The following is a 72,089-nucleotide window of genomic DNA, read 5'->3' on the forward strand; positions in this document are numbered from 1 at the left end:
CTAAGCTTAGAACTCGTGCCTGTCAACTTAGAAACGATAATGATAATGATACTTGAAACAGCGTTGTATGTTGAATCAAATATCAATAAATTAATAAAAATTTTGTTGTTGTTTCTTTATTATTGTTTGAACCTTTGTAACTATTTACATTTCATACCGTAAGAATTTCATATTGTTTAAATTGTAATAAATTATTAATCATTATCATCATTGCTTTAAAGTCCATTTAGAACTTACGCTTGTTTCACACTTTCGTTCCATTTATGATTGTTTTTTATCTCTGCTTTCCAGTTCTCTGACATTCATCTCTCTGAGATCTTACACTCTCACCTCATATTTTTATTAGTCTTCCTCGATTATTTGTTATTATCTTCCAGTATTTGTAACACTGTGCTTTCTTTAAGATTTTGTTTGACGTGTTTTATCCACTTCAAGTGTGATTTTTTTTTAAATACCATACAATTTGATAATTTTCTATTAGTTGATTAATTTCATGGTTATACGTAATCGATATGTATATATGTAACATACATTAAGACCGAAAAGTTTTCGGAAATTCTCATTTAAAATTCGCGCGCTGTATATTTTCCGATATTTTAAGTTTATGTAGTTTGGCAGCACTGTCCTTAATTACTATGCCAAAAATGAGCGCGATCTGTCAGACAGTTCGTTTACGGCAGCTGTTGAAACCAGTTCACCTCAGTAGTGCGTTGCGAAAAAAACAATGGAAAAAAATATTGAACAAAGAGTTTGCATCAAATTTTGTGTTTCGAACGAAATTTCGTGTGCAGAATCGTTGCGAATGCTACAAAAGGCTTATGGGGAATCAGTTTTATCGAAAACTCAAGTTTATGAGTGGTACAAAGCCTTTCAGGACGGTCGTACGACCGTCGAAGACATTTCGCAACGCACTACTGAGGTGAACTGGTTTCAACAGCTGCCGTAAACGAACTGTCTGACAGATCGCGCTCATTTTTGGCATAGTAATTAAGGACAGTGCTGCCAAACTACATAAACTTAAAATATCGAAAAATATACAGCGCGCGAATTTTAAATGAGAATTTCCGAAAACTTTTCAGTCTTAATGTATATACGATATATATTATTTTTCTGTACTAGCTTATATATTATTTTTTCTTCTCAGAGATGTTTCAAATAGTAGTAAACTACAATAACAAAAACTTTTTAATATTTTAATTAATTGAATTTTTGTCTGACTATACAACTGTTTTGAATATTGCCAAATACTCATCATCAGTGATCTTGAAATTATTTCTTATATATAATTATTCGTAAATAATTTTTTAAAACTGCAAATACCAAGAGCTTTTTTTGCGTCTAATCTTTCAAATTTAATTTTTCTTTCTATATATAGTTTATAATTTGTTAATATTAAGTATAAATTGTAGAAGTATTAAAAATTTAACAGTCGTAACTTATACGGGTGTGCAGAGATGTGACAACTTGACTTTTCTATCTAAATCAAAATAACTTAAGTAATAATCTTACTTAAATAGACACTTTTATGTTAGGTATTTATTTATTTACGTCAATAAATGAATTTGTTCAACTTTTTGAAATTTGAACATATTTTGCATCAGCTGAAAGTATTGAAAGACAATATTTCTTTGAATTTGCATTAATCTTATTCATTTCAATGTAGAGACTACTTAATCTATGCACTTACGAGTATAGTTAAAACAAATATACATAAATGTATCTACATAAAACATTTACAAATGTTTATGTGCATCGCTTGAAGATTGCAAAATGAAAATGATTTTAAGCACTTGAAAACCTCAATGGGTCTGAAATATTATGTGTCATATTTCACTCGACACTTGAACTCCTTTTCAGAGTTCAACCGCATTTTACAAGCACCCCAACAATTTTATTTTACATTTAACTTAAAACGCTCAGTTTTTGTTTACTATTTTTTTTTTAGTTTTTTCTTTAAAAATAAATTGTTTTTCACTTATTTTATTTTATTTTACTTTTCGTATTTGTTTTTGTTTTTCATGTAAAATTAATCTACAAACTCGTTGAATGCATCGAAAACCGGCACAATTTATCTCACAATTTCAGTTGCAGCAAAAAGTGTAGTCCCAGGGTAACCATTGTTCCATTCCTTAGCTAGAGGCACTCATGAGTAGAAACAAGAAAACTCTACAAAAACAACACCAACAACAATAAAACATAATTGCAAAATTTACCTACAAATATATGCTGCACTGCACCCCTCTCCCACTATATATAGTATAGTGGTCTTGTGGTCTGGTAAACATCGCCTGCATATGCATTCATTGTACGACAGCGATAAATGACATGAATACATCTTGCAGAACTGGGAAATACAAATGATTTTCGTATTTATTTGATATATTTTCTACTGATTATACGACTATGCAGTGTAGTTGTTGTTTTTGTATTGTGCACTGTGTGTATTGTGGTAAAGCTCAGCCTTAAAAGTTGCTACAAAAGTTCAAACTGATAATTGCAAAATTGTAAAATTGCAAAAATAATTATTCAGCCCGTTCCTGCGCTTCATACTTTGTAATCCGGCGAGCGATAAGCCCGCATATCGGCCAATTTATTTAAAACTGCAAAAATATTAATATTAATGATAGCAACTATCAACGAAAAAAACTCTTAGCTAAAAACTGCAACACTGACAATAACAAGAAATTACATTAACAGTAAAACTGTCTGAGTTGATAAATGATTTCATCTCTTAAAAATTACTTTTTGATGTCTTTAAACGATTTCTTCTACTTCTACTTTGTTCTGTGCTGTGCTGTTCTTGTATTGTCTTTAAACTGCAAAGTTGCCTTTAGAAAGATACTTTGAAATGTGTTTCTCGCTTATAGTTCAACGAAAGCATTTGTGAACAATGTTACCTGCCAGCCAGCCTTTTGCGAGAAATGTTTAGTTAATTTTTCAACGAAGATTCTAGTCAAGGAAAAACCATTAAAGTCAAAGTCCCTAATGATTCTTTAGACACTTTACAAATTTAACAAATCATTACTTAAAATTATATCTGATATGTTCGTTAATGGTTTTAGTATCTTTTTAATTGTAAAATCAGTTTTTAGTTTTAAAATTTACGAGTTATCTATCTCAGGTGTCAATAAATTTAACTACAGGGATTTTTTTCTTAAATGAAGCACATAACCTCTTTAATGGTGTATCATAGTTTCATTACACCTAGCCATACATACTCTCACTTATACACTAGAACAGAAATGTATGCAGATTCTGCTATGATAAGGTAGAGTCTAAGGAATATCTGATCACCAACCGTGATACACTAGGACACAGAGAACACAAAATTTTAGGTGCATACTAACTACAGAATGAAGACCTTCAAAAACTTACTCTAAAGAAGCTGGTTCGATTCCTCCAATAGCTTCCAATAGATCAAGGTGTTCGCAGTACATAAAGCCCTCAACCTAACCCATAAACTATTACCATTACCATATCATATATTCTAATAATACTAGTTGACCGCCAAAAACTTCCAAAGATCAAGGTGTTCGCAGTACATAAAGCCCTCAACCTAACCCATAAACTATTACCATTACCATATCATATATTCCAATAATACTAGTTGACCGCCAAAAACTTCCAAAGACAACACCTATATTTTCTATATTAAAATTTTCCGTGGAATTAGAAACTCATTACGATTTTTCTATATTATTTTAATTACTTTATAAAAGCACCTTTTTGGGCAAATAATGTAGAAAATAGAATATGATTGTTGAAATTTTGATTGAATTCTTTTGTTTTGCCATTCAAAATATTTGTATTAAATTCATCTTCAATGTCCATCAAAAGAAAAAAAATTTTCAGTATTTCTATAGACGTTCCATTAAAAGTTTAAAATTTAAAAAGTGGGAAAAAATTTAAAAAAGCAGTTATTTATCTGCACATTAAATTGTTTTTGTTGTAGTCCGCCGGGATCTCAAAGCAGATAACATGTAAGGATTACAAGACGAATACATGGGTAAGGGTTCCAAGAACGGCCGGGTCTACATTCCGGAGCCACTCGTCCAAGACGACCAAGTATGTTTGTGTTTGTTTTTTTGCACATGAAGTAAAAGTCTTGGCTTAAAATTTTTTTTGTAACGACCGAAAGAAGTCAAAATCCGAAAATGACAGATCTAGGGAAATTACACCAAGAATGTCGAATGCAATATTGCAAAAAAATATATTTCCCAAAAGGGAAATTATTAAAATTTGATATGTTTGACACATGACACAATATGTAACTAATCAAAAAAGAAATAAATCCAATAAATAAGAGACAAACATTTTTCAAATGTTTTTTTATAAATTAGTGTTATACATAAAATTTTTTGCATATTCTGAGATTTGTATAAACAATTATATTAGTTTTGCTAATTATACAGAAGTAACTGTTATCTGCTAACAATTAAAATATAAACAAAAGCTCTCCTAAAATTTTCAAAGAACTTTTTGACAGATTAAAGCTTTTTCACATACATAAATCAACTTATGTTAATGGAAACGATCAAACTTGAATTTTACTAATATAAATTGATTTAGCCGCAGTGGGAACATGGTGTTAGATTAACTAAGAAAATAAATTCTTTGTGAGTGGTTTTAGTGCTTTTCGAAATACGATTTATTTTTTTTTTTATTTTGTTTATTCTTTTTTTATTTTATTTATTTATTTTTTATTTTGCTTATTTTTCATGTTAATTATTGTATATTGTATAATTATTGTATATTGTAGGATGAATTACATTATGTTAGTTCATTTACAATAATAAAAATTTTTGTCTTAGGATCTACATATATCTAGCGTTCAAATTACTTATCTGGATGTTATTTTCTTATTATATCTTCTATTGCCTAACTTAAGGTTATTTTACTGCTTTTAAAAATATTCCTCAGCATGATTTATACACTTTTGCATAAACTGTGTATTTCTGTCAAGTAATGTTTACTCCCAGCTTTGCTAAAGGCTATGAAATTTTCTTCTTATGTACAATTAACTCACATGGAACATTTAGAAAATAGATGATCATAATAAAAAAAAAGGTTAGTCATAACGTAATATGTACTTTACTAACAACAAAATTATCTTAGCTAACGTAAGATGATTATTCTGCTCAAGCCCGAAAAAAATAAAATTAAAATCGCTTAACATAATTTTTTAAAAATTGGTTATATTACAGAATATCCTAGTAAATAACCTATTTAGTATTCATACTCAGACAATTTCAATTAGAAAAAAACTTGTCCAGAGTTGTGAGCATTCAAAGAACATAACAGCTATCGCATCAGTCAAAGATGGCCACAATTTACGAAAAATTGACAAAAAACGAATGTGTTGAGTCAACCGTAAATCAACGCGAAATTACCTAATATGCCTACCGCTCCTATTTCAAAAATCCTTATAATGGCAGCGATCGCCACGAATAAACTGAGCATTAAGTAAATTATACCGTCAAAACGACGGAAAAAGGAATGGCGTTCAAACCCAAGCGATGCTCGCTGTGCATAATAAGAAAATTATATTGCGAAAAGCTATCATTACAGTTCACCAGTCTCTTTTGTTATTTATTTGTGTGCTTCCATATATGCCGTACACTGGAGCGATATCAGCTGCAGACCCGACCGGTTTCCAGACGGCTGCCTATAAAATTTTTACTTGGCCAAAGTTGGTTAAACTTGACCAACACACGACAAATGTGGTTGTTTAGTTTGAGCGGGAAAGAATATTTACTGTCCATAAGTATTTCTTTGGAGTTTTATGTTTGCAGTAATTTTCCTCCATATGCAACCGCAGCATAGACAGAGACATTGGTGAACACATGTTGCAGTGTCAAGCATTCCATACCTGTTGGTGCATACTTTATTGGAAAAATATGGAGAATTTTGACAAATTAATTTTCATTTTGATGTCAAACTTGAGTAACCATTTTTGATGTCTGCACGATTCTAGTCAGAGATAGTGGAGGTTAGCTAAATGCTAGTTGGATGGAAATGTGTTGCTATGAAAAGTTGCAGGAGGCAAGATAATTGTTGGCCTTACTCTGCAAGTCAAGAAAGCTGAAAGCTTAAAATATATAATTTTAGCATACCGTGAAAATGAATATAATTTTGTTATCTAAACGCTCTGCAGAAAGAAAAAAAAAAGTATTATTATTTTCCGGTGATGTTAATTGGCTTACGGTTCGTTTCGTTTCGAGTTTAATAAAGCTAAAATTATTACTATTAATTTTATTAATGATATTTTAGTTGATTTTTTTACAAATTTATTACTCCAGTAAAACATGAATTATGTTTATAATAAATAAATGTACTCGTAACGATCAACATTTTTATGGTATTTCATTACAAGGCCAAATTTACCCTTAACCACACCTGAGACGTGCAGTCGTCAAAAAGATATAATTTTTTATAGATTGTTTTTTTATTTTTTATTTTTTTACGAGATTTTTATTATTGCAATATTTTTTAATATATTTTTAGCTTGTTTACATTTCTTTTATATTTGTTATATTTTTTAATTTTTTTTATTGTTTTAAAGTTTTTCAAGTTTTATTCCCTTATATAGGGTGATTTTTTAGTTGCATGAGAAGAAATATTGTTGGAATACAATTTTTTTTATTATAATCTAGTAGACAATTTCAAGGTTTTTATTTTTTTAATATGATTTCCAAAATATGTACGCTGCGGCTACGAGTTATACGGTCCATTCGATCAGTCCAATTTTGAACGGTGACATGAACATTGACATGAACATGCTTCAGGAATTGGTGGTTTGCCGCCATAGCCCAATGACTTAAACTAGTCCCATAAAAACTAATCAAGAGGCGAAAAATCGCTTGAACGAGGGGTTTAGGGGCCAGTTAACAGAACCAGTTCTGGAAATAAAGTTGTTACCGTATTGATTTCGCAATAAATCGATTGTTAAGCTGTATGGCAGGTGGAGCCGTTTTGTTGAAACCAAATATCCAAACGTCGTCGATGTTTAACTGATTAATTTTTGAAAATTGCTGACAAAAATTTAGGATGCATGGCTCGATAACGCTCGCCATTTACCGTAACAGCATCTCCATCCTCATTTCGAAAGAAATATGTATTGATGATGCCGCCATCGTGTAAACCGAACGACCAACACAATTGCTTTGTCTTATTGATGGTTTTCAATCGAGAAGAGTAAAATTAGTGCGAAAACGATTAATAACTACACGAATAGCGTGCGATTATGTTGATCGTAAAATCTACGAAATGCTCTATGAACTTCGTTAACAGATTTATTTTTTTCAAAATAAATTTTCATAATATGAAAGAAAGAGTTGTTCTATCGTTGAACGATTCATAATGAATTGCCAAACCTTACTGAATAGAAATGTCAACACAGTTTGACATTCTCAGCTGTGAAACCATAGTTATAGATATCGAGAGTTCTTATACTGCTTAAAAAACACCCTATATATAATATTATTTTCTAGTGGTTATTAATTTTTTGTAATTGTAGTAAATGTTTTTTTTTTACAAATTTTTAATTTATATATATATATGATATTATATATATATATTATATGTATATATTATTTTATTTTCTTTTCATTTTATAGTATATTTTAAGTCCATTTTTTAAATTTTTTTTATTTCTGTTCATTTTTGTTTCAAATTGTTTGTTTAAAATTTATTTACTCGTATTTTCTAAATCATTATTTGTTAGTATTATCGATAATTAGTGCATTTAGTATTATTTTTTTTTTATTATTTTCAAAGCTGTATTGTAAATAAATATGAATTTATAATATAGGTCTGTAGGTCGGTCATCCTACCTCTACTGCTGTACATCACAAAATCGTAAACACTATCATAAAATGTTGAAGCGCTACTAAGATGGTTCAGTGAAAATATTTTTTACATGGTCTTTAATTATCTTAGAACTTTATCATGTCATTAACATCATTTAGCAAATTAAGCGGCTTTGTTGGCGTGGTAGGGGATATAGAGGGATGATAATACTCCAGTGAAAAATTTGCATTAACCGTATTCGTTGCACGAGACGTTGGAAGAAGCACACATAGAGGTGCTGGATTATAACTGCTGCATCTAGCCGAATTCCGGTAATGGATTGGTAGCTCTAAATTAGTAAGAAAGTGGGTATCGTACTTCCACAATGTTCGCGTCATCTTAATTAAAATTCTTTGTTCAAAACAATTTGTTATTATATTTTTGGGCTGTGTGTAGTGTATTTTGTTTTTGTTTTAAATATAAAGTTTTGTTCGTATTTCTCATTGTTTCATTATAATTTTTTTAGTTGTTTATATCTTTAGTGTTCTTAAATAATTGTTTCTCTTACTTTATTTATATAAATAAGTTTTTCTTTATCTTTTCTAATTATTTTTATTAACTTTATTCATTAAATCTCATTCATCTTTCATATATTAAATTTTATTTTATTTAATATTAATATTTTAATTAAATAAATTTTTGATCTGATGCGATAGCTCCTTCAAATACTGCCCAATATTTATTATCAGTGGTTATAAGTGAAACATCTTTTCATTTAATTGTTCGTATGTAAACTTTGGATTGCAAGTGTCAGGAAATGACCAATGATAACGAATGTTCACATATCACTTAGTCATAGAAGCTCGAATTGCTTTAGGCCTTTAATGTTAAGTACTGTCTTCGCTAATATTTTGTATTCAATGTCATCAGGTTCTGATGAAATCTGATACCTTATGCAAAATATCTCTGCTCCTTTATCGTAATCTTCTCAGATTATTCGGTTAATAACTTATAATATTGTCTGAGACCTTTTATATTAAACCATGTCTTTGAAAACAGTATTCTATGTCCTGATGAAGACTGACAACTCTCGCGAATTTCTCGACGCGTTCATCGTAATCTTGTCAACTGTTTCAACTTATACAACTTATAACATTACAGTTAAGAGTTATAGTTAATAGTTAAGTTGTACATACTTGAATTGAACTCTTTGGTAAACAGCGGTACCAGTGTTAGCAGTGTTCTTAAGAATATTTCTATTACTTGGTGACTTATGAGGACTGATGTTATGTTCATCTTATGAGTGGTATCACTGTATTTTTGGTGTCAAGGATTTGATTTCTTCTATCGATTTCTGTTATGAAATTGATGTTACATTTAGTGTTCGTTTTTAGGAGTATATTTACTTTCCCAACTTCAATGTAAATATTCGTATGATTGTTGTTTGGTTTTGCAGTTTAGTTCGTGAACATTGGGTCATCGCAAAGCAATATCTGTGAGAGGTCGGGAATGCACACATCCTTAATTGTATAATACATGTTGTCATATCTCAGCAAATCCGAAATTAACTTTTCTTACTTTTTTGTTTTTTTTTTTAATAAGTTTTCCAATTTTAATATAAAATATTTTTATTTTTGATTTTATGACTTTAAAGTTAATAAAGCAATACAGCTTTGTAATGAAAACGAAAATTGCATATGTATTTTTTTTAAAGTCGCAAATTAAGCATCAAATTTATTCATATCACTTTAGTTTCCATTTATTTCGAATACTTTTCAGTTGTAGGAAAACACTTTACCCCTCTACGTCCTAATAACATAATGAATTGAGTATGTAAGTACGGCTGAGTGTACATTTTTTTAACAAAGAATGAAACTTTTTGGCTTGTCAGCAAATTTCTGGAGTAATTCTATGTTGCACAACCGAAAATATTTCTACTCAGCCCGGGACTCATAGTTTATTTTGTACTCGTACATTTATCTAGATTTATGCCTCTTTTCGCATTCATGCCAACTAACAATTAAGCAACGAAGTGATGAATGCCTTTGTTGCTGATATTGTGGCAGCAACGGATACTACCAATTTTGCTGTTGCAGCAATTTTAGTAAATTTAGTGAAAAACGTAATTTGGCATGTGGAATTGGCAACACTTGAAGAAGGCATTCGGAAGACTTCAGGAAATTGTTTTCATCTACAAATATTTGGAGTTCATTTTACAGAACTTTAATTCAGCAAAAGTTTCAAGAATTTCCCAAGTAAACGTTTGAAAATTTAAATAAATGAAGTAAAAACTTTTAAGACAAACTATACATTAAATTGCCATTAAAAATAAAAATTAATGGTTTGCATTTCGTTTCTTATTTCACTAAAAATGCTAATTAAATTTTATTATTTTACAGATGTAAATGAAGAACTTTTTTAACAAATTCATTTAAAGATGAAATATTTAATTTTGGTATTTATGAAGTTTGAAAAGAGAAAGGTTTCAAGAACTATGATTGTATCTCATTGCGATATTTTATTACGTCCTTATTTATAGAATTACCATACCATAAATACCAACGACACCTGAGATACCAAATTGCTTTGTCATTTATGTATTCTTAAATATTTAAGGTCAATTTGAAATGAAAAATATTTCATGAGCGAGCTAAAGATGGCATCTCGTGCTTCTAGTTATAAAACCACATCACACCGGAACGATGATAATTGTGGCCACTGTTCCATTCTAAATCTTTTCAATAGTGAGAAAACATTCACAAATGTAGTGAAGGTTTTAATTTCGTCAAAAAAATTGACTACAAACATCTGGTCATCAGGAGTTTCTGATCTAATCATTAAAACAGTGTTTAACCCTATATACTTTTTTTCTTTTTGAAAAAAAAGCAATCGAAAGCCCAGTCAGTGTGAGACTTCAACCGTACTAAAATCATCTAGATGTCCGACGGTAAGCCCTCGCGGGATCACCGATTCGGAATTAGCTTATCATTCTGGAACGATGAGCTGTATAAACTATACCGCGACATTTACATATGTTAGTTAGACGCGTAAAAATTCTGTTGCTTTGCTGGCTTAGACATATTGTGTGAATGGTTAAAAGTACTCCGCAAAGAAAAATATTTGATTCGGTACCCACATGTGGAAAACGCGGTAAAGACGTTCTCACCTTTGGTACAGGACAGGCAACCAACGATTTAGGCGTGCTCGGTAATACCAATAGATGACAATAAGTCACTGATTAAGCTTGTTGGCGAAGGCTACTTAACGTGACTAATGATGACTTATGTCTGTAATGGCCCACAAAATAAGTAGAAACTCAACTTCTGTAATATCTAAGCAATTAGCAAGACTTCTCCTTTGCGGCATTTTTGACTTTGTAAGGATTTCAGATGTTCTTAAACTTAAAGTTTAAAGTTTTATGTAGTTAGGTAATGGTCTCAAGTGAAATCTAGGGTTCCCTTAAATAGCCTAAGTTGACCCAAGATAGTTTCGAAAGAATAATTTATTAACAAAAACAAATTGTCTTCAAATTATTTCATTTTATTCTTATAAATCCAAAATCTGTAAAATATTGTGACCGTAAGCAAGATATTGTGAAGTTAGAGTGAGAGGATTTAAGTGAGAGATATATCTATCTATTGGGAAGATTTAGGGATAAAAAATTGAGCATTAGTTAAATTGAAAAACAAATATACTACTGTTTAGATTATTTATTTTGTGTAAAATATTCCTTACAGATAATTATTTTTAATTATTTAAAGCTAGTGTTAATAAATGAAATCCACTTAAAATTTCAACATGTATTCTGCTAAGTATCTCTCTTTTTACCAGTTCAAATATTCTTCTTAGCATATTTTCCTTTTCCACTTTTTATAAAGAAAATTATAAATTTTCCACTGTCTGAATGTAATTCATTTTTTAAATGGTTTACAATGCCAAAATCTACTGCCAACCTACAACATTTACTGTTGCCAAAGTACCATAAGTAATGAATAACGGGATTCGAAGGAAAATTCCAGGAAGTTTTCTAAAATTTTCTAGAGTGCACGTATTTATGGAATTTCCGCAGCGCCACTATTTTTGAAATTTCATTTCTCTGATCCTTTCCACTTATTCATTTCCGTTTTATTATGCAAACAATTGTCCACTTAGGAGACATAAAAGAGGAATCCTTATAATGCAAACAGTTTTGAATTATTTGTCTGTTTTATGAATGCAAAACATAAAAGGATAAAGGCAGAAGGATTAAAGCATAAAATATGAAATATTTTGTAAATAAAAAAAACTCATAAATAAATTTGCAAAACATTACTTTGCTGTTTATTTTCCAGATAAAAATAGTTTGCATAATTTAGTGCAAATTTAGTGTATTTTTTTACTTCTTGACTGCTAATGAATTTTAAAATGTTTAAAGCAAAACAGCAAAAAAAAAAATAATAGTAATAATGTACACATGTTGTAACTAATGACAGCTAACATATATACACATCTGTTAGTTATTTATGTGGTCTCGATCGTCTTGGGATGTATGTAGAGAAGCAAAATGGTTTGGTTTACTTTAAGTTATTCATGCGTATTAATTCAATAAGTGGCGCTGCACTGACTCCACTTTAGTCAAATAAGTAAAATTATACTTTCGTAATATTCAATATCAATGGGCAGACAATATTCCCAATGCAACAAGTGCCACATGTGGCACGTAACTGTATTCAAGCCGGTTACAGAGTAAAAACTAACTGCGCCAAGAACATGTAAGACACGCCATATACACAAATTACAAAATCGAGTACGGCGCGTTTCGACTTAACTGAGCTGCATCCATGTACCGTTGCAGTAGAATTTATATTTTACAAAAAAAAAAAGTAATCCTGCGCGCACAGACTCCGTTTGTCTGCCTGTAAGTATTTCCTCTAAAGTGGCAAATAACAAACAAGATACATTGCGATCATACTAAAGTTATTTTCTTTTTAACAAGTCTCAAATTACACCTTCGTCTCCTCATCGAATTTACATACCAAATTTAATAAAGCAACTTGGAATTAATTATCGACATTGGTGAGCGCGAAAAACAACTCTTACGTATCTACTACCATTCACCACTGCGAGCCAAGCTGCGTACTACAGTGCATCTCCTGCATCTCGCAAGAGTACCGTAGCGGCTACTTAACAATAAATCTGTTTTTAGTGCTTCAGGAATGCGCTAAGATATTCGTTGGTTGCTTAAAACTAAATATGCTAAATATTTTATACTTGATTTTAGATAAAAAAATTTTTTTTTTCATTTAGAACCCAACAATTTTCTTTAATGTCTTAAAATTCTCAACTCCTTAAGTTAAATAAAAACTTCAATCTTTATATAGCTTTGTGAATGGTGATTAAGTTTATTGGTTTTGACATTCGCACATATTATCAAAAGCTTATGTAGCAGTTTCATACTTAGGATTACTTTTAATACTCTTGGATATTACAGTTAGTCATCTGATCATGGCAGTCAAATTAGTGAATTTATTGACCTTTAAAAAATTCTTCCATAAATGTAAATAAAAAGCTAAATAGTAAATATACGTTTTACCTTTGAAATTAGCACTTAAATTCAAAATTTTGCTAATTCTTCGGAAGAGTAATAAAAAAAAGGAGATTAAAAATATTTATCGGACGGAGTAATTACCAGGAATTAAAAAGTTTGAGAATATTTGCAACACATTTCAAATACAAGTTTAATCTTATTAATTGTTATTATCATCTTTAAGTTAGTCTTTATTGTCTCAACTGCAATTATCAGAACGTTTCCCTCAATTCTCGAAACATTTTCAATAATCAGATTTTTATAAAGCCATCAGAGCTGTCTTAGATAATATTATTATCTCTTCTCAGCTGCTAAAACGCGGTCTTCACAGTAGTTTCTTCAGTCAGTCAAACAGAATTAAATTGCAGATATCCAACTCCTGCGACTTCGATGGATGTTTGATAGTATTTGTCTAATAGTACATTAACACTGTCTCATTTAGGCACTTGCTCATTTATACTAATGAATGAACGTTCACATTATACTAAGCTAATTTATGCATCTGATAGAACTTTTATAAACTTTACTTAATAATATACTACACAAAAAGATTAAATATAATACATTGACACATTAAATCATTTATATACATTTTTTATATCAATTACAGATTTAATTAATAAAAATACACATTTTATTAATTACTTACTTTCTCAATGTCTTTGTTTATAGCTCGGTCAGCTGTTGTTTGTTTACATTTTGTATTAAAAACATACGATAAATATTTCAAATTTGTTAATTATCCTTGTTGGAAACGTATTTGTTAGGGTTGCATTCGACATTTTTCGCTTTAAATGAGGTAATTTATTGATAAAGAGCTCATTTATATGAAAGATTTTTGTATGGTAAATCATCTTTATTGATGGCTATAATGAGCAGAACTGTCTAAATGAGACAGTGTGAATGTGCTATAAGACTCTGATAAAAAGTTGGCTGTGGGAGAAGGTAATATTGCATTTTTGAAATATTAACATTATAATTTCATATTCAATATTAAAATTTTTTTTTTAAATTTAGTGTTATATGTAATGTTTTCTAATCGATATAAATAAGTATATATTGTAATATTTTTATCAGAAATGAGTTAAAATTAAGATATACAAGAAATTATCAGGTTTAGTTTCACATAATTTTATCAATAAAGTCAGGATATAGCATATTGATTTTACAATAACACTATTATTCAGATAATACGTTAAGAACTTAGGGTAATAGCTATCAAATAAAAGAATAAATGAAATAATAGAAGCAGTATCCCATGAGTAACTCTGGTTGACTAATTTGTAACTATCACTTGATATATATATGCGTATAAGTCGTTATTATATTAAGTTCTAGTGATAATTACATGTAAGCTATGTTTTTATCATTTTATTTTAGAGATAATTTATCATATAGAAGTGAAATCAGCAATTATAGGTTAGTGATAGCATAAAACTATAATAATTATCGTGTAGTATATAGAGTATATAGCAGTCGAAAACAGAATGATGTCATAAACATTTAGCATAACTTACTAGGATACTAAAATGGCTAGAACAATCTGTTAGCGGGCTTTAGCCTGCACCATAAGAAATTAATGATTAACATGTTTTCGTAAGAGTTACTTTACATCAAATACGGTGTCATAAACATTTAGCTTAACTTACTAGGATACTAAAATGGCTAGAACAATCTGGTAGCGGGCTTTAGCCTGCACCATAAGAAATCAATGCTTAACATGTTTTCGTAAGAGTTACTTTACATCAAATAGCTACTTCAAAACCCGAATTGTGGATATAGGTTTGAATCTTTAGATAATTCAATTCAATTGACTTTCATTATACTATCAACATTTAGTTTTGTTGTTATAATAGGGATATTTACTCTGTTTAGCAAACTCATTACAAGGTGCACGAAATTCACAAATTGCGCGAGCTTACACACACAAAATTTCTTGCAATGGCTTGCAATCTTGCTATACGTAAACCGATGTATACATATATTCTTGCAACGAAACATAAAAGGAAAGAAAACAGCTGTTTTGATAGCTGTTGCTTTTCATGTGGTTGTGATGAGAAGCAAACACAGCTGTTTTATTTCGATGTTGCAATTCTACAACAGAAGTGTTCTCGCACTCTTACAATTTCAGTTTTTTTAGCATTCTTGCATTTCATGCACCTTGCAATGACCTTGCAAGATAGAGTGAATACCTCTTATATATCAATTTGAGTTTATCATTGTGTTTTTGTTGTAATACAACCTCATAACAACTAATTTCATTTCATATCAGTACAGTACCTAATTGATATATACCATATCTTACTTATTAACACGAGCCGCTTGTTTTTCATTTTTATCTACTATTTAACATAGTATAAAATATTATACTGTTTTATTATACAGTTTAAGTTTTAAACTTAATTAACTTAAGTTAAAAAATAGTGGAACTGCAAACATTACAAATCCGTGAAGTCAAAAAACTGTAAACAAATTTACTGCGTTAAAGTGTTTTGTTTTTTATTAAAATCATGTAAACCTAAAAGTTATAATTTTCACTTGAAACATGAATAATGTAACACAAAAAACTAAACTTAAAAAAAGGTTGTAAATATAAAAACAGCATAAAATTAAAAAGGTTTCATCCCAGTAAAAACTTCAGACGATATACCATGTAATTTTGAATGCTCATAAAGCATATGCGGTACCGGCCTAATAGCCCCAGGGCAGTATGAAAAGAGGAGACCAAAAATAAAATGTTGTAAGGTTTCTTTTTAACCTTTTTTAAAGGATGAATTATTAATAATTGCTTTTGTTTTACCCTTTTTTTGTGTTTATACATAAATAAATAAGTAAGATACAATGTGTCGACAAGTGTAATTATTGCAGTTTTTGACTTTTGGCTACGAATCAACAAAAAAAAAAATAAAAGAAAATTGGTGTGAAATTACGATAAAAATATGATAAATAATAAAATAATAAAAAATAAATAAAAAATGAAGAAAAAATAAATGAATTAGAGAGGAAAAATTCAAGTTTTTTTTTATATGGATGATTTTTAATATAACCAATATATTTTTATTATAAAAATAATAATAATATATATAAGAAAAATAATTAAAAAATTAAAAAATAAAGAAAAAATAAATAAATAAAACTTAGAGAAGAAAACTTCAAGTTTTTATTGATATAGATGATTTTTAATGTAACCAATATATTTTTATTACATATTTAACATTTTTAAACTTCTTTATAAAAATTTTTTATTTATTTCTGTTGTATCTAGCATTATTAGTCCTATTTTTTTGTAAGCATGTCGCAATAAAACAACCGCTTATTTTAAAAATAACATGTGAAAGAACAACACTGCTAGCTTATATAGTCCAACTTTTTTGAAACCGCTCAACGAATAAGTAGCTCAAATCGCATGATTCCCAAGAATAAAAATTCGTCTATTGTGAATGATTTTGGTAATATGAACATATGTTTTTGTTGTTATTTAGTTGTTATTTTTTAAACTTACTATTTTAGTGTTAAAAAATAATTATTAATTTTCGAAATTTTGACTTTAAATTTACATGTTTTGCAAATATATGTATTTTTGTATTTGCATATATAAACTTGACAGGTATCAAAACAAAAATTTCCAGTTTTTCCAGAGTTGCCATCAATAGTAGTGCTTATATTATGTTGTTCTTTCACGATTAATATCATCCTGATTATTTAACAAAAAAATACTGCTCATGCCTAGAAATTGTAAAATTTTTTTACAAATGTATTTAATTTTTAATTATTTTCAATTAAAAAGAGCTATAATAATTCAATCCAATTCCATATAAGCTATAATTATATATACAAACAAAAAAAAGTAAAACAAAATGCGTAGTAATGAGAATATTTTAAATAACTTATTTAATTACAAATTAATAAAATACAAATAAATAAGCAAATAATATATACATAATATCACATAGTATCAATATATTATATATTAGTACTAAATTGTTTTAATACGCCCAATACTATGTCATGTTTGATATAAAAGTAAACGAGTTCAATTAAACTAATTTATATTTGAGTTCAATTAATTATGCTATCTTCAAATTCTTTTACAATATTAAAATATTATTCTTTTACAATATTTATATATCATTATTTTTTAAAAAAAAGTACTATCTGCTAAATACATGGTACATATGTCGGAAACACCGTTCTAATTTGCTGCCATTAATTAAAGTCACACTACTATATAGACTAAAACATATATAAAGAAAGTATTGGCAGCTTAGGAGTTGCCAAGAGACAATTTTACAAAGTTATCCAAATCTTTCATAAAAAGGCATATTTCGTTCGTTTTTAAAAAATCAAATAATATGACTCATATTATAAAATTATTTTAGTGCTACTGAAGATCTATTTAGTGCTTCTCTTTTTAATAAAAATTTTTTTAAATGATTTACTATAAAAACCTTAACTTACTAAAACAATGTTGTGATTATTGTTTTGATATTATATAATTATGAACTTTATAGTTAAATTGTACTCTGATATACCTCTCTAATATAAAAGATATAAACTCTTTTTATATTTTAAAGAAAAAAATTATAATGTGTTTATAAAACGTATAAAAAAGCAGCACTTTAAAGTATTGTTAATAATATTTTTAATACAATATTATAACCTTAAGTGATATCTTTTAAGGTTATTGAAACCGAGTTATTATCTAATATTTATAATATCATTTATTTTACAAGTAAATAAAATATTGAGTAATAAAAATCGAAATAAAATAATCTATGAAAAAAATTTTGAAATAATTTTTTAAAATAATTTTTCGAAAAGGTTCGAAAATATATTCGAACATCGGAGTTAGATTCGGAAATATATTAGGCATAATATTAAAAAAAAAATAATGAATTAAAACATTATACATAATTTTAGTTATTTTAATTAAATATTTTTGAGATGCTACTTTGAGATGCTACGACTTTTCTCTACCGCTATGTACCCCAGTTAATATTGGAACAACTTTATTTTTCAAACCTCTCTCATAGCAACCATTTAGTTTCTTGTACCAAAAAATCAGCTGAAGTATATACGAAAGGTATATAGAACACCAAGTGTATATCTGTTTTTTTGATTTTTTTTGGTATTACTACTATAAAGTTCATTCGCAAGTAACTTATTAAAACATGAACAAATTTTATAATTAGTTGACAATAAATAAAACGCATTTTAATTAGTTGAGTTTAAATCAATTTTTGTTTATTTTTATTTTGGGCTGGCAACAAGTATTCGCACGCAAATATTCGCACGCAAGTACTGATAGTTATCAAAATTTCAAGGCATAGCGTTTCTCTCCAACACGCAATGCATGCAGTAACGCATGCCAATACTAATACTGGAGCAATCTGTTAATCAAGGGGGCCACCAAAAACTTAAGCCTAGTTCTGGCAAAGCCTGGATAATAGGCACAACAGGTGTTCTGGTGTCCTTTATTTGAACACCGTTAGACATGCGTTATAGATACTACAGGATAGGCCAGCCTAAGTCCATGTCGTCCTATAGCCCAGTGCCCTTTAAAAACAGATATAAACAGTTATTAACCTTGATATCTCTGATTTGCTTCTGTATATTAAGTCAGAGATTCTACATTTGGAATAGATTAGATTAGCAATGTAGCCCTTAACTTTACTGCTGAACCCACTATTTGCTTACTTGTTGATCATAAATCAATATATAAGTATACGAGTATCATAAATCAGAAACATATAGTTTAAGAAATATTTAACTTAATTTAAATATTGGATTTAATTTTTAGAAGAAGGTCATAATTTTACTGGATGCTACAGTCCATTCTAAGCAGTACTTGAAAATCGACAACGTTGCATGTTGCCAGACATTTTAAACTTATGGTAGTCTTAGCATTTGCTTCTTTAAATACTTTTTGTTCGCACATTCTTCATTTGGGGACCCCTTGTACAAATAGTGAATAAATTTAAAATATTTATTGTAAATTCAATTGCAACAATTGTTTATTTTTAATTTCATATGCAGGAATAATTGAATATATTTACTAGGAAAATCGTAAAGATTTTAGCTCTCGCAAAAGCCCTTCCGCCAAGAGCAAACAAAATTGTGTTCAGTTCCAATTGCTGCACATATGGAACCAAGTACGCAGTGCTGCATGGACTGAATCCAATAGCAGAGAAATAATTTAACTCTTTTGTCGTAAGTGAAATTTAAACAAATTTAACAAGTTGCTTTGCAGTTCACAAACTCAGCAGAAGTCGTCGTCACACATGCAAACAAACATGAACTGGCAACACTTGTCAGAGTCAGCAGAGCAACCCCCAGGTTTTGTGGACTTCAATGCCATAGCAAATTGCACATATACTCATACTTCAGATAGAAAATGATATAAATTGAAGCAAAATTCATTTAAGTTGAAAAATTTTCAAACTTCACTACAATTTTGACTTGAACATTTCACGGTCGATACAGAAATTTTGCTGCTGTTCTTTTGGGATGTCCGCCTTTCTTACTTGACGGCTCATCATTAACAAAAACTAAGAAGAAAAAAGGTTACACTATAAGCACTCTAAGCCCTGCTTCCATGTGTTGCACTGACTCTGGCATAATTTTCGGTTTTAACATTACAATTTTCTGCTGCGCCCCTGCTTCCAACCACTTCCAACATTTTCAGATTTGACTGTGGTTTAGTGACTTCAAAGGAGGCAGCAGCTCTGTCGGTTTCGAAAGCCGATGTACGAAAATGTATCTACAATAAATTAAAATCTGCTTAAATGTTGGGTTTGTAGTCTCATGCCCGCCGGTGTAGTAGTGGTGCAGTTTAACAGCTGAAGTATGATTATCAGTGACTGAAAGTGTGAGTGTGTTGGTTGATGTTCGTTCGTTGTTGGCCGGTGTGTTGTGCCTCTGATGCGGTCGGTCTGATTGTGCATATTTTGAAGGGGGAACGAGCCAGCACAGGTCAGTTTGGTATCTTTAAGTTTTTATGTTGGTGGATGCCAACGGGCGTAATAATTTATCGTTGGCCATAAACTGGAAACAATAGCTCAGTTATTGTTAATGCTATTGTTGTTCTTGTCTTTGGTGCTTTGTGTTAACTTTATTGCTGCTTTGAAGAACCCACATTTTAGTTAGATCTGTACGGAGAGGCGGACGCATATATTGAAGGGCAGACAAGGTAAACAGGCAAAAATACAGGCGAACAGGCAACATGAAATGTTTAAAAATGATGCTTTTTCGATGACAAGGTGAAGATAGCAAAAATTGTGAATAGTTGATTTTTTTTATATTATTTTTTAATTTTATTACTCATTCAAAGTGGCGGCACTAAAAAGATTTAAGATTTCAACTATAAATAATTATGTTTTATTTTAAATATGACAATAACTATTATTTAAAATAGGCTTTTCCGCGGAATGGAAAAAAAAAATTAACTTTAAGTGATAATGATAATGACTTTGAAAATAATATATTATATCATCTTTTGTGTTATTCTTTTATAACATTTTTATCTATAAATATTAAAGTTAGAGTTGATTAAAGGCGATTTAAAAGTATAAGAATTAATAAAAGAACTAATTTTTAATCATTTTTCTGACATGAGTTTATACATAAACAAAGAACGTCTTTGCAGTTTAGGAGTTTTACTAAAACATGTATTACTTCAATAGGGTAATGATTGAAACCAGTCATTTTAAACAATATAGTTAATCTTAGAGACAATAAAAAGGCACAACGTTTTGAAAGAATCAAATAATATAACTCATATTATAAAATAATTTTAGTGCTACTAAAGATCTACTTAGTGCTTCTCTTATTTATTAAATGTTAAATATAACTTTTTATAAAATGATTTACTTATATAAATGTTAAAGTACTGAAGTAATGTTGTGATTATAATTTTAATATTATATTATTATACAATTTGTATTTCAAGTGTTCCCTGGTATGCCTCCTTTCCATAGAATATATGAACTGTTTTTTTATTTAAAAGTAAAAAATTTTTTAAAGTATTTACGAAATGCATAAAAAACCAGCAATTTAAAGTGTTAATACTGTTTAAAGTTATAATAAGATAATATAATAAGTTATAATATGCTTATATGAATAGCAATCGATAATATATAATATGCAGTTAAAAACAAATTCTTTAAATCAAATTGTGTATTATGATCGCCCAATACGGAAAATCTAAATTCATTAATAATAAAACTTTTACACCCAACTAATTGAATTAAGGGTTTTATGATACTATAACATAAATAACACTCTACTTAGTTATAGCATTTACTCTTTAGATTAAGAATATTTAATTGTTTGTTCTTTTAGTCGATAAAAAATGTACCCAATCATATAATATTCATATAAATCATATGATCTATATTAGCTATAAATATTAAAGTTAGATAAATATTAAAGTTAAATATTAAAGTTTAAGAAAGGTGATTTAGTATATAGATATAGTAGTGTAGTATATATATTTTGTATATTATTTCTATTTATTTTTGACTGACCAATCAGTTATTTGTTTAAGCAAGACACAGCAATTAGTTGTGAGTACCCTGAAAATAACATCCTATTTGTTAATATTATTATTTAATTATATTTATATATATATATATTATTCAATAATATTGTATTCCGGCTCCTTGCTTAAACTAAGCATCTGCACAATCATTAATAGATACAATAATTTTTCGTCTTTTTCTTGGCGTTGGCTACAAAGTTCGTGGGTTACTTAGTATGTAGAATAAGTATGATTACATTATCGATTACGGTTTAGCCTTAATAGGTTAAAATACTAGTATTAAATATATATTGTAATTAATCACTTACATTAACGTACTCTTAACGCAAGTTAATTTATTTTGAAATCTAATTATGTTGTTAAGGAGAGAACACGATATCAGAGATAATAGTTACTAATTGGTTGTTGATTTTCTACATTGGTATGTTTATACTATTTCTTTCCAATGGTATATTTATACCAGTTTCCTACATTGGTACGTTCATACCAGTTCCTTACATTAGTATGTTTATACCAATATATAAAGAATATTTGATACAATTCATAAAAATACGTCGTGTTTATGAATGCTTTCTTATGTTATGATATGTTTCAGATCACTACTCCATTGTCACAGTTCTGTTTTTAGATTATTTCGGTATATTATTTTGTATATATATTGTATTCATAAGAGACACCTATTAATCTGTTTAATACTTCTTAAATCATTCATAGCTTACAAAAACAATTCAGTATAATATCAATGGACTTAAAAATATAGTTCCAATCGGACTTTAAAAAAAAATCGGCTTAATAAAGTACTGATAAAACAAACTGCTTGATATGATAATTACCTAAAAAGGTTTTACTATAGTATTAAATCAGAAACATTTAAACTTTTGTGTGATTAAATTTGAATCAGAACACATAATTTCGATATCATTTATTATTTAAACACTTTCGAGCTCATACATCAAAGTCATTAACTGGCATTATTTCATGCCGAATTGCGCACGAATTAACCTCTGAAGAACATCTAAAACAACAACTGTCAGACAGGTTAAAATTAATCCACATGCCGAAATTAGTATCTTCTTTTTCTACTTGACTTATATATACGTCTTATTGTATATACACAGGTATATAGAATATATATACATACTTATAGATGTATTGAAATTTGGCAACAATGTGCTGTGCAACACTTCTGCTTTACTTACCCTCTTTTTCGAATCAACTGCGTGTTCTGCGTTCATTTACCATTCAATTTAGTAGGAATTCCCTTGGGTTACAAATTCTGCAAAAAAGTTAGAAGTTTTCACAGACAACGCAATCAGTTGCCTTGTTCCCGACTATTCCCCGACTCTTTTTACCTTGGCTGACTGTGCGTTTCCTGTTCGAATTCGAATCGAGAAAAAAATGCAAAAACGAAAGTTGAAAATTGCTAAGCAATGAAGGAAGGCGCACTAAAATTATAATTTTATATGTCCTGTCCTGTCTGTCCGTCGGGCTATAAAACGTCTTCAAACGCACTTTACGCGCACAATGAGCCAATAACGATGTCGGCTGATAGCCGTTGCACTGGGGAGAGCTTTTCAAGTTATTTTCAAAAATAAACTCAGATTCAAACAAAATAATGATTCTGATAAGATAACAGAACAGAACAGAACAGAACAGAACAAAGTCAAAGCAAAAATGCTGCAAAATAATATCAACACTAAAATGGCATTAAATTTTATTTTAGATTTTAGTGCCCATAGAAATTTAAGTACTCCACTGGATTTGATTTCGTTTTTATTTAGCCTCAAGATAAATACATATACTTTGACTCTCCAGGGGAGTTTCTTTATGCAAGGCACTTGAATGCTTTTTGGTGGTCGTCTATTTGGTTTTTAATAAAAACAATTTTGAATATTTGAATTTCTAATGAGATGCCGTGGGGTGACTTAAATCTTTAAGTGTTCTTACGTATCCGTATTTTTTTTTTTTAAACAGAATTTTAAATATTTTCCATAATATGAATTAATAAAAAAAATATAAACAAATAAAAATATGAAATAAAAAACGTTAGTGTACTATATTTTTTACTGTTATTTTGTAAAATTGAAGAATATATATAAACCTGAAACTATTGTCTTATAATTTTATTCTACAAATAAATTTCAGTGCTTAGTTTTTTTAAAAGTTTTCCTTAAGTATCTCACCATTTCATATTTATATCTTAATTTGCTAGAACTGAAGATCATAAACCTAATATTTTTATATGACACGGTAAATTTAATTCAATCCACTATTGAAAAAGTCATTCAGTTATAATTTATTCTAAAAAAATGGAAATTTAGTAATATATTTAAAAAAACCAATTCATAAAATAGCTATTACTCAGCGGGTTGCTTTCATAATATTTAGCTTTAAATAAAATGATTTATTCGAAATGTACATAAATCATACTTTCTATCTAAATTTATTATTATAAATATATTTTTTACTTGAAAAATTTTATAAGAATTTTAATTTCCTTAATAAATTAAAATTTAATAATTTTAACGGAGTTTAATGTTATTGAGTTTTAAAATACATAAAAATTTATAAATAAAAACCAATCCAATATTTAATTTTATTAGTCATACCTATCTGAATATATTATACATAACATTTAATATGATTCGTTATATTAAGTTCGTTCTTTTATGTTTTTACGCAGAAATTTTTTTACAATTCAATATTAGCTGTAATTTTATCTTTCAGAGTAGCAAAAAAATACTCGCTTCTAAAATACAATGCTCTTAAAATCTTCAGATTTAGTTTTTACTCGCAAAAAATTTTAAATCTTAAGCTTCAGTGCAGCCAAATTCTAATATCAGTCTATTGTGAAAGTTCACTAGAAATAATATTTCACTAGAAATATGTTGCTAATTTCCAGTCATCCGTTAAAATCATATATTCTAATATTCATTTTGATTTCTTTTATTTAAATTAATTAATTTTTAGTATACAAATAGAAACATTTAACATATTTTAAAAGTGATGCTCATTTGTTTCAACCAGACTTAATACTGTTTTTTAACAACTCTAATAGAAAAAATTACGGCTATTATAAATATTATACTATAATATTAAGTGTAATTACAAAAATAACATCACCCAAAAAAAATAATTATAAAATTCATATGGATAAATATAATTAAAAAAAATTTATCTATATATATATATAAAATAAATATAATAAACATATAAAATACATTTAAAAATCATACGATTAAATAAATAATATATTTTTTATTAATATTTATTTATTTTATTTTTTATTATTATTTAAAATTACAAAATTTATAATAAATTTAAAAAATAAATTTATATAAAAAATATGATATGATATTTTTTTATTATTATATAAATTTAATAAATATATAATAAATTTAATAAAAATATAATAAAAGTAATAAATAAATTTATATAAAAAATATGATATGTTAGTTAATATGAAATTAGTTGCAATATCTGTATTAAAAGTTTTAAAATAATATTTGTTTTTTCCAGGAGTTACGAGATTGTGGAGCGCCTTGTCATGCTATGTTCTTTCCAGAAAAGGAGCGAACTGTACTTCGTTACTGGGTTGGCTCATGGGCAGCTGTATGTGTAGCCAGTTGTTTGTTTACGGTAAGATAATAAATAAATATATAATAATAAATAATTCTAACATTTTTCACAATATATAGTTAAAAAATATTTTAAATGTGTATAAATAACATGGCAAACAATATAATAATTCAGAAGTAGTTCATTTTCATGAAAATAGTTCATATTTTCTGCTTCGTAGTGCCTTCTTAATTCTTAAAGTTAACTAACCTGATATTTGATTTACCCACAAATTCGTGAAAGAAGAATCCTGTGGTTATATCAAACCATTGTAGTAGATTTTTATGCCAAGATATGTTGCGTCTCCTACGTCTCTTAGTTTTCTGTAAATAAAAAAATTTTTTAAAAATTTTTTTGAAAAATTGAACATGACTATGCATTTTCCCTTTAATGTCCATCAGTATCTCTCTTTCTGTATTGATTCGTTAATCCAAAAATATGCTAATCTCCAAATTTTGGAATATGGTCAGTTCACTACTGGTCAGTTCACAATTCGAGAGATTACATTTATTTATGAACAAAACAGTTAAGTTTCATTTGTTAGTCTTTATTTAAACTAAAAGCAATAATTTCCGGGAACAACTAAAGTATAACTGAAGTTATTGGTGGATTATTATTCATATCATTTAAGGTCGCAATATTATTCTTTACTGAAAGCTTCAAGTTAGAATAGGTTCTTGCAGTCATTCCAAGAATCAATTTAGGACTTGTTCCACTGTGTTGCCATTTAAATTTTTTAACGTTAAAAATCATGCCGATCCTTTAATAAAGCCTAAAGAACCTTTTAAATAAAGATACGTACAAAAGCTGACTGTGAATATTTAGATAGTCGGTCACTAGCAAGCTAAGTATTTCGTACTAATTATTGTTTATAGTTAGTCAGAGAAATAGATTCAAAATTTACAAGACATATTCTGATCACTGAAATCACTTATAAATATTCATTTTTTTATACAGTGTAATATTCTATATCAAATATACTCCAAGTTGTGATGTTACCCTGTAGTATTTCTTGATATTTAATTAAATATAAAAATTAATTTTCATTTATAATTCAATTTTAAAGTCAGTATTGGTTTTAAGGATTTTAACTTTTATTTCGTACGTTGTATTTTGTATATTTCTATACGTATTTCGGCATATTTCCTTTTGTCTTCATTAGAAGAATTCCTAATATTAAAACATCTAGCAATTTATAAACTTTTTATACTTTTTACATATGTAATTATTTAATTTTAATTAGTAGGGTTATGCTATTATGCTATCAAATATTTTCAAAGAATTCACTTGTCATACATAGGTTTGAGATATAAGAATACAACTACAAAAATTTTAAAAAATCAATATGTTTTGATTTCATTTGCCTGCTATAGGTTTATTTCTTATCTGAATTCTATAATTATCATATTAAATTTTTTACTGAAGTATACTCTATGGATCGGTAATAAGTCAAAATCGAAAAATGTCAAAAATAATGTGCCAAATAGAACTTCTATGAAAAAAAGTCTGACGAAGTATATTTCGAGGGATATCTTAAAAATCGAACGTGCTAAATAAATTACAGTTTGGAGATCGGCAATCCAAAATCCATTTTAAACTGTCGTCACTTACTTAGACTAAAAATCGTGGTCACCAGTGTTATTACAGAATGTATTAGATTTCATTAAATGATTTCCTAACTGGCAGTGACTTTTCATAATATCTATTAAAGGCCTGATATCTTCACGGGATATTTTATTCAAATTGCTTGACGATCTTGGGACTCAATTTGCTTAGGGTGTCTACCTAAACCCTAATTACTTATTTAGATTTAATGTATTAAAGTCGATGTGTAAAATTGTATACTTTCTTCTTTTCTTATGCCTTGCGTTTTCTCTTATATATGGAATTAAAAAAACAATTGTTAAATAAAAATAGATATTTTCTTGATATATCCCAAAAGTTTTCTTAAATTGCTTCTTAAAACAAAAAAAAAATCATTAGGTTATTTTTTGCAGTTTTTTTTTATTTGGCAATCAAATTACCTTTCAATTCCTTTCACTTTTTATGCATTTACCTACCTCTCTAAATTTATTTTTTTGTTTGTCTAAGCAAATATTTACATAAATTTTGTGTCTAAATAAAATATTTCAGTTGGAATCAAATTGTAACTTAGCTTTCGCAATAAGAGCTTCAAGAAAATCCACAACTTGAGAGTGATATATTACCTGTCATTGCAAATTTTCAATAAAGACGCCATATGTAGTGGAGAGTATCTGTGCGTACTCGTAGTCGTATTCATGTCATTTATTATGATATAAAATACGAGTCCTTATCAGCGTTACATGTTAAAAACAGCAAAGAAAGCAACGAAATAAATTTAAATAAAAAGTCAATTTGACATGCAGGAAAAATATCACACAAAATTTAAAATGACAACTGAAAGATTGTTACAAAATCCCTCACATTAACAACAACAATGACAACAATAAAATGTTAAAAATAAATCTTTTCAATAAAAATTTACAAAATAAAAAATATTTCAGAAAGTTTTTTTCGTATGAAAAATTTTATTAAAATTTCCATATAATAAGTAAACAAGGACAATAGCAGTGATTTAATGTCCTTAGCTTTCAGTTGTAATTACTGAAATATTTCAATAAATTTAATATGTAAATTTCACTTTTGTTTGTGAAATTGGAGCTTGGGGATATTGACAGAAATATAATAACAAAGAAAAAATAAAAAATGCAGTAATGTTACTAAATATTTAAATTTTTTTAAGCATCTTATAATTTAATTATAAAGAATATATAAAAATCCATGAAATACTAAGATTTTATTGCTTATATAAGTAAGTTAAGATATTTAATCAATATTATTTATAAGGTTACTTTTTTCTTGTCGATAATGGCGTCTCTTTTTATGACGAAAGGAACTATTTAAAAGTTAAACGGATTCGAATAGCAAAGAAAGGACAAAGACAAAAATTTTTTATTTTTAATTTGTTGAAATTTGGCTGACCATACAACGCTGTTTCGAGTATTGCCAAGTACTCTTCATCAGTGGTCTTTGGAAATAATCCAATTTTATTTAATTAGTTTATAGTCCGTATATAATTTGTTCGGTCTGCAAGTGCCAGGCTTAGAACTCGTGCCTGTCAAATTTTTGTATTTGTCCTTTTTTTGCTATTCGAATCCGTCTAATATTATTTATGTTGAGGTTTTTCCGAGTAAGTGCTACTGCGCTTTTTTACTCTTTTTTAACTGTGGGCTTTCTACAAAGTAATCAATATTATTCTTACTATAAAACTGCTCTACACTGTTGGGTCACTACTAAGTTTCAGACAGAAAATTGTTAAATGGATTAAAAAAAACGTTAGTGTTGTATAATGTCAGATAACGACATTAGTTCTTTACAACTATGGTTAGAAATACTTTCTTACAAGAAAACAGCTGAGGCTGTTGGTAGCTTATAATAGGGGTTATTATGTCTAAGTAAAAAAAATACCTTCTTTATATGAAAACAGATATTATCACTACTGATATTTTTTATAACTATCCAAGTTTAATATTGGATTAATTTAGGAAATTACTAAATATGGCAATTCTGACCATTCAAAATCTTGAGAGTCTTGTACTTAATTAGGATCCGTTGCAAGTATAAAAAATAATATTTTGGTTTAATAATTAGTAATCAAAATTGCTAGCATCACATGTTGGGATAGTTCAATGTTATCTACATACTAACTATACATTTTGAAAAAGTATGGCTCGAAGAAACTTCCTCAGATTCATAGACGAAAGGCCTGTTGATAAAAATATCCATCAAACTCTACCTTCGGTACGCTGAGGAAAATATGAAAATAGAACCAAAAATCTCGTTAAGCGAAGCTCCGCCAAACTTTGAATCAAATATAAAATCTATGCTTATCAATGACTGTGATACATAAAAATGTTCCTACCACATTAGGTCAAAAATACAGACTTTCATAAATCAGTGCTTGCGCAGAATACTTGGTATAAGGTAACAAATTATAACTGAAATGATATGTGCTGCGAAGCACCTAATACAGTTAGATATAGACCTATACTCCACGAGGAAAAGAAGACAACAGTAAGTAAGTAAGTAACTACTGCGAAGAAGAGGAAACAGCAGAATACATTCTGTGTCACTGTCTTAGTCTTACCAGGCTCAGACTTCGGTACTTATCCACAGCCTATCCACTTATAAAGGAATTAGGCAACATCTCTTCAAAGGACATAATAGCTTCCTGAACTGCTACTCGTCTATGGAACTGAAGTGGGTATGTCACAATAATTCTCAAAGGATGCGGTGACGTGGTGACAAGTTCCCAACCCATTTTAAAATCTAATCTAAGTAAGTAACTATACAACTCACAACTGGTATCGTTTGCTGTGATAATGGAGTAGTATCTTACTTGCTTCACATTTCCTCTTAAAAGAACACATCACAAGTGTCAACGTCAATGATATCCAATGTCGAGGCATGTTAAATATGGTTTGGGAAGATTGTTTATATGCGAGCTATATCTAAATCTAAGGCAATCAATACCATTATTATTAAACAGACTGCATTTTATAAATTAAGCTCAAGTTCCAAATTTGAACATATATTAAAAAATAAAAGAGTTTTTCTAACTAAAGCAAGCATGTATCTAATTTAGCATTTTATATGATAGCTATGTGTAAGTCAGAACCGATATCAATACACATTTTTATATTCTGTTATATGAATAAAAAGTCTACATATCATTTAAATATTATTTATTTCATTCATTTTTCATTTATTAAATGATTATTTCCGATCACTCAGTTTATATAGCAACTATAGAATATAGTGGTTTAATTTTGACGAATCCACCAAGTGTGTCTGCTTTCCTAAATTGTGCACAAAGTTTCATTCGAATAGCTCAATAATTGAGAGAGTAATGTGGAATAAAACAGACCCACACACAGGGTTATTAGTTGTTCAAATTGTTCTGAGCTCGTTGAGTTCATCAAGAATGTATATACTTCGCTGGTGTTTACGGAGCTTCCTTCAATACTTTGTTAGACCTTATGTACCTTTTCTACTCTTGTTTGTGTACAGTGTTTTTGTATATATCTATTAGAGTTATTAATTATATATTTGTTTTTACTAAGCACTTAACTAAGTAGACGATTACAAAATACTCATATTATAGTATTTTATTTCTTTTAAAATTCTTTTTTTTTTTTGTTTAATAATAAAGATAATAGTCTAATACTAGTTAAAGCCTAGTGTGGGGTAGTGATAAACCCCCCAGCCATTATAGAGTAAAAGTGCGTAATAGCACTAACTCAAGAAGAAGAAGAAGAAGAAGAAGTCTAATACTTTCGAAACAGATTTAATTACTGATTCGCAATAAACTCAGAGTTGTAAAACACTGAGGTACTAATGACCTTAAATTATCTATCTACTGAATATGAACATAAAAATAAATCATTTAATGTTGATTTTTTTATCGAATGTGACGCGTCATATAACGAAAAGAAAGTAGAAGGGTTCGAACACTAATAGAGAAGCAATAACAAAATTTTGATTATTTTATTGAAATTTGGCTGATCATACAACGCTGTTTTGAGTATTGCCAAGCACTCATCAGCAGCGATCTCAGGAAATATTAGAATTTTTATTTAAATAGTTTATAATTAGTATTAATTAGTATAGTCAATTAGTTTAATTAGTATATAATTTGTTGGACTGCAAGTGCCAAGATTACATTTATTAATTTCAATGTAATCTTTAATAACTTTAAAAAAAAACACCCTTTATAAACTAAACTTATTTTTTGGCATACTTTTTAATTCTAACTTATCTGTTTCTACTCATGTCATTCAAACTATTTTATAAATTTTCTAAATACGTATAAAAATAAACTTAAAATTTCTAAAAAAAAAAATAAATTTTGACATGTAATCGTATTTAGCTTAAGCGTAAGCCACGTGTAAATTGTGTTTTTGTGTTGTTCATCATTTGTTAAATAAGTTCCGCTGCATTATCCTTGATATCCTTGCAGTGAATATTCACTTATATTGTAATTTCAAACCGCAACAAATGCAATCCCAACAACAATGACTGCAACTAAAATATTTGCACTGAAGTAACACGCAAAGTTATTTCAGTTTCCGAGTTTTCGCTTCGCTAAGCGAAATTAACACAGCAAAATTTCATCTATTATTTAGGATGATAATGATGTTAGATGCGATAAAAAGATGATGTTGCTGCCGTTGAAGTTGAGGTTGCTGTTAATGTTGATGTTGATGTTGATGTTGACAGTTTTGTTATTTCATCGTAATGTGTTTATAATTTCAACATTTGCTTGATTGTAGACGAAACGTCAGAAAGTATGCTCATCTATGTTTTTTGCTGGAGTTCAGATATTTTGCTGACAAGTTATTCTAAATCGCACCACTGCCACCACACAACAGAGTCAGTCAGAAACTCGGCATATACCATACATCAACGGATTCCTAGCGAAAGTTTTCGTCGTTCTTGTCAGCAATTAAGTTCTGTTTATTTCTATCTGAGCATATTTTTGTATTTATTTCTGTATAATTATCGAGTTGTCATTTAGACATGTCGCTTGAGGTTTGCTTCGTTTACTCACATTTTTGTTTTTGCCTAAATGACAAGGATTAATGATTTTGTATTGCAAAAACTCCAAGTAATAATCGCAAAGGCGGAGTTGTAAGAAAACCACTGAGGTGGTAATTACTTTGTCAATCGAAATTATTCAAATCGAAGTATTAAGTGAATGTGTAGGAAATATTTTAAATACTCTATTATTATCGTTAATAGAATAGAATTGTTGCTTTGTCAGCTTTTATATGTATTTTTTATAAATTTTTTTGTAGAAATTCATATGCTGGTTTGGTAAATGACTTGGAATTAATATGCAAGCCCACCCAATAAAAACCAAAGCAATGAAGTTTATGTAAATTTTAACAATTTGTCTTTACATTTTTTCAGTCTCAGTTTTTTTTTTTTATAAGAATAAATATTTTAATTTATTCATGACCATTTTTAACAAACCGAAAATATGTCTACTAATATATAATTTTGAACAATGGAACTTGACTTAAATAGATGTGTGACGCCCACTCTGTAAACTAAAAAGAAAAATGTTATAATAAAATGCATAAATAAATAGTTTTTTTTTCTCGAAATTGTTTAGAAAATTAACAAAATTGTAAACAAAACCAACAAACACTCCCAACCACAAAAAAAAAATATTACTTTTTTCGTATAATTTAGCACATTTTTAGAAAATTCTATAAAGTTTTTTTTCCCCCAATATAATTTCTCTTTCAACACCCGCATTCCCTACTCTTCCTACATTTTTGAACATATTTTTGGCATGTGTAGAATAACAAATTAAATTTGTTGCTACTTCTAATTTTATTTTTATTTCATCTAAAAATTTGTCTTAACTTCATTTTTTAAACTCTTTTCACCACTCCAAAGACGAAGCAGCATACATTTATTCCGCTCCGGAGTTCTTGCAAGTGATACCAGTATTCTTACCTAAACTTGCTGCGAATCCCAGTAGAATTGCTATATGCCATCGCTAAACAATTCAATTTGTAACTTTTTAACAAAAGAGTTACCAACCCGAAAGAGTCATTTGTCACAGTGGGGTGTTGAGAGCTGCTAGAATGTTACGGGTGTTGGTATTGTCTTGAATTTTAACTACAAATTATGGTTCGCTATTATCGAAGGTGGAGTATAATTTAGGAAAATTATCTATTACAAAATGTGATAGGTGTATGCCTACGTACTATTTTGTTCATTTCAAAATTTACATATAATTGTAGTGCCTAAATGAATAATATACATACAAACCCGTAAATGCAAAATAGAAGTTTTAGTATTTAGTGTGACTTTAGTTATTTTAGGTACTTATTTGTTGCGGAGATGGAGGTGAAGAGACCCAAAAGATCTTTTGTATCAATTCATTAAATATTTCCTGTTGCATGTTAATGAAAATTAATGGGTTCAATAAATGTGAAAATATTACTATTTTTATATAAGTGGTATTATTACATAAATAAATGAAAAACAAATTGAAGAAGCTTTGAAAAAAACGAAGTCTTGGGTTTGAATTGAAAAATAAATGAAATAATGAAAAAGTGAGAATATAGTTTTGCTCTGTGGAATAGTGCAACATACTTGTTTTATATAGATCTAAAGTTCAAAGAAACAATATTAAGACTAAAGTGATTAAGACTGTAGTTTATTATTAGGAATACCAATTTATGGATGCCATCTCTGTAGTGGCTTTCCCAAAACTCTATGATATATCCCTTTATGGTAGCTATAATATATTTTTTTAATGAAAATTATTCTCTACTAAATAATTTTTTGAAAAATCGGGTGTTTGTGAGCTATTTAAGAACTTGAAATGATAATACAAGATAGAAATATTGTTGAACTAAAATTTTTTTATTATAATCTGGTAGATAATTTCTGGTAGATGGTATTTATTTTTTGAATATTATTTCCTTCATAAGTTCGCCGCAGTTATGAGTTTTGTGGTCCAATCGATAAGTCCAATTTTTTATTAGTTTTTGCAATAAATTTGACCATATGTCAATGGTGAAGCTGGCATGAGCATGGGCTTCTAATGCTTCAAGAGTTGTTGGCTTGTCGACATAAAGCAATGACTTAACATAGCTCATAGCATGACAAAGAGTAAACGAGAGGCGTTGAATTGTACAGATGAGAGGGCCATTGACCTGACCACTTCTAGAAATAATATTTGATTTTGCAATAAACCAAGTGTTTAGCTGTATGGCAACTTGCGCTTCTTGTTGGAACCAAATGGCGTCGATGCTTAACTGATTATTTTTTTGAAAAAAAAAATTCAGTCAGCATGACTTGATAGTGCTCGCCCTTCACCACAACTGCAGCTCCCTCCTCAATTTGAAAGAAAACCGACGATGATTCGTCAACGGCTTGACGAATATCTTCGCTGTATATACGGCAATTTTGCTTTTTGATGTAACCAAGTAACCAGAAATGAGTAATCACTGAAAACAATTTTTCGATAAAAATAGACGAAGTGCTATATGAACTTCGTGAACAGATTTTTTTTTTTTTTCAAAGTAAATTTCTATCATTAAAGGATTCATGATGAATTGCCAAATCTTACTGAACAGAAAATTCCTCATAATTTGACACTCTCAGGTGTCACACCATAGTTATCGATATCGATAGTTCTCTTGCTGCTAAAACAACACCCAATATACGAAGAGCTAGAAATACGATAAAGTAAATCTGGAAAATCGACTGGTGTTTGGAACAATTCATACTTTATTTAATTTGTTTTCACGATGATTTTATCAACTGTGTGAACGGGTGCGTCATCCTGATGGAGTTTTAATTCTTTCCGGGTAAATCGAGTATTTTTTTAATTTATAAACTATTACAAAAACATTCTAAATGTATTTTTCATCAATAGTGATGAAGCTAGGAGCAAATTTTCTCACTTACATATACTTATTATTTTTAAGAGAGCATATTTACACTCAGAAAAATAATTTGGTTGATTTAGCCAGATTTTAACTAAATCTTACGAACATGTTGATTTTTATATCTTCTTTACCATATGAGCTAAAATTTTTCTAACAAAATTATTAGGTCAATTCTACTAGTATGTGGTTAAAGCATATTTTCCTGAGTGCACCAAGCATTTTTAGTATTTTACCATGAGTTTTCAATGCCTTTAAGCCTTTTTTATAAAGAATTTAATCACTGTAGATTTAAAATATTTTTCATGTTTAAAAAATAAACAAACTCAACTTCGTAAAGATAAAATGGATTAATAGATCCAAATAAAATTCTAGCTATATTATGGTATATTAAAGAATGAATTATTAAAATGATTTCAAAGTCTTACTACTATTATTGACTAATAGATGTCGCTCCTTGACTTTATTGAACATAACGGAATTTTTAGATGGAAATGAAATTCAGAGTATATTCTTATAAAGAAAGAATTATTAAAATGACTCCAAAGTCTTATAACAACTACTGACAAATAGATGTCGCTCCTTAAATTTATTGAGCAATATTGCGTTTAAAATTATTTTCCAGAGTATCTAGTATTTTACTGAGTCAAATAATATAAAGCCAAATATCTATTTAGAAGTTAATAAGTTATTAAGCAAGTGCTTTGCAAAGAAGTTTTCTTATTTGTAATAAATTTAAGTTTAATGCTGCATGTGCCTTTTTATAATTATCGCAATAATTCAAAAGAACAAGTGAATCGAATGTGAGTAAGTATTTCCTGATTAAGAAGTTCAGCGCTACTGCAGAGAAGTTATGTACGAAAATTTACGCCTATTAAGCTAATTGAAGTTTATGTCTCAGACCGCATTGAAACGAGTTCGGCCCATGTAAAGCCAACGTGAAAATAAAAATTAAACTAAAGCCCAAGCCATTTTATTAACGTTTAAATGAGTTCAACAAATTTCATCTGGTGTAGCCACAAAAGAGGCAATAAATGACATTATAGCCATGATTATTTACCAAAGTTAGGAGAACTTAGTGGGGGGCTGGTGGCAGTATGCGATTTGATTACATGTTTATGGTTGGGCTTATATGAACCAAGGCTTTTCATAGCCACGATGAAACCGGTTCGCAATTACCAATGCAGTTTATTCAATGTACAAAATTTATTTGAAAAGAAAAACGCTAACGTTTTTCTCTATTAAAAAATTACGTCAAATGATATTTGAGGTAAATGGAGAATTCGTTTAAATATCTTATACGACTATTATAAATAAATGCTACTTGTTGAATTGTTATTTAAGCTAATGTTAATGTTATGAACTTTTCACATTTTCTACTTTTATTTCTATTTTTAGGTGCTTACATTTTTAATAGACTCTTCACGTTTTCGCTATCCGGAACGGGCTATAGTATTCCTTGCTGTTTGTTATTTGGTCGTTGGTTGTGCATATGTAGCCGGGCTGGGCGCAAGCGATTCGGTGTCATGTCGCGAACCTTTCCCACCGCCAGTCAGATTGGGTCGCCTGCAAATGATGTCAACCATAACACAAGTAAGTTATTTGTCATAAAATTAATTTCAATTTGTTGAATGGTTGTTTATTAGTTACTACTTAATCAAATTATATATGTATGTATTTGGTTCCATTTTTTAATAAAATACTTCCATTGCAGGGTCATCGTCAAACAACCGCTTGTACTGTTTTATTTATGGCGCTCTACTTCTGCTGCATGGCTGCATTCGCCTGGTGGTCATGTTTGGCATTTGCTTGGTTTTTAGCTGCGGGATTGAAATGGGGTCACGAGGCAATCGAAAATAAATCACATTTATTCCATTTGGTGGCTTGGGCTATACCTGCGCTCCAAACGATATCTGTGTTGGCGATGGCAAAAGTTGAAGGTAAGCTTAAGTACAAGTTTGTTGTTTTTGTTTTTTTTCTCTCTTCAAACTCTTTAAGTTTAAGGCTGCGACGGCGTTGAGATTATTGTCTAGACAAATCCGCTGAATACGCGGGCGTAGTTAAAAAATTTATTAAATGTGACCAACCGTAAATAAAGCTATGACGAAATGTTGATCAAGAAAACCTTAAGAAGATTAAAAAAAAGTTTTAGGTTTCAGTGTATGAGATATTTTGAAGAGTCATATGATCAAATATATTTTTCTATTTGTGCTCGTAAATTATGTTTCAAGATTTTAATTTTGCAAATTTAGAAAAAAACCTACTTAACTTAATTACTTGAACTATAAAACATCACGCAGTGTCAATTGAGTTTATTTAACTTAATTTATTCATAATTGTAATTTGTAATGTTTAATGGAGCAATTAAAAAATAGAAAAAAAAATATTAAACTCTCGTTTGTTTCAAGTTAATTTCAGTGTTTTTCGTATTTCCCCATTAGTCAAAGTCTGAGCTTGTTTTAATGTCTTCGCCTTCTTTCCTAGTTACTTACTGTGGAGTAGAGTTTTCATCCAAAAACCTTTCCGTTTTTTGACTATTTTTTAATGATGCCACATAACGCAAGTCTATTTTGTGTGATTATTTTTCGGTTCATTTTTTGCTCGCAATTTTATGTTTGCGAAGACCAAAAACAGAGTCAAAGGCCATTAAATTGCTCTGATCGCACATTATAAACTGTTAAATGTGGTTTAAATGAGCTTAAAATGGCTCAAAGTTGACAAAGAAGTAAACCACTTGAAATGGCTATGAAATAAAGGTTTTAAATTACCAAGCGGTCGGATTGCGGTGTTGTCCGCATGATGATGTGGGGTGGGGTGATGGTGTGCTGGGGTTCTTTCTTTCAGTTTAAATGTAAATTTTGCGTTTTATTTATATTGTGCGTTAAATTACTTAATCGAAGTGGTTGCCTAAAGGAATAAGTTAGTATAAATTATACAAATAAACACACAAAATTTGTCAAGATGGTTTGTAAAAAAAACCTAAGAAGGATGAAAAATTGATTCTAAGTAAACAATTTGTTAAACTTTCGAGGTCACTGAAATGACACAATAGAATAACACTGAAGATGGTCTACGAAGTAAACCGAAATATCTAGAATACAAATTTATAAGTGTAATTTTTTTTAAAAAAAAGAAGTTTTTAATATTTATGGTTTAGATTAACGAACAACGTAATAACGGCCCAGTAATAATTTAAAAAAATAATAGAATATTTTTAAAAAATTTAAATTCATTTTTTTATGTGTAAATGATAGCGTAAAAAATTTTTAATGCATTTTTAATATAGTTTATAATATAGTTAAAAAGTCATAATTAATTTTATAATTTGTAGATTTTATTCATATAAAACTGCTAACTCTTCACAGAATTCTCTGAATAATTTTTAAATTTTAATTAAATCAAATTTGTGCTATACAAGTTAATTTATTTACTTTATTACAAAGAAAAAATTAATAAAGTTTATTTATTAAACAAAGTAAGGTTAAATATACAGCATTGGCAGCTAAGGTCATCATTGGTATAAAATATACTACTTCTGAATACAATATTATGTTATGTTGTACTTATATCGTAAAAAAAAACAAAGAAGAATAATACGAAATTTCTTTATTTATTTTGTTTAATAATAAAAAAACTATACTTTTAAGACTTTTACTATTTATCTTTAAAAATTATTTACCCTACGCAATAAAGACAATTTTACTAAACTAATTTCGATATCTGTTTGTGGCTTTGGTTTAAGAACTGATATTTACTTATTAATTATAGTTATAGTTTTTATAACACAAATTCCTATTATAGTATATATTATGAGACTAGTATGAAAAATTAGTTAGTACCCTTTTTTATTAAACTGGCGGAATATGTGCCATCAATTAAAGGTTTCTTTATGCGCAGAGAAGATCTGATTAGATCTAATTAGATATTGTCAATAACTCATACTGTATAATAAGATTAATAAGCATATTGCTTTACTTTATTTTAACATTCTGTTTATATTCTGTACCACAGTTCCTTCTTTGAGCGGCGTATACTTTTCTGGGTCGTCTCAGGGTTAATATTTCTACTAAATGTAGAAGGTTGAATTTGAAATGTTTTCAACTATTCTTTATTTTATAATAATTAAATTGATCTAAAAATAAAAAAATTATAACAGATCAATTACCTTGGGTTAGGTTAGGCTATACCGAAGATCGCTAGACATCCCATTATGCTACCTTATAATTAAAAATCCAAGTTTTAGAACCACTTAGAACCTTGAATCACCTTACTCTATACTATATCTGTTATATTATAATATATTCCTCAACAAGCTAAACGTTATTTTAATTTCTTCAATAATTTGAAATGAATTAACACTATGTCAATGTTTTTTGGATACTATGAAAAAAAGTATTAAATATAGCTATTATAAATTATGAAAACTCATAAAAGAAATGGCATCATTTTACAACTTTTACAACACGAGATATAAATCTAGTCTCGATTGAGGACGCATCCAAAACAGGCCTTAGATATGTTATTTATGACCAACAATTTATCCATTTAACACTTAAAACAATTTAAGCTCCATAAATATGTTTTCCATTAAAGGAAAATCTTTGTTTTAAAGCAAAAAGTTGGTATTAAAAATTCTCTTCTGGCCAAGAACGCACTGAACTTCGCCGGCAGTCGGCAAATAAACCTTAAAGCCCATGAACGTGCGAAGAATTTTCAATATCAACACGTTCGCTCGCATAAATATTGAAAAATGGAAAACTGTTTAAACAAAAATACATTAATTTTAAACCAGCAAATAAACAAAATGAAAATATGAAAAATAAAAGAAAATATACTTAAATAAAATTGTATTCTGTTAATGTTTAGTTAATAAAAATAAAAGAAATAACAATCTTCTTACAACAACAGCAATAGCAACAACAACAACAACTACACGCACATTTGTTGAGAACAACATTTGAATACTAAACTTCGAAGTGTTCTCGATAAATGGATTTGGTGTGGTGTAGAGTGGTGTGGAGTGAAGTGGAGGAGTCTGATGGCTAATATAGGTGCAAGAGGAAATGTCGATTTGTTATTGATGGGCCGCGATTTGTATTTTTTTGGGTTAGAAACAAAGATGAATCACTTCAGAAAATGTTCATTTCGCGGATACATGACTGTGGCTCCGAAAGAACGTGAGCACGACTTTTGTGTTTCGCACTGGTGGAATAATGAAAAATTCTATTTATCGGAATTGGCTTACAAGTTTAGAATATCAAATAGCTTTGTAGTCACACTTGTCGAATTTAATTATAAATTTTTATACACTAAGGATATTCGTAATGATGAGAAAATTCATTTGGAGTATATTAACCTTTCTGTATTTTATCCTTAGAATTAGATAATGTGCTGATAATGAATTCAATGAAAATTTTATTTGAATTCAATTAAAATAATCATCACAATCAAGCACTGTATTTAAGCTACTTGATACTCATTTTGTATACTTCAACCTTAATATGAATAAGCAGATTTTTAACTTTGTGTAGATATTTCTAATGCAGTGAATGAGATGTGGATCATACGAATCAAACACATTTTCCACAACTTGTCTGTAGAAAGTGATGCAAATATGCCATAAGAATATATATGTATATTAATTTAGGTATATTCATCATTTTGCCTATCTGTCGAATTTTTATTCTCTAAATAATGCCGTTTCCATTTGGTAAATCTGGGATAACTTTTTTAATCGAGATTCAGTTTTAGTCCAATTTTCATTTTCGGTTTGGAAATCTCTAACACTCTAGGTATTTTGCCATAGTAGCAAGATTATCCCAATTTAACAGTTGTCTTATATGACTTGACAGATGAGGTGTGGTTTTATTAGATATATATATTAATGTCTACTAACAGCACTTCAAAAATATTAGATTACTTTAACAACTTTCATTTGAGCATCAAAATTTAACAGATCAAAAGTAAATCTAGATTGAATCCAGATTCACCAATCGAAAACGTCATAAGAGTGTAAATAGAAAACAATTGCATAAACACACTAAATTTAGACAGTTAAAGTTCACCTCCAAGTGACTATATGAATACTTCAATAGAAAAAAAAAAAATTATAAAATAAGTACAATTAACATATCTAGACACAATTAGAGATTTACATATGTACATTTTTACGACAGGCTAACGGAAATTTATCAGATAGTTTTTGTCCATCAGATGAAATAAAGCACGAAATGATCTACATACTTTAAATATGTAGCCTCTGATTTACTCCAAAGGAAGAAGTTCAAGTTATCTAAAATAATATCCGCTGTCAAGGGATAGTGGATTATTGTACTGTATGTAGTCAGGCAGAATATGCCCTATTAAAACTTATTTAGATCTTCTTTACCGTCGTTCCATGAAGACACGTCAGAGCTCGTTGTGTCATTGCACAGGTTTATCCAGATATAGGGTTAAATTTGTGGGTACCCCATTCATTAATTCACTCAGCGATATAATATTCATCTTTTATGATGTTTTAATTTTATTATATTGAAATTATAAATATCTTTCATGTGTTTACATCACATTACACGTCTCTGAGTATACTCTCTAATAGTCTTAAAATAATTACATTTATTATTATTGGTCCTTTGCTCTTCATAGGATCTACGGGAACTAATATGTATTATTCGTCATGAATTGCTACTACCTGGTTTGAGTTTCAGCTCATTTCATTTTACTTATAGCTTTAATACTAATTCATATCGATTTATTAGAAAGTAATTTATATTATATGAGTCTAATTTATTTGGTTTAACAGCCGATTCATCTAGCATTGCCAGATAAATAAAATCTATTGCTACTACTTTTCTAATTTTATGTTTTACAAATTAATTTTATATTCCATTATATGTAGAAAGTTAATACTTTTAACAGAAGATCTGATACCATAAAAGCTTCACTCATCGTAATTTCTTCCAAGTTTCTATTGTATTGGTAAACGCTGCAAGAATGATCTAATTTAAAAATATGTATATGAATATATATTTTTATACACCTTGTGATCAATAAAAAAAACGAGAATTTTATTTCTTGAATTCTCGTGCTTATCCAATCGGTAAGTTTTTTTTATTTTCTCGCTGGCAACACTATTATACACATTCTGTCAAAGTTTAACGCATACCGTACGATTAGTTTTTGTTTGGCGTCTATACAAAGAAGTCGAAAAATTTTCGTGTGGCGATTTTTAGCTGAATTTCATTCAAAAAACAAGTAGTTGTGATGTGGCCAAAGAGATAATTTCCAACGCAGATAGTGACCCCACATTCATCGAACGCATCATAACTGGTGGTGAGACATGGGTCTATCTATCTATGAATTTGACATGCCCACTAAGCAACAATCGACCGAATGGTGCTTCGAAGGTGAGCCGAAACCGAAAAGAGAACGCCAAAGTCGGTCCAAAATGAAGGTTATGCTAACTGTTTTCTTCGATATTCGTGGTTTCGTGGTGTGGTGCACTATGAATTCCTTCAGGTCAGTCAAATGGTCAAACAGCCAATAAGGAGTATTATTTTGCCATTATGCGTGGTTTGCGTGAGGCCATTCGCAAAAAAGGCCAGATTTATGGAAGGAAAACACATGGAAAAACTCCATCAATATCATCAACCAAGCACCGTACTCTCCAGATATGGCCCCGTGTAACTTTTTCCTCTTTCCCCGACTCAAATTACCATTGCGTGGAACGCGTTTTGAGACCATAGAGGCCATAAAAGAGAATTCGCTGCGTGAACTAAAGGTCATACGTTCGGCGGCCTATAAAACTTATATGGAAAATTGGAGCAAACGTTGGCATGCAAATTAAATATAGACTATTATTTTTTTGTGTAGCTTCTGCTACCACTTTATTTGAAATGTTTCTTAAGACTAACTACTTCCATAATTTTTACTCGTATTTATACCAAGAATTCGAAGTATCGAATCCCGATAATATATTTCGTTGTTTGCTTAGGACAGGCAACGATAATAAAAAATATTTGGTTTTTCCAATTTCCTGTTTAATACAATAGATAATATTTTAGGACAGACAACGATCATTAAGAAATGTTTAGTTAATACAATAGATAATATTTCGTTGTTTATTTAGGACAGACAACGATCATTAAGAAATGTTTAGTTACAATGTTTGGTTATTTCCAATTTCCTGTTTAATACAATAGATAATATTTTAGGACAGACAACGATCATTAAGAAATGTTTAGTTAATACAATAGATAATATTTCTTTGTTCCTTTAGGACAGACTACGATCGTTAAGAAATGTTTAGTTAATACAATAGATAATATTTCGTTGTTCCTTTAGGACAGACAACGATAAACACAATAATTAGTGTAGGAGACGAGACTTGATAACTCCCCCCTTCCTAAGTTGAATCGTCCCGATTCTTCAATAAGCTTTTGTTAGTAATTGTATTTGATTATTCATTTTATTAAATAATTCTTCTTCATGTCTTGCGTTCGACTTTTGTTTTCGCTTACAAATACTTATTATAATTTTATACAAGAGATATGAGAAGATTAATATAACTAATATAATAAGTACAATATTTTTGATCTGGGAATTTCCCGAGACATTATTATATAAACGATTAAGTATATTTACGTTTTCGAATTTCAAATTTTCATCTTCTGAGTTTACATACTCTATTATTCTATAATTATTAACATGATTTTGTTTAAGATATTCAGATATTTTCCCTTCGATGTTTTCAAATTTATTATTGTCAATTATAATACTATTATTAAATGTAACTAAATAAGTTATTTCTAGGGATAAATCATTAACGGTATGAGTACCGGATATTAATATAGCTCCCTCTTTGATAATATCTATCTCTTTATTTCTTTCCTTAATTTTAGTACAATTACTTTGTCTTTTATTTAACAAATTTACAAAACAAGTTTCAGTTAAATTTACGTTACAATAGGTATTACTTAGTTCTATTTTGCATTTTTTTACATTGTGAAAACTTTGGTTACATTTTAATATTTGTTCATCTATTAAGAGTTTTCCATCTTTGTGTGAAACTGCCCTTGCCATATAAAGTTTACATTTATTGCTTACTTTTGGGTATTTAATGTAAATAATGATTATATCTGTTCTTTGAATAATGCTAAAAGTCGCCACGTCTAATAGATCTATCAGTGTTAACTGTTCGTATTCATTTTTTACTATTTCCGCTATTTCATTGGGATGTAGCATACTAGGGTTTAGTATTCCCGCCTTTGCTAATGTGATTGTTTGTATTACGTGTTGCAATTCAGTAGCGATTAGTTTTAATCTATATCTCCTAATGACTTTTTCTTGTGAGATGCTCCTAATGTCACCTATTACCTTTGATATTTTTTCTATTTCCCTAAAAATTTTAGAATTAGTTGTAAACTGTCTATTACTATTCTCGATTAAATCGTTTACTTTGTTGGAAACACTTAAAAAATCGTCGTGATCTGGAGTAACTCTAATACTTTTTCCTCCAAGTTTGTTTTGTCTTCTATTTTTCTTATTACCACGAATTTAGAATAAGCGTCCGTACAAGTAATAAATTTCAGTTTTTGTGCGTAGAATATATCTAAATGGAGGTTTTCCCCTTCTTTCTGTGGTATTGGGGCTATTCCTATTGAAATTTTCTTTGGGTGGCGGTTGTATTTATTTCTGTTACAAATTTCACAATTTCTAATGTATTCTTTCAATTTTTTACCTAGATTTGGCCAGTAATAGAATCTATTTATTTGCTTTAAATTTTCGTCGAGTCCCCTGTGGGCTCTCTCATGCGTTTGTTCTATAATTATCTCTTGATCTTCAGTGTTTGTGATATCCTTTACAAAGATCCTGGTGTAAAGAAATTTATTTGTAAACGTTTCTTTTAGAGATTTTTCTATTTCGTACCGGTCCTCAAGAGTACAGTGTATCCCTGTCACTAAATTTGGTCGTAAATGTTCTTTCAGTATTATTATCAAATTTTCTATGGTGTCATATTCGATTAAGTGTCTAGTATTTCCGAAAATGTTCAGAGATTCGTGAATTGTGAATTTATTTCTGGCAATCAATAGTTGTTGCGAAAATTGATTAAGAGGTTTTTTGGTTTCATGAATTGTTTCATGGTAACTGCTTTCAGCTGAGTGTTGAGTATCAGTAGTAGAACTATTTTCCTCATTAGTCATATTATACAACTGTATTCTCGATAAAGCGTCTGCGACGACGTTGCTTGCTCCTGGTTTATATATAATTTTTGGACAGAATTCCTCTATAAAAGCGTGCCAGCGTTTCATTTTTGAATTGGGATTTCGTGCTGAAACGGCAAATGATAACGGTTGATGGTCTGTATGTATTTCCAGATCTTGAACTCCGTATAGGTAATTTCTCAAATTTTTTAATGACCATACAATGGCATACAACTCTTTTTCGTTGGTTGCATAATTACGTTCAGTTTTATTGAGAGTTCTAGAAATGAAAGTAATTGGTCTTCCATTCTGAGAAAGAACAGCTCCTAAGGCTATGTTTGATGCATCGGTTGTAAGAATAAATTTTTTTGTATAATCCGGTTGAATTAGTTCTACTTGGGTAGTCAAATGTCTTTTTAAGTTTTCTATAGCGAATAATGCTTCTTTATCCAAATTAACTACAATTTTTTTAGAAGTATTTTTTGAAGTTCTTCCGTTGACCCCCGATAAGTATTTTGTTAAAGGTTTGGCAATTAGTGCATAATTTTGAACAAATTTCCTATAGTATCCTGTTAATCCTAGGAAACTTCTTAATTCCTTTAACGTTCCGGGAATGGGGAATTTTACAATTGCTCTGATTTTTTCTGGATCGGTTTTAATAACTTTGTGGGATACTATATATCCTAAAAATTCAACTTCTGTTTGAAAAAATTTTGATTTTTCCAGAGATATTTTCATATGTGAGTCCTTCAGTATTTTTATGATTGATTGTAATTCTTTAGAATGCTCTTCCAAGCTATTGGAATAGACTATAATGTCATCCATATATACATGACATGTTTTCCCTATTTTAACTCGTAATATGTCATCCATTGCCCTTTGAAATATTCGAGGTGCATTCTTCAAACCAAAAGGCATCCTCGTAAATTCATACTTCCCATTGTTAATTGAGAAAGCGGTTTTTTCGATATCATTTTCTCTCATTAGAATTTGATGAAATCCTGACTCCAGGTCGATTGTTGAAAAATACTTAGAATTCCCTAGATTTGACAGGATTATACTAGGGTCTGGTATTGGATACGTATCCGCTATGGTATGCTCATTTATCTTTTTATAGTCGATAACTAGCCTATGTTTACCAGTTCCATCTTCGTTATTTCCTTTCTTAGGAACTATCCATATCGGGGAATTATATGGACTCTTGCTTGGTCTGATGACTCCATTTTCCCGCATTCTAGCTATTTCGTCATTTACGTAATTGTTACAAGAGAGAGGATAAGGATACTGCTTGCTCCAAATAGGAGTGTCTAAGTTAGTTCTAATTTCTGCTCTAACGTCCGTTCTAAAGGGTAAGCTTGTATTTATTTTTGAATGCGTCGATTGTATTTGCTTTATTATATTGTTTTTGTATATCAATATTTTTTGTGACTCTTCCTTTCTTGTTATGTCATTATCCACGCCGGGAATTTTTCTAGCTAATTCAGTATGATCTTCCTGTCCCAGTATGTTCATAAGGTTATCCTTCTCTGAAAGATTACTGCTTACTGTTTTGGCAGATTCTATTCTCGAAAAAGTGCTGTTTATTTCTTCATCAGTTTCGTCTTTTTTCAGTGAGTCCAGATATTTATTTATCATTATCATATCATTTTTCTGTTTATGTTTGTTCGAATCTATGTATATTCTTTCGGTTTTTCCATTATATCTTAATTCATTGTTTCCTAAATCTACAACAGCATTTATTCTTTTTAAAATATTATATCCTATAAGTATATCTGCTTCTAAATTTTCAATTTCATAAAATCTTTCTTGCACTCCTAATAAGGTAATAGAGTGATAATATTTTATTGTACTGTACCCATTTACAGTTCTTACTCTTTTAAATATTGGTAATTGGTTTTTATTCTTGTATATTCCCTGCCTAATATATGATGCTGTAGCACCTGAGTCTAACAAAATTTTAAAGGTTTTATCAGTTTTTAAATCTGTTAATTGTATGTAGGGGAGCTCTAGTACTCCCTTTGGCCTAAAAAATGATTTTCAGAAATATTGTTTATCCGTTGAGCTTTTGGTAACGGTTGCCTACTCTGAACACTCTCATGAACTCTTTTTTGAGTTTGGTTATTGTGATATCCCGATCCCTGCATAAAAGAATGCGAGTTCCTATTTGAGTTGTTCCAGTGATTCCTATTAGATGATTGATAACTGTTGTTTCTTTGGAATTGGTTGGATACAGATGGATCCACTTCCATTGGTACAACAGGTTCTTGAATTTGATTTTGATTATTAATATTCGCTTTAGGGAATCTTAAATTATTTTGGATTGTGTTCCTAGGTGTGTGATCGTATCTCCTTTGTCTGTTGTACTGGTTTTGATAGTGGTTTGAATTATTCATTGGAGTTTGTTTCCCATTGTTCTGAAAATTTAAAGCGAATCTTGCCCTCAAATTGTTTGCTTCGAGTTCCTGAGCTTTTGCTAATGCATTTGGCAAGTCTTCCGGACAAAGTGAGAATAAAATGTCAGATAATGGTGTTTTTAGACCAGTTATGAATATTCTTAAAGCGTTTTGCCTATTCTTTCTATTAAGTTCTTTAGTAATTGACTCATCGCTTCCGTGGGTCATTATAGTCTTATTTATTAAGAGAGTCAACTTTTTATTGACTAAATTGTAGTATTCCATAACCGAAAGATTGCCCTGTCGTAACACGCTTAATTCCTGTTCTATTATATGAATTGGACGTTTGTCCGAATATGCAAAATCAAGCCGAGCAATAATGGCATCCATATTTAGACAAGTGCCGTGATTTGTTAGAGTATCGTTGGCCTCGCCTATAATTTTATTTCTTAAAATGGTTAGTGCACCGAAATACTTCCTGCTACCTCTATTGTATAAACTCATGGAATTTATGGCTGCGGCCCGCCAACTAACATAACTATTTTTTCCACTAAATTCGGGAAGTGATTTTACTATGTCCAAGGTCTCATCACATATTATACGGCTGTCTACTACTTCCGTTTCGAATTCTACTACTTTGGGAGTATTTACTGCAGAAAGCTGCTCTTTTAGCAAAGCTATCTCATCCCTAAGAGAGGCTGTGTTTGCGACTATAAGTGGACTAATTAAGTCTTGTGTAAAAGTATTATTTTCGAGGGTCATTTTAGCAAAATTCTTTAACAGATTTTCCAGTTTTACAACTTAATAAATACAAAAAAAATTGATTTTATTCCCGTTTCACGATAGTATTTCAAAAAATGAACAAATATTTCAATAGTATAAAACAAAATCTAATAACAGTAAGCGAAGGGAAAAGATTTTACACAATAAAAAATAATAATTTACTTTTATATTTATAATTTAACTAAAAGAAATTTCCACCTTTTACAAGTCCAATTAACAATTTTATATATTCATTTATACTTCTTTCAAAAAGAAATTAATTGTTTGACTTACTTATAAAATGTTTTCTGCTTCTCCTGAGTTGAGTTTTGGTTTAAATGTATCTTCCTTCAATTTGTACCACAGGTATTAAATTATTATTACTTAGACAGTCACCTGAGTTGAGTTTCGGTTTAATTGTATCTTCCTTCGATTTGTACCACAGGTATTAAATTATTATTATTTAGACATTCACCTTTAGTTTTGGGATTTTTTTTTGTTCTTTTGTAATTTATATATTTTATAAAATGTTTTCTGCTTCTCCTGAGTTGAGTTTCAGTTTAATTGTATCTTCTTTCAATTTTTACCACAGGTATTAAATTATTATTACTTAGACAGTCACCTTTAGTTTTGGGGTTTTTTTGTTCTTTTGTAATTTATATATTCTTTTTTTTATAAAATAATAAAAAAAAAATTTCACGATTTCAAGTTAATTAAATGAAATTTCACGTTAAATAAAAAAAATTTTTGAAAATATTAATTTATATTATATTATTTATATATTTTAAATATTATTTATTCCTTTTTCTTAGAATAATCTCTCTTTTCTCATCTGCAAAGTTATTGCATGTTTTGTTAAATGCAGTGATATAGTTCGAGCAACTCGTGTTGCGTACTTTTTATTTTCCGCAATTGTAACACGGGCTTCACGTTGAGCGCCAATTAAATATAGACTATTATTTTTTTGTGTAGCTTCTGCTACCACTTTATTTGAAATGTTTCTTAAGACTAACTACTTCCATAATTTTTACTCGTATTTATACCAAGAATTCGAAGTATCGAATCCCGATAATATATTTCGTTGTTTGCTTAGGACAGGCAACGATAATAAAAAATATTTGGTTTTTCCAATTTCCTGTTTAATACAATAGATAATATTTTAGGACAGACAACGATCATTAAGAAATGTTTAGTTAATACAATAGATAATATTTCGTTGTTTATTTAGGACAGACAACGATCATTAAGAAATGTTTAGTTACAATGTTTGGTTATTTCCAATTTCCTGTTTAATACAATAGATAATATTTTAGGACAGACAACGATCATTAAGAAATGTTTAGTTAATACAATAGATAATATTTCTTTGTTCCTTTAGGACAGACTACGATCGTTAAGAAATGTTTAGTTAATACAATAGATAATATTTCGTTGTTCCTTTAGGACAGACAACGATAAACACAATAATTAGTGTAGGAGACGAGACTTGATAACTTGCATGTATTGCCGCAGGAGGAGAGTACTTTGAAGGCGATAATAAAGAAAATTATTAAAAATTAAAATTTTACGTTTTTGTTTAAATTCTCGTTCTTTTTTGATCATAAGGTATATGTAAAACATTTGGTAGATTATTTAATTGTTTATACCAGAAAATACTTTTTTTGCAGGTTTATTTAATTGGTTCAATATCAGATCCTACATTTATTTACATACATTAACTTATCCAGCAGCAAAATCAGATATAAGGACACTTCCTTTTTATTCTTACTGCAATCTTCTGTTCTGGCAATAACTGACCCAAATAGTTGAAATTTTTATTTACTTATATTTCTCGTCCACTTTTTTACGGATATTTCTGAAATCTATCTATAATCATAACTTTCGTGCTTCTTTTATTATAGTATGCATGTACACTACTTTCGAAGTAGTGTACATGCATACTATAATAATATTATATAAAAAAAAAAAAAAACACAATAAAAATACATTTAAAATTAAAATTTTACCAGAAATTGGGAATCAATATTTCGTATCTATTAAAATATATTTAAACAGTAAGTTCTTGCAAAATCTCTAAATATTGCTCCAACTACTGCAAACTTGAACTTCTTAGAATGAGTTTCAAACCATTTCGTTGCTGCATAAATTGGAAAAAAATTTCTTCTTCTTCTATTTCTGATTAAACTCAAATCTCTTGCAAAAGATAATCTTGCTAAATTCTCTGAAATTCTTCAACGTACTTAATTTCTTCTCGAATGAAGTCTGACTACGCATTTTAATACTTTTTCAAAGAAAACGTTGAAAGCAAAGGCAAAGCATAAAGAATTGTTAATTTCAAAATTTGCATATTTTACCACCTTTGCAAAGCTAAAGCCTCACGTCAGTAGATAAAAATGTAAAAATAATGGAAGGCTTTTAAGCAAAATAGAGGTAAAAAAAAATTATTTGGTAAAATGATGTTGTTTAACAAAAAGTATAACAAATACAAAAAAAAAAATATTATAAATAAACTTCTTCAATCGCTAAGTAGAAGTTTATTAACAGATGCTTTGAGAAATTCTTGCCAAATTTGTAAGAAGATTAAAAACGAAATAACTCGTGTTTATGTGTAGGCGTTTATACGTTTAGACTGACACCTAAAAATACATGGAGAAACATAAATCATTAATAAATCAGTTATATATAAATTTGTTAAAAATTAAAAAATTAATGTTATTTAAGATATATATATATATATATTTCCAATTTGAAAGCACTTTCAATATAAAGCCACGCTTCAAAATTACTTAATTACCCGCGTTCAACAACTTAACGAACACTCATTTGCCGCCTTCAACATAAAAGGTTTCTGAAAATTGTATGTATATTTAAAACTACCGCAACCAAATGCTAATAAAAAGATTAAAGATCTGTGAAATCGGCAGTAGTAGTAAAATTAATTATAAAGAGAAACTAATAAAATGTACATTAAACAAAAATTAAATAAAGGCAGCACGTACCAAACGGAGTTATCTGCGCATTCTGCTGTTGTTTTATACGCGCCACAATTACACTTTTAGCGAAACGATACATCAAACAGATTTGAGATACAAAGATACATAGATACAAATTATGTACGATACAAGTATTATGAGTGAAAACAGTATCTGCAATATATCAGCGAAGTCGTAACTCAACAATGACGCTACTGGAATTACGTGCACATCTTATTTCATTTCGAGAGCGCGTTCATTGTCATATTTTGTTGTTGTGTGTATTTAAAGAAAGTATCTGCGTGCTGTAAACATATAGAGTTTTATGATTCTCATACTGCTTGTTAAGATATTTTACCCTTTTATTGCACTTCATTGCAATGTAAAACATTTTGTGCCACAATGTGGCAGTATTGCGTTTGCTAAGAAAGTTTTTAAGCTTATCGGTTTACTTTTTGCTAATTAATCTACTTACCACTTTATTTAAGTTTGAAAGGATTTTACTTTAAAGCTTAAAGATAAATACTTTGTATACTGATTTAAAATGTTCTTAATGATCAATATTATCATTAATATTATTAATTAATTAAGTTCTATAAAAATTATTTATTTAACAATAATACCAAACAATTGGCGTTTGATTTTGAAGAAACTGTAGTTTAGTGTTAATTATGCATATCTCAACTTTTAATGTAAGAAGAAAAATTTTATATCAAAAATTAAATTCTTAACAAAAATATTTTTCAGCATAGCCACAGCAATTGTAGTTGTTTTTAGTGCAGTTTTTTAATACTTTGTATTTATTATTATTATTATAATCATAAATAAAACATAATTTTTTATTTATATAAAATATAAATAAGTAAATAATTATAATATAATATTATTATAATATATTAAATATTTCTTATAATTTCTTGTTGTGTTTTTAAGTGCAGTTAGCTGGCACTTTTTTTGAAATTTTTCATAGTGACGTCACATATAGAAACTTTATAAAATTTTTATATATTGCAGTTATGTCTTTAGAAATTAATCACATAGAATCATTTCACAGTTTTTTTTCCGTTTTTTTAGTGCAGTTAGCTATAACATTTTCATTTTCCATTTAATGTTTTTTATTTCAATTTCGCTTCTTTAGTGAAGTTAACTTTTTTAATTTTTTGTATTTTGTAGAGTGGTTGATCGACATCGATCCCTTTGTCTGACATAATTAGTAATTATTTGCCGTTTTAGTAAAAAATTTCTAGGAAGAAGGCTAAATCTAGACGAAATCAATGCAGTTCAGCTTATATAGCTTAAGAGTCATGTTGTCTAGAGAGTCATAGGCTCTCTCTCGTCATGAGTAAAATATTGTTTTCAATTCAAATTATAAAATTGAGAGTAAGAGAGTAAGAGTAGTTGAGAGTAAAAACAAAATGTCGGTTCAAATTTGGTCATGAGACCAAGTGCCTCGTCACTTAAGCAAAGCAGTGTTGTTCAGTAATAAATGTCAACATTTGTGTCTTTTAGAAGCAAATTATTACAATTTTTTTTCCACATAGCATGAAAATGTATGCCCAAAAGATACAATTTGGATAAGCCCATGACACCTTACATAATATGGACCTAACAGGTATTTTTTCTTACTCGTGATTAGTGCAGTTAGTTAGCACTATCTTATTTTTCATTTTCCATTCGTTTTTCTGCATATTTGTTATAAATAATTCAATTCCTTTATTGACTTTTTCTTGTTTTACATTCTATTGTTTAAGTGTTGTTACTGGCCACTTTGGCTATTGTTCTTTTAACTTTTGATTTCATAAAAATGGAATATAAAAAAAACTACCAGTAAGCCTATTTTGTAATAAAAATTCATAAGTAATTTAATTACTTTAACTCATGAAGTTGAGAATGTTTCCTAATTCTAAAAACTATTTTATTAATTCAAATATTATCTATATTTTCGAGCACCTGTCATCATATCAAGGGTATATGATGTAAAGGCTATTTATTGTATATAATAAAGGCTTTTTATTTTTGTATTGTAGAATTGTGCGATTTTATGCTTGACAAAGTAACTTTTCAAGATACTCTCTTAAGTTCAGTTATAAAAAGCATACCATATTATTAAGTTAACTAGAAATGTTTATGGGCGTTATATAATGTTATTCAGATTAAATTAGAAGATGCAAAAACTATTAATACAGTTGTATTTTCAGTACTTAATAAGATTCCTAAACAAAATGTACTTATTCTACAAATTTCGAATAAAACCATAGTTGTACTAAATACGGTACTCCGAGATGTGTCTAACCATAACTACTGATCACAACTAAACTTTTAATACAACTATCTAGATAAATTATGTAGATAAGTTCCAAATTGCTTCATGAACAAATTTTTAGTCTTACCTAATTGTCAGATCTAAGAAAGAACATTAAGTTCTTCTTTTTAAAGTGGTTTTTTCAAACAGTAGTGAACAACAACAACAAAAATCCATTTTACATTATTTTAATTAATTGAATTTTTGGCTGTTTCGAGTATTGCCAAATACCTTTCTATGAAATTAAAGGACTGATTTATATTGATATATACAGACAGTTATACAACACAATATCATTTCATCTTATTGAACTGAACAAGGATACAGTATTCATATGTATTATCTCAACTTCCGTGAAGGTTGTAAGCCTGTATAATCGAATAGATAAATTAAATTAAATTAAACAAATTTTCTGTTTAATTTATATATTTTCTATTAAATAATTTAAAACAATTGGTATAATTAAAATAAGTCGACTATTGATAAGTAATAAATTACGTATTCAAAGATTGTTATAAAAATAATCCCAGTCGATTTGCTTTAATTAATTGCGACAATTGTTTTTCCAATATTTTTCTGTTAAATTACCATTGAAAATAATTTGTAATTTATTTGTCACAATTGCACTTGTCAATTTATTCGTTTAAAATTTCAACAAATTGCAAAATGAATACAAATGTATTTATGTGCTTGTTTTCAATTGAATCAATATCATCATCATTATTGTTATTTATCATTATCATCATCAATAACTTACTACTTAAGCGTTTAAGCGTTTTGAGGAAACTGTGAAGAAAGCTTGTAAAACAAAAGATGCTGGCTAATATGAAATTTATTGCTTTCACACGTCCCATTATTTCGTATTCCATGGAAAAGTGCTTTCTCTGACTAATAAACCAGATACTTGTTGTTTATTTTACGTGTCGCCTTTATTGATGAGACAAATGGAAAAGTTACTGTGCAAAATTAAACACCTTAATTAAATCCTTATAAGGATTGTTTGAAGTTTATATTAATTACGAGATTTTAATGGTAAAATTATTTCTTCTTGCAATTGTCATTGATGACAACGTTGTGGAAATACTGTATTTCAGCAACTTTCTGAGAAAAAACAAACTTGTAATTAATTTTTATCAATCAGTTGTACTATATGAAATAAATATTCTGTAGAATGGACACGGAGTTCTTTAAATTAACAGCTTTTAATAATTCTAATTAACGGTAACGGGTTCTAACTTTTTACTATCTTTAACTTGATTTATATCATTATGGTTTCGAAATTTCTTAGTTTTTTCTTAGAGCTGACTTTTTTTAACTTAAAACTTCAAGACGTTGAAGATATAAACTGAATAAAAGATAGTAAAAACTATTTACTAATGTTTTAATTATTTATGATATTTCTCTAATAGCGCATTCACATTGTCTTATTTAGCTTGTTTTGCTCATTATAACATACCCACTAATGAGGATGATTAGCCATACAAAGAGCTTTCATAAAAATGCGGTCATTATTAATAAATCAGCTTATTTAAAGCGAAAAATGTCTTAAATTAAAATAAAAAAAATTAAATTTCCCACAAGGAAAAATTCTAATACTTGAAAAATGTGTCATATGTTTTATATGTAAAATGTGTGAACACACAACAGTTGAGCTGTAGACAAAGATACTAAGGAAGTATTTAATACAAATTTTGTTTTTATTTATTGAAAATATAATTGATATATAAAATGTATATAAATGATTTAATATATCAATTATATATTTTATTTTTTTTTGTTATATTACACATATCATACATATATATAATATATTTTTTGTGTGAAGTTTATAAAAGTTTATAAGAGTTCTATCAGCTGCATAAATGAACTCATTATAATGTGAACGTTCACTCATTTATATAAATGAGCAAGTGCCTTAATGAAACAGTGTAAATGTGCTATGAGTCTAAAATTTGCTCTAACGTGTATTATATTAAATTTTTAGCTCTCCATTAATTAGTTCTTTATTATAGCATTGCCACTACTGATTCAACTTAGCGATTAACAAAATATTTTAAATGTCAATTATGTCCAACAGAACTTAGATCTAAATATTGTCACCAAATTTATTTTATAATTTCAAAAATCTTGTAAGAGTCTTAATGAAGTTATTAGATGTCGGTTCTGGTCTTAAAAAACTGCAGTTTTTTAAAGCACTGGAAAGTACTTATCCCGTAGGTAAAATCATTTTACAAAGGATCGTGCTAGAAGGATACAACCCAATGTAGAGTCGTTAGTGGAATGAAGTTACGTCGGCCAAAAAATGAAAGGAATTTGAGTAATTTCAGTCTAAGCGTAAACCAATGCATTGGGGAAGTGATAGGCTTGCACTTAATACGATTGCAGTAGGAGAAATTTGGAACTTATATTAAGCAGATGAAATTTCTATATTTGTGCAAATGTATAGGTATATGCGCAACGTGGTTGTGACGAATAATAAAGAACCTGATTGTGCATGCGTAGGCTAAAATCGATATGTCTAAAAATAGCGTTTATGACAGCATATCTTATGTAAAAGACAACAGCACTAATATATTAAGGTTCCCAACAAGTTAATTAGGGTATTAAATTATATCTTTAGTATGTTCTTGTCGTAGACCAGTCACCAAAATGACGAAATGATTATCGTTGGTCACAGTTAAGTTTCTTGAAATTAATTTTTTTAATTTTTAACCAACTCATAATAGATGATAATTAATTTGTTATTTACTTATTTATTTCTATTTGAGCCAGTGCACTTGAGCCCTTTTACTCTTTCTTAACTTGCAATAATTGAGCTCAGATCTGCATACCTCCCCGAGGAGCTTGTAACCATTCTGAGATTTCATAATTTAGTAGCTAAAATATATACGTACGTAAAAAGGGATTATAAGTTTTGTAGATTTTGTTATTCCATGCTCTCTTGTAATTACTTTTTATTCATTTTTTAATTATTTAAATTTATTTACATGCACCAATATTTCCTACAAAAATTATACTAAGAAAAACTGTATGAGTAAATATTAATCAAATTAGTTTTCAATAAACTAAAACAGAGCAAAACATATATTGTTCAAGATTTTCTTTATTTTTTTTACCTAAGTAGACCATCTTACTTTCAGGTGAAGTTAGGTTATAAGTGGATCTCTAAGGTATCCACTTAAGCCTATTAACTCATTGTGTTACTGTGTATATAGGAAGAACTTAGGGTTTATAACCACCTAGAAACTTTGGCGAAGCTCAAAATGCTGTTCAAGATCTTCAAGAAAAGGTGCTCCTAAAGTGTTTAGTCACCGCCGTGCATGAACTGGACAAAGACATAGATGTCTTACTTTTATTTCACTGAAAATATTATCTTTGTTTTACTCACTTATATAAACTTCAACAAATAAGCTCTGAGTATTAATTAAAATAAATTTTTGCTCAATTTCCTATTTTTCAACTTAAGTTTCTTTTGTCAAATTCATTAAAAAGAAAATTTTAAATATTATGAAAGAAAATGAATGCGAGGATAGAATTTAATTAAAATAAAAACTAATTACCTTTCTTTTAAGTTTATTTCAACTGTGAATACATTTTCGCTTTCGACTGTGTTTTCTACTTAGTTTTCAATTTGTCGGATCCCTTAAAATCAATTAATTCAAAATCAAAAGCAAACATTTTTATTAGGTTAAAACTAATTAAACAAGTCCATTCTGCCTCTCCCGCACGCCACAACCACACAAAAATCCTGTGCTAATTTTCCATTTTTGTGTAAATATTTTTGTAAGGAAAAAATAAGAAAATAAAAATAAAAAGATTACATGGAAAAATTCTAAAAACAAATTAACATCGGTCATTTCCTGTAGAAAATTACATTTCTCTTCTAAAAAGGGAGCAAATTGGATTTTTGATTATTTTCGCGTTTTTCTAAGTGCTTTCCTTATTTATTCTTTGTGGATATCCTGTGGCAAAATAGTCCTTTGTTGTGTATTTAAATGGAACTTATATATGTTAAAATGTGTTGTATGTTTTTTTTACAATTAAATTTAGTGAAATAATTTTATGCAATGCAGATAATGTTTAAAGGTAGAATATATTATATTAATTATTTTATATAATTAATATAACTAAGTCTCTGGTACAAAAGTGGATCATAAGTCACAGAAGTCACTACTGACGCAACACTCCATATACGTACAGATGAGCTGGTTGTTATTACAACTACAGTAAATCGTCCCTCCGCAATATATATTATTATTAATATTAAATTATAATTAAAATTATAAGTATTCGAATTATCATAATACTTATAATGTAAGCTTATAAATTCTAATAACTAGTATGTATTATAATTATTACTACATAATATTTATAATAATACGCGGTATTGTTGTTGTTGTTGGGAAGTACTATATAACGCGACTGAGATGGCCTGTTGTGCTGATCCCAATAATTTTAATCCGTTATTAGGCTATTAATGAATTTAAGTAGCTTTTATGGTTTTGTATTCTATATACTATGAGGAATATTAAGTCTGCTCCCCAGACGAATAAATAAAGGCATCTCAAATAAAGGCATTTATAGATAATGCGTTCAGATGTTGGAACATCAATTTCGTAAAAGCGGTTTATACTGTTCTCTGAATTGCATTATTTATTGAGATGGTACTTCAGTTTCCTGTCAGAAATCCAATAATTTAATTCTGATATCCTTTCTACTCAAAAGTGGGAAGTCTATTAACGACTGCCTTAAATATATTAATAACTCTCTTGTCTTATCTCTGGCCTTTACTCTTTATTTAGATGTTTTTAAGTTGAGTGTCTTACCAGTGACTGAGTTTGTGCTTATGTGCCCTCTCGCTAGGGTACATGGCTCATGAGTCTATTAACGACTGTCTTAAATATATTAATAAGTCTCTTGTTTTATCTCTGACCTTTACTGTTTATTCAGAAGTTTTTGAATTGAGTGTCTAACCACTGGCTGAGTTTATCCTTATGTGTCCTCTCGCCAAAGTACATGATCAGGTTCAATTATTTTATTGACCCTCAGTAAATTGGGTTTCTAAGAAACCTTATGAAATTTTTGATATCCTCTCAGCTCAGAGTAGAGAGTGTATTTAGGACCGTTTTTTATATATTATTGAATCACTAGTCTTATTTTTGGCTTTTGTAGTAGTATTCATACAAAAGTTTATGAATGGCTTTATCCATATGTGCTCTCTTACCAGGGTAAGTGGCTCACGTCTAATTATTTAATTGGCCTCCCTTAGTAGAATAGGGCTGAAATTATAGCAGCACTATATATATAGATACTGTCTTAACAAGATAATATTATTTGCACTGCCAACTATAAGACAGTTCCGGTAGTCAGACACAAATAGGAAATAAATTTGTCCAGTTGTTTGTAGTTGTTTATTCAAGCACTCGTAACATCCCTGTCATAAATTAAATATGTAATATATGACATGAACTTGATTTTACTTCCGAAAATGTGATCAACCTTCTTTAATTATATATTAATTAAACGCAAAATTATTGAGTGAGTTTAACACTATACATCCCAACAATTTTTCTCAAAATGGAATGTACAGTTGGATAAGTGTACAATTTTAAAGCGGGGACTGCTTTCAGGAAAATGGAATAAACATTAAAAATTAATTAAAAATAGAAAAAAAGTGGTCCTGAAACTACTGATGATAAGTATTTGGCGATACTCAAAATAGTGTTGTATGCTCAGCCAATTTTTAATAAATTAACTAAAATTTTTGTTGTTGTCTTTTCATTTCTATTCGAACCCTTCTAAATTTTAAATTGTTTCTTTTCGTCATAAGACGTGAAAGTTTCGGGAAAAAAAATTAACAATTAAATAAAACTTCTTTAACTTTAAAAACATCTTTAACTTTAAAAACTTTTTTATTTTAAAAACATTTTTAAAGTAAAGATATTTTTTATGTGTATTTTGCATTAATTGGTTACTGCACGGAATTGCGTTTTTTTCCTTAAATGTTTATTATTACATTAAAATTTATAATTAAAATATAATAAAATATATAATATAACTGCATTTATAATGCATTTAAATATTTATTACAATACCTTTCTTATTTCCTAAACTGAAGTTAGATTTATTGAACATTTGAACTGAATAAATTGAGATGAATAAATGTTCGATTATTTTATAAATATTCGTTATATTAATGTAATATGATTATCAAAATTTTAATATAAAAAAAACTTTTAACATTTTACTTTTTAAATCAATTTAATTTAGAGTTATTTTTTATTTTTTTATTGGATTAATAACCTCTTGCAAAGCCTCGTAAACCTTTTACGAATAATTTGAGACATTAAATCTTCGACACCATCCGGTATGTAAAGGCCTTAGTTTTTAAACGAAATAATCCTCTACCTATGAAAATGAATATCCGCTTTGGAATTAAGCTTTATATAACTCTTTCACATAAGCTTAACAGTTTACTTTCGATAAATATGATTTATACATATGACGTACATACCAATGTTGCCACCTTTTTTACTGTCACAGCTTTATTGGAGTTACGCCCACAAGAAATGTACTTATATAACGTGGTGCTTGTAGAAAATAATTTATTCAAATCTTCTTCCTTCATTCCGTCTTGTCTTTGCACAAAGCTTTGCAAAGGCAAAAGTAGTCAAATCTCTTGGCGTCACATCCTGCCAAAGCTATCAACTGAAATGAGTTTTTTTTTACGATACGACTGAAAACCCAAATTGCTCCAGCACTTTTGTTTTATAGTAAAAATCTGAGACTGCGGTTACCAAAAGTGCCATAAATTAAAAACTTAAATTTTATTGCTTTTCTCAATAAGAAAACTCTGCAAAAATCTTGTCTTCGGCGGCAACGTTTTTCTCACACACTCGACGTGTAAATGATCAGAAAAATATTGCTCGGCAATTGTGGGCGTTCATGTAATAAAATAAAAATTTATACTCTAATTCATGAAGTCAATTCGCTTCTCTGAGGAAAATTTAATTTGCAAAATATTGCAAATCCTAATTTATGCACAAAATTAATGTTTTAAATGTGCAAAATTTTGCTTACCATAAAATGGTTTTAAGTTTCAACTAAAAACGGTTTTACTTCTGTCTGCGTTTTAAGCGCGATTTTCTGCTTAAGTTGAAATCGCAATATATTTAAGTGCGTGCATGTGATTTTTGAATTGTTTTCATTATGTCAGATTTTTAATTAATCTCCAATACTACATATATATAAATTCTGTAAAGAATAATATACATCCCAAAGTCAAGTACAATCAAAAGGCAGTTCCTGTTTCTGGCTTTGTACTCCGTACTTTCCAATTTCGACAAAAATTTCAAATATTCCCTTGCCAATTTATGTTTTCGCTTTCAATTCACAAAATTGAAATGATTCTTCTGTATTTTCTTACTTTTTTTCACAATTTCTTTTCCAAACTTCGCAAATTACGAATTGACAATTCTTTTAAAGCTGCCAGTGGCTCATAGGCACATATGACCCCCAACAACCTGATTGCACAGTGAACTCTGGTAGTGACTGAACATACCATATACTGTAAGGCATATTTTACTTTACTCTCACCAAAGCACCAAAAAAAAAACCCAGTGAAATGAAAAATAAACAACAACAGTTGCATTTCGGTACATGAAAGTACAAAAAAAAAAGTACAAAAAAAAATAAAAAAAAACAACTCAACAAATAAAGAAAAAGTATATTAAGTCCAAAAAGCAAACGGCCGCTTTGAAAGCGGGTAATGAACTGTTGGGCTTATAAAAACGCTTTTGTTTTCAGCAGTGATTTTATAGTGCTTCTTCTTCTTCCAACTTCTATTTTTCACTTATCTTTTCACAATAGACATGAAACTCTTTACAAATGCTTCCCTCCTCCTACTCCTCCCCCTCTTACTCGTAATTTTCTTTCTTCCCTTTTGTTATGCACTGCAAAGACATGAAGAAACCGCATTGAATCGATCGATTTATGGTATTTTATATGCGGAATTTCCGGGTTTCAAAGCACTTTAAGTTGTGAAGCATTTAAAGCAAGGAATACTTTGAAGAAATACTTTCAATGTTATCTTCCAATGGACCACTTGGTTACTGCCGCCTTGGGGTTATGTGGGTGTGATATGTGTGAGTGTCTTCTTTATTGAAAATATAAATATTTGTATGCTTTATTAGTGTAGGTGAGGGTGAGTAAAAAATATTGCTTGGGGTTGAATAGGCTCATGACATTAGGGTAGAACATTTCAATTTATATTTCATAAGATGACAAGCGGAATTTGTTTCATTATCTACGCACATCAAGTAATTAGATTACACACCCCGCAGCGACTGTGAAATCATTATTACTTTTTTATTAAATCGAGTTGGGAAACGATTTGCGTTTAGACGTATATAAAAAAAAAAATATTTTAAAAGTTTTTAACTTATTTTATTTGCTTTATGTTAAACCTTACCTAAATCCTCACTTATGACAATAATTCTAAAATTAATTTAATTGAACTGCTTTTAAAAACGTAATTTAAAAGATATGGACTATGCCCCGAGACATATCCATATGTACTTAAAATGGAAATTGTGACCTACATATACATATTTAAGACGTCTCTCGAAATCTTTCTAATAAAATGTTCTTTTCGTCTCCGTCTCCCAAACGCGACCGTTGAATTTAACAAAGCAAAACCCTCAGAATTCTTGCATAATGCAAGCGATCTAAATAAAGTAAGAAATGTTTGCAAAAATATTTTCTATTTAACTATGTACAATTATTTAGTTAATTTATATAGTTGTAGTTTATACATTAGTTGTAATTAATAGCACAGTAAATGCAATGGCTGTTACTAAAAACACTATCATAATTGATAAGTTTCTAAAAGCGAATAACGCAATCCATGTTTACGTTAGTTTTATGGTCCATAATTTAAAGTTGACAAGGTTCCTCTGGTACGTTAGGATGAATGACATCCTCAAGGACCTCAAGATTGGTCCGATTAAAGAATACATAAATAATAGAGTCCTGAAATTATTTACTAAAACTGACAGGCTTACCAACACCACGTTATCGAATCTCAGAATGGTCACAGGCTCCTCAAATATTGCTTAGTCTGATGAAGTGATAAACAATAATCCAGTCAAAGCTTAGAGAGAGGTTATGAAGAGATTGTCGCAGTTTATAAAGAGTAAAAATGTTCAGGTGCATTGACGCAACTAGCCTCAACATAATAATAAAAATTACATACGTACAATTAAATCAATAGATTCTTCCAAAGACCACTGATGATGGATATAATGAATGACTCGATTAAAAAAGTTTTGTGGATTTCAAAACTTCTTAACTACCACCATCTGTTTTCTATGCAAAAAAGATTTCGTAATAAAATTCTAAATTTATTTTTAATTTACTTAAATAGCAAAAATAGATGTATTTTATGTAAATATCTTAAACCGTAACCAAGCTCCTTTGATGTCATTGTGTTATAGTATGCATGACTTGATATATTATTTTTATTTATTGTTCAAATTATCATTTACAGAACTTTCGCTGCCAAGTTGTCTCCTTCAGCACACATAAGTACTAAAAATAGGTGCCATATTTTATATCCCCACATACCTAATAGTATCAAAATCTGTATATATTGTTATGACGACGTATTAAATCTGCGCACATTAATGCATTGTCATGTGCAAAAATATTTTTGTTATGGTTTGTCAAAATAGAATTAAAACGGTCTGGTGCATTTCATGTGAGTAAGTCTGTAAAAAAAGAACCAAAAAAGTAAATATCTGACGCCAATTTCCTAACATAAAATCATTTTAAATAATAGATTTATTTTTTTTTATTGTGCAACTGAAAAGATTTATTACAATCTGCGCGAAATTCATCCGAATCTGCAGTGAGTCAGCCACTCAAACCATAGAGAAGTACAAATCATACCAGAAAAGTGCAAAACAAAGAAATCTCGACCTTGTTTGTGAAGGAGCTTACGTGATAACTTCTTGACATTATTCGTAGTAGTCGTATGTGCAATTTAAATTTTGACTTGAATATCTGACTGCAGTAAAGATACATTTTAAAATATTTGCTGAATTCAAATTACGACGATTCAAATATATGCGAATATACTGCATCCTTCGCACATGCAGGCGAGTATTCATAAATATGCAAAAAAAAATCCTTCGTATCATTAAATGCTTTGATTTGGTACCCTTTTGAGATTGCGAACGGCACACGCATTGCGAACTAAAGCGTGCCACTGGGGTATCTGATTTGTCTAGAGCAGTCTAGACTCGTGCTAAAATGTTTATTGACATAATTTTATAATATTTTCATTCTACATTTGCTACTCGAATTTCCTTGCGTCTATTTTCTTCAAAGTGAAATCCGAGGGTTGCAATTTGTGTCGATGACTTTGAAAGAAGCCAACCCCTGTAAAAATTTTATACAATATTTTGACTCTTACGATGCCATTAATTTTATTGTTATTTTTGTTGTGCTACAGGATTTTCAACGAATTAAAATAAAATGTTATTTCTCTTGTTAAAATCGTCTCACAAAGATGTCATCATATTCGTCCATTATGGATTAATGAAAAGAAATTAATATTTGGAATTGTTGAAAGCAATTATCCAAGTTAATGTGTAAAAATTTATTAATAAAGTTTCCTTACTTGTATCTTCAATACAAGATTGGCTGTTATGGATATCATTACAACCCCTCAGTGTACCACCTATGGTGAAACCAGAATTGAACATTTATGTATTTCTGGTGAAACCATTGTAGGCAATTATTAATATGGTTAATTTTCCAATATTATTGACAAAATGCTGGTGTTAATAAATGCAATCGATATGCTTAAGTAGGAAATTATAAATGTGTTAATATTTAATAAATAAATGGTAACTTTTGTTAAATGGTGCATTTGACCATGTGTTAAATGATCGTACTTGATACTAAATGTTTATCAAATAAATATATTTTAATGTTATTTTTTCATTTTGCTGAAAGTTAGAAAGGTTCGAATAGAAATGAAAAGATAACAACAAAAATTTTAGTTAATTTGTTGAAATTTGGCTGACCATACAATGCTGTTTCGAGTATCGCTAAGTCCTCACTCTCAGTGGTCTTAGAAAATATTCTAATTTTTTTTTTAATTAGTTTATAGTCCGTAAATAATGTTTTTAAACTGCAAGTTCTAGGCTTAAAACTCATGTATCTTCTGCATGTACGTAAATAATTTTGAATACATATTTTGTATAAATTTTAGGTAATATAATAATTAATTGCCTTAAAAAGAAAAATTTAATAAATGAAAGTTTTTTTTTAATATCTTTCTATGGACAACAAATCGATAAACCATAAAATGTCTTTCAAATAATAGTATAAAATTTTTTTTGCAATTTAAAACTCTGCTAACGCGTACACCCCTGTCAAATGACAAACCACTTGGGTGTATAATTCCTCTAAAACCAAATTTTGTTTTCATCATAATTTAGAACAACTTAACCACTTTTGACCAAACATCCCTTTTGAAAAAATAAAGTTGACTGGCAATGAATGTCTGATTAAGGGAGTGTTCACTGTATTACAGCGTCAGGTAAGTTACGTATAGAATCTTTAATTTTCGACGGCTTTGCGGCATTTTTCTTTTTTCTCTCATTATTTTTTTGGCTATTCCCTACACTATTTTTGATAATTTGTCCCAAACGTTTGAAACCTCTTTCTTTCAGGTTTTGCTTATAGTATGCTTTTTGGAAATTTAGATTGGTGCATTCTTGACACATGACCCGGTATGTCTAATTGCCGTACTTTTTTAGTTTGCGTCTCATAGAATCAGTTCGTCGACGACATTGTCTCAAGCCCACTTTGCAGACAAACTGATTTATTCAAAATAAGTAATAAATATTCGTTATAATAAACCATTAAGAAATTTGGATGGAATGCACATATATCTATAATGTGTTGCACCCATTTTTATCCAAGTTTTCTTTTAGTCAATATTCTTTTCTTATTTATCAATTTTCTGAACATTAGGTTCAAACATTAGATTCACATTACATCCTCATTTGAGTAGGCGTATAATCAGGCGGATATACGCCGAAAATCATATTCAAAAAGAAATGCCATAAAAATATCTACCAAAAAATATTAAAAAAAAATTTCATTTTAACAATATTCCTATATTCTTGTATTATCATTTTAAGTTCTGATGCAACTAATAAAAATACCCGATATTAATAAAAAAAGTCATCAGTCAGCAAAACTCATCTTGATGGTCGAGTCATTGAGTGAAATTGAACCATACAACTGATAAAAAAAATTTCAACACATTCAAGTAATATATTTCATCTTACTTCTAAGTAACAATGTCGCACTCCAACCAATAAGATCTATCATATTATATATGTAGAAACCTCGCAAAGTTAACCTGACCAACTCGATGTCAACTCGAATAATATGTTTTGTTAGATTCCAACCCTAAGCCCTAAGCCGTTAAATAAGAGCTATATGAAAGTACCAGTTATCGCGCGTTTATTTTTCTTAGCATTTTACATCATCAGCCAACAAAAACTTATATTGTCAAGGCATCAAATGCTATAGAACTATACGACTGACTGAACAAATTTCTAAACATTCATAGCTGTTTATACGTTAACATCAATTTCTTCAATAAATTTTTATTTAAAGCTGCAATTTTAGAAGGGAAGTTGCATACGAGTCAAGCGGGGTCATGTCAGGTAGTAATAGTGCTTTTTCGATCAGTTGATCTTTGTTTTACCAGGAATGGTTTTGAGTCATCGCTGAACCCTCAAAATTATAATTACGTGAACAACTGATTTCAACAGATCGCGCTTGAATTTAATATCTTAAGTATATACGAAAGATATATATTTATATCATTATTCAAAATCATTTCTTTAGCAACTGCTGGTTAATAATAACTCTTTCGAATATGTGAAATAAAAATAATTAATTGAAAATTATCAATAATTTTATATAAAATATCTTCTTTACGGATACTTATGTATTATATATTATGTACCATATATTATATTCGTCAGATATGTCAAAGTTTCAATATTGAATTTCTTACATTTAAGCAACCATTCATCCATGCATATACTTATTGCCTAGGAAAAGATGAACCTACATTTATTAAAAATAATCTCTGATAAGAATAATAAATTTGTGTATATAATTTTTTTTTGTTTTTGCGGAAAGATAAATTTATGAGAAAAAATAAAATTAATTTAATTTTTACGTGTAGCAGTTTTGGCACCAATAATTCATATAGTAAATATTCTGCTCGAGAAAACCAACGGAAGGGAAAAACTTTGGAAATTTTTCCTAGAAGAGTGAAATATTGTTTATACAATATTTTTCATTACTTTTGTAAATTTTCTTATTATTTTTTTATATTATGCCAGCTCACGTGTGTTTTATGTCAGTTTAAGCAGCCTTGGCGGATATTTTGAAAGCGGAATTTTACGACTTTTTCCCATAACGAAATTTTTTCCTTTGACTGCCAATGCAATACGAGGCTGTCAGACTGTTTGGCGTTAAAATGTACACAACTTGAAAACATAAACAAAATATATTTTAAAAATAAAAAGAAAATATTATTTCTTTACTTAAAGTCGTTACGTTTAATTAAATTTTTTTATTAGTTTACTTTTAGAAAACTGTAAAACTAACTTCACATTATAAAATATGAAAAATTCTTACATAAAAAATCAAGAACAAACATTTATTTTTAAATTAATATTAATACCAATGTTTACATATAAATTTATAATAATTGCTGACATGCTAGTAAAATATATATATTGCCCATTTTTGTAATAGAAAAATTTATTTCCATTATTGTATCACAAAAATATTTATCTATTTGACCACTGGGAGAATATGATAATCAAATATCGTAAGGAACTAGAATATAAAAAAATTAAATAATATAAATATTTGTTATATTCTGCATATATATATTTATATAAAAAATTGTCTATAACTGTAATTTCTGTAATAATTTATATTGTTGATATATTAATATTTGTCATATTTCAATATAGCTCCATTGGCAATTTGCTCTTGTTTTGGTGTGATAAGCCTTAAGGATATTTGAATTTTAATTTACATAAAACTAAATATAAATTTCACATTTTTTTAAAAATTTTTCTAATATACACTAAATTGATATTTCCATTAATTTGAAGTGAACGTTAAAGGCAATTTAGGCCCATAAACGTTTTTAATTGCCTACATGGAACGCATATGCCACACATAGTTCAGTGCTTATAACCAGTAAATATTTTTCAAACCGTATACTATTTTTTCCCGATTAAACACAAAAAAAAGTTAAGTAAATAAAATAATATAATTATTAAATTTTGATTGATCTTACCAACTATGAAATGTCGAACAAACCGTAATTAATTTTTGATACAAAATTATGGCTTGAAGCTGCTAAAATGTAAAATCTTTACAAACTTCATATTAAGACATTAAGACTATAAATTTTTAAATTCAAATTAAATTTTAATTAAATGATTTTATCGAAGTGGGCGTTACAAATTGTAGGTTTACACCACCAAGCACACCTTCAACCGGGTTCTTGCAGTGCAACTGCCTTTCAATTCAACAGTCAATCGAACTTGAAGCTCTTGATAGCAGGCACCATAATCGTCAAATTTAATTACAACCAAAATTTTGATTTTAGATGCTGTCAGACAGACCGTTTGAAATTTTATTTTGATAAAAATGTTAAAATTGACATTCTTCAAACTAAAAATGAACCACAATTTTGACAATTTTGCTGAAAATTGCATTTTTTTTTTTTTTGGTTAAACTCATATGAGGTTCTGTGTTAAAAATCAACTCGTTCTTTATAGATTTATAACATTTTTTTTGGAATTTTAAATTAATTACTTTTGGTAATATTTCTCAAAATATTCACTTAATTTAAAAAATTCACTTATTTTAACAATTTTGTATTTGCAAAATAGTTTTCATGATTTTAATAAAAACATCTTTAAAATAGAGAGTTCATTTGAGTTAATATTAGATGATAAATAGGCCTTTTCTTTTGTTAGCATATCACAAAAGAACAACCGCTTATTTTAAAAATAACATATGAAACAACAACACTGCTGGCTTATTTAGTCCAACCTTTTTGAAACCGCTTAATTAATCAGCTGCTTATCAGCCGCCTGATTGCCAAGACTAAAAATTCGTCTAATGTGAACGATTTTTGAAAGTATGTACAAAATTTCCAGTTAGCTGTTATTCACATTATTATTGCTATTATGTTGAAGCTACTTGAAACAGTGCACTTGAGCACTTTTATTCTTTCTTAACCTGAGGTATTTTTAAAACCCCTCTTTACACCTTCACTGGATTATTGTTCATCACTTCATCAGACTAAGGAATAACTGACCTCAGATCTGCATACCTGATATTTGATAACGCGATGTTGGTAAGTCTGTCAATTTTCGCAAATAATTTTAGGACTCTATTCTCCTTTATGAATTTTTTGATGGGATCAATCTTGAGGTCCCTGAGGATGTCATTCGTCCTAATGTACCATGGTAGTTTGAAAAGTCTTCTAAGGGCCTGGTTTTGTGCAATTTCTTGCTGGCGAATAGTAGTGTTTGAAGCTTTGTTGAACGCTACACAACCATATAGAAGTGACGGACGAATTATTTCGTTATATATCAGCTTCCTGTTCTTAGCATTGAGATTTTCATTTCTAAATAGCGGTTGGAGGTGATGAAGAATTTTGGCACAGCTAATTCTTTTCAGTTGAACATGTTTAAGCCATGTAAATAGTGTGTCCAGGGTGATACCGAGATATTCAACGTTATCCTCCCAGTTTATTACCATATCACCCACTCTCACTCTCGACGGATTCTGTCTCCACTTAAGCGTTATAAACGTTATTCTTTTTCGAAACTTTAACCTTAAATTTTATTATGTGTTATATATGCAATAAACTTAACAAAAGTCGCAGCAATTTCAGAGTTGGCATCACAACTAGTGCTTATGTTGTTCTTTTTCGACATGCTTACAAAAGAAAAGGCTAATTGTAGTAACTGTTTTGTATGTAAATATGAATAAAATAAGAAGTTTTGAAATAATTTATTCTTATCTTTATTAGTTCAAATTTGTCTAGACAGGTTTATTAGTTAGTTCAGACAGGTCAGTACGGAAGTTGAAATACATACTAGACAGTAGTAGCAAAGCGGAAAAATGAAAAAAAAGAAAAGCGAAAAAAGAGAAAAATAAAAAATAAGTGCACGAATATTTATTAGTTAAGATTTTTCTATAGCTCCTTTATGTACTTAGTTTTACTTTTCTTTTCTAAATTTTTGTCTAGAAAATTTTTATTTTAAATTTCAAGCTCAATGATTACGTACTAAACATAATCGCTAAAAGCAAATCATTCGATGTAAATAGTGAAATCTAAACATATAAATAATTTAAATGTATAGTATAGCTGTCGTTTATGTGTCTCTTCGAATACAACACTGCAAGTGAATTTGTAGGTGTTACAATAAGTTAGAACAATACGAGTCAAGTACGGTATTGGATCAGACATCTAAGATAAAACAGCCCTCCAAATCTATGCTTCAAATTTGGCAGGGTGTTTAAAATTATATAAAATTAATACAAATAATTAAATTTAAATAATTTTTCCAAAGACCATTATTGATTTGTATCCCATCTATTCTAGTAAATTCAATTAATTACAATAAAATATTGTTGTTATAATTTGTGATTGTGTGTTCCTTTCTTAATATAGGTTCGGTTGAGCTGACAGGCCAAAAAGGTCACGTGTAGACGATTAAGATCCATTGCGATACCGGATCAGAGCCTTATTTCAAGCTATACTCTTTTTTAATACAAGTTCTATTTTAAAAATTTTCTCACGTAAATACAAAAAACTGACGCATAAAGGGTACTTCAGTTTTGGTTGAATTGAAGCGAAATTTTTTTTTTGTCTCTTATAAATCATTTTTCTATGAATACGTTTTAACATATAAGTACTCATAATGTCCGCTGCTTAATAGCATAGTTTAGAACATTATGAAAACATTTTCATACCAAACATTTAATCATATAAATAACTGGCAGATACTTAACAAGGATTTCAGATATAAAATTTTGCGATTGTGTGATTTTATGACACTTAAAGTATCATGATGAGAACTTAATTTTCGTTTATATAATTTTAAATAACACTGATCCCTACTTAATGACTTTTTGACTTCGAAGATTCTTCGCACACGAAATGCACTACAATACAAACTAAGACGCAACTCAAGATATATGAGTACATCATAAGCTTATGTCTACATATACGTATTAACCCATGGCTTACTCACAAGCATTGAACGAAAGATTGTCTGCGACCGAAAAAGACGCACACTCGACGCAGTGCTACTTCACGTAAGCCGTCATTGTTGTCATAAAATTCCACTTATTATGTTGGCCATTAATTTTACAGCTAAGACGATGGCTTCTTTGTGTTTTTACTTGAATCAAGCACTTGGTCAGTTGGTTGGTACGTTGGTTCGCCGGTTCACTGGTTTGCTAAATCGCTGTTTTGCTACTCAGAAAACGCACTCTGACTTGTTGTAGGTTGTCTAGACTTGTGAGGAGGTACGTAGTTAATTGTCTTATGCTCAACTGAGCTTGGAACGATCCACAGCAACTTAATTTGGCATCTCTTTGTTGGCAGCGTTTAATTTTCGCAACTTTATACTAAGTCGCGGAAACTTAAAATGCCTTTTCGCGCTTTGAGAACCGAGAACTTTATGAGAATTAAATGCGTAAGAATCTATATTTATTATTATATAATAATTTTTAGTTTTTATGCTGAGAAATAAAACTCATTAGTGTTAACAACGGTAAAACATTATAATACTTCTTACGTATAGAGATAAACAAACAAACAAACAAAACAAAAAAAGCCAACGAAGACGAATATTGGATATCGATAATTTACCTTACCTAACTGTAAAATTGTAAACTCTTAAAAGTTTTTATTTGTTTCTTGTGTAGTGTATAGTGCATACTGTATGGTAAAGAAATTAAAGATTTATGGTTTAACATCTATCCATTTATACCAGTACGTATGTGAAAAAAGTGCACACAGAGGAGGGATTGGCTTCCTCTAAGCATTATTTAATAGTTAAAGAAATTTAAATGCATTTTGTAATTTGTATTTGTAAAACTTTAAAAACTACATTTATACAATTCAAACAAAAACAAACACTAACAATTTATGTAGTTAAATTTGCAACAAAAGTTGTTATTATTGCCAAATAAAAAAAAAATTCGTATTTACACAAAAACACAAAATTTCTTTTGAGTATCTTTTGCTTAGCCTCTGCCTCTTTACTGTCATTAAACTCAATCATATATTATAAAATTTACTTATAA

At 28.9% G+C, this 72,089-nt stretch overlaps 1 protein-coding gene across 1 annotated transcript; it reads left to right on the forward strand.

Moving 5' to 3' along the window:
• Positions 1-5,319: 5,319 nt before the first annotated feature.
• LOC119682744 (frizzled-like) lies at positions 5,320-37,091 on the forward strand. The gene is made up of 4 exons (XM_038096250.1): positions 5,320-5,370; positions 25,413-25,532; positions 36,404-36,598; positions 36,720-37,091. The coding sequence occupies exons 1-4, from the start codon at positions 5,320-5,322 to the stop codon at positions 37,023-37,025; spliced, it is 672 nt and encodes a 223-aa protein (XP_037952178.1). The 3' UTR covers positions 37,026-37,091.
• The last annotated feature ends 34,998 nt before the right edge of the window (positions 37,092-72,089 follow it).

Source organism: Teleopsis dalmanni, chromosome 1 (genome assembly GCF_002237135.1).
Source record: "Teleopsis dalmanni isolate 2A chromosome 1, ASM223713v2, whole genome shotgun sequence".
Lineage (NCBI taxonomy): Eukaryota > Metazoa > Arthropoda > Insecta > Diptera > Diopsidae > Teleopsis > Teleopsis dalmanni.

What these genes read in the sequence shown, in the direction of transcription:
- LOC119682744 (XM_038096250.1), top strand. Translation starts at nt 5,320, where the DNA reads ATGGCCACAATTTACGAAAAATTGACAAAAAACGAATGTGTTGAGTCA. An exon ending in TAGCCAGTTGTTTGTTTACG is followed by an intron (nt 25,533 to 36,403) that starts GTAAGATAATAA and finishes TTCTATTTTTAG; the next exon opens with GTGCTTACATTTTTAATAGA. An exon ending in TGATGTCAACCATAACACAA is followed by an intron (nt 36,599 to 36,719) that starts GTAAGTTATTTG and finishes CTTCCATTGCAG; the next exon opens with GGTCATCGTCAAACAACCGC.